General features: G+C 38.7%; 1 protein-coding gene across 1 annotated transcript; it reads left to right on the top strand.

The window, feature by feature from the left end:
- Positions 1-27,330: 27,330 nt before the first annotated feature.
- Positions 27,331-42,956, top strand: LOC124262382. The gene is made up of 6 exons (XM_046696864.1): positions 27,331-27,867; positions 32,666-32,750; positions 38,707-38,906; positions 39,449-39,543; positions 39,817-40,006; positions 41,900-42,956. The coding sequence occupies exons 1-6, from the start codon at positions 27,562-27,564 to the stop codon at positions 42,014-42,016; spliced, it is 993 nt and encodes a 330-aa protein (XP_046552820.1). The 5' UTR covers positions 27,331-27,561; the 3' UTR covers positions 42,017-42,956.
- Positions 42,957-69,107: the final 26,151 nt, after the last annotated feature.

The following is a 69,107-nucleotide window of genomic DNA, read 5'->3' as shown; positions in this document are numbered from 1 at the left end:
TGTCCTCATTACCACGCTTTTTTGCCTGGAGGAGATCGCCATTGTCCCGCCCTTGTCTGTCTCCGTGTAGCGTCAGTGTAACATAGACTGCGGACTTCATTCCCGACAACCCTTGATACATATTCTGAGGGAAAGCATTCAGCAATGTTAACCATCTTGTCAAAATCTCAAGGTATTATTTCCTACTGGCTGTGCAGTTTCTTCTACTGGCTGTCAAGTGTGTGTCCCAATGCAGAAAGAGACAATTGAATTCGGCATCAGTCGTGCAACCTGTAACTTTATTTTCGGTCGGATTGTTGTTTTACGCCGCACTCAGCAATATTCAATCTATTTGGCGGCGGTCTGTAGATAATCGACTCTGCACCACACAATCCAGTGATCAACAGCATGAGCAACAATCTACGCAACTGTGACACGGTGGCATGTGTCAACCAAATCAGCGAGCCTGACCACCCGATCCCGTTAGTCGCCTCTTAAGACAAGCATGGGTTGCTGAGGACCAATTCTAACCCACATCTTCACGGGTGCCTTCGGTCGAAATATTCGATAGGACAAATGAGGCAGCCACGTGGGAAATGAGATGGAAAATTCTGTCCCGTATTTTTTTTTAATGAAAAAATAACATAGCCTCGCATTGTTGAAAATAAATGTAATGTACCATTTTCTATCAATGTAATTTTAAATTATATGTAGTCACACTAATATCACAATCAGGCTGTTATATTCAAAACCCCACATGTGATACCTATCATACCATGCACTAACAACAAATGATAAAAGCTTTTATAGCTAAAATACATGGAATTATCATGAAACGGCCCTCCCATTATCAGAAATTTGCGGGCCGCTGCAAATGATATTTGACCGCTCAACCTTTACGACGGGCCACTATCAGTTCTGTTGTCAATTGACGTCATAGTTGGGGCGTGGGCTTACGGTTCATTCGACATTAATTGGCTATCGACTGGCAGATATTCTGGGTAAAACAAGTCAAAGCAGTTTGACATAGAATTTGCAGCTTTGTCAAAGCGAATATCGTCACTTTCTGTTGTGACGTCACTTGACTTTCGATGACGTAATTGCGCCAGTTCGTCGGGCAGTCAATTCATTGTTTCCTTTTTCCTTTCAACACAAATTCCTAGGGTAATCTGCAAATCGATAATGCCTAGGGCTCAAATGATAGCATTACCCCTTATAATAGGAATTAACTTTGAATTTCTAAATTATAAGAGATGTTAGTTTCCTGTAGAATGATAATGAACTAATTGGTAAGACATTGAGACCGGTATTGAAGTAGATCCCCCACTAGTACAGGTGTACAAAACCGATGACCCCAATACCTGTCCAGAACAAAATGGGAGTGAGGTCATTTTCCTATTCACCTGGTCCTCGTCTTGACTGGATGAGTACAGATGTATGGTGTTGAATGTTTGACATGGATGACCGATGTGTCTAGGTGAGTTCAGGTGTATGATCGTTGATTATTTGATATGGATGACCGATGTGTCTAGGTGAGTACAGATGTATGGTGTTGAATGTTTGACATGGATGACCGATGTGTCTAGGTGAGTTCAGGTGTATGATCGTTGATTATTTGATATGGATTACCGATGTGTCTAGGTGAGTTCAGGTGTATGATGTTGAATGTTTGACATGGATGACCGATGTGTCTAGGTGAGTTCAGGTGTATGGTCGTTGAATGTTTGACATGGATGACCGATGTGTCTAGGTGAGTTCAGGTGTATGATCATTGATTATTTGATATGGATGACCGATGTGTCTAGGTGAGTTCAGGTGTATGGTCGTTGAATGTTTGATATGGATGACCGATGTGTCTAGGTGAGTTCAGATGTATGATCGTTGATTATTTGATATGGATGACCGATGTGTCTAGGTGAGTTCAGGTGTATGGTCGTTGAATGTTTGATATGGATGACCGATGTGTCTAGGTTGAGTACAGATGTATGGTGTTGAATGTTTGACATGGATGACCGATGTGTCTAGGTGAGTTCAGGTGTATGATCGTTGATTATTTGATATGGATGACCGATGTGTCTAGGTGAGTTCAGGTGTATGATGTTGAATGTTTGACATGGATGACCGATGTGTCTAAGTGAGTTCAGGTGTATGATCGTTGAATATTTGATATGGATGACCGATGTGTCTAGGTGAGTTCAGGTGTATGATGTTGAATGTTTGACATGGATGACCGATGTGTCTAGGTGAGTTCAGATGTATGATGTTGAATGTTTGACATGGATGACCGATGTGTCTAGGTGAGTTCAGGTGTATGATCGTTGAATATTTGATATGAATGATTGATATGAATGACAGGTATGATCGCTGAATGTTGGATATGAATGATTGACGTGTCTGGGTGAGTGCAGGTGCAGGAGGTTCAGCGTTGAATGTTTTAGAGCAAATTTCCTACAATGAAATGACAGGTAACACCAGGAACGCCCCGGATTTTCAATGTGACGAGAGAGTGTTAATCCGTAAGGATCAATAACTACTTGGCAATGCAATATGTAAATGGTACCATTGTTTCTTTTCATACTTTACATTCATTTAAAAATATGTTGCCAACATAAGCTGGTAGCATGAAAAATAAGCATTGTATGTTCTCTTGTCTGTATTCGCCTTGCAAGCAGTAATGGAGTTGATGTGGATCAGGTTCGATAATTAATTATCGCATCTCATTCATCATATACGAATGTTTATAAAAATGAACTTGAGCTGTATTTATCAATAAACAGCTTTCATGTAAGATATGTTATATTAGGGATTGTGTGGCGGCTGAGTGGGTTAGATCGCTGACTTGGTGTACTGGTGATTAGGTGCCTGAGTCTGAGAACGTGGGTTCGAATCCCAGGTGGGACTTGCACCAAACAGTACAAGAATCTGCACTTTACGGAGAAAGTGTAATCCTCAGTATGACCGATGTTACATTGGACTAAGCTCTGTATGACATTGTTTTTTCATACAGCTTTCGTGTTAACCTAAGGTGAGGTGAGGTGAAATTGGGTTAACGTCGTGCTTGAGAATATTTCGCTCATATGACGACGTGCATGCGTGTATGTGCGGCTGCTTGTACTAGCCCAGACTGAAGCTGGTTTTATAGTGCTAGCCCACTGAGATACTGTGCCGCAGTGAAGCATGAATACCCCACTCAGACACATTATACTGACTCCGAGCCGACCAGTCCTTTTTGTACCCATTAATGCCGAGCGCCAGACAGGGACCAACAAGTACCATATTTTAACGTCTTTTGGTATGACGCGGTCGGGGATCGAACCCGCGACCTTCCGCTCTCCTGGTTGACGCTCTAACCACTACACCACGGAGGCGGTCGTGTTAACCTAAACGTTCTATGGGCATAACTTTTGGTGGAATATAAGTTCTGTTCTGCTCTGTTCTGCCGTAATCGACCAATAAAGACCTCCCTCACACAGCTGGAATATTGTTACACAAGAAACAAACATGATACAACAATATGCAAACAAGAGTGTGTCTTCCGCTAATGGATCGGAAGATTATGCAAAGTGATTTGGTTAATGGCGCGGCCTTGTACCAGAACGACGTTTTTGTTCAGATATTGATCAACAATAAGTTTTCTTGTACATAATCAATTGTGTACGTGCCACCGTCGTATGGCAGGAGTTTTCAGGTAAGAACTTTCATGTTTCCCTGGAAGTGGTGGCGGTTGCTGCGTGTCCTTGCCTCCACACCTGTCCACAAACGATCTGTGTTAGTGACCATATACTGCCTACACACTGAATACATCAGCGTACTTAGGTTGTGGTTCTAGATTCTGCCAAAACATCCAACGTCGCCTCAGACTCGACAGCAGCGACTGAAACGCCATGTATCAGATACCCGAATTTGAGGATACAACTGATGTTTTCTTTACCTGTCACAAATATATCAGAAATCAATACTATAGTCAATGCCTCATGGCCATAGCTCAGTCCGCAGTTCCATAAAGTTTTACAACGGATGACTGCATTATGACATTTTTCCACAGTCAGCACTGACTTCAAAACACCGTCTGTATAAATTCCATTTGTGCAATGGTACATAATGTTTAGCACTATCTTGTACAATGTATATTAACCAGCCGTTTCAACTCATTACCTGGAGAGGTATTTACATGATAATGTTTTTTATATTATCGCTCGAGATTTCTTTGGAAATAAAAATAGGTTTGACGTTCTACATCAGAGCGATCTATTTTCTTTTAGCCTTAATCAAATAAAGCCTTAAATTATACAGAGAATCCTTTATAGATTTTCTTAGAACTGCAAACATTTCAATTGAAATGCCCCTAGTGAATAGAGAACACTTACGGATGTCAACTTCTGTTCTGTGTGGAACCTGACAATTTGGAGTGTACTCATACGTCGTCATTAGAAGAATGAAAGCCAAAAAGCAAATTAACTCCATATGTACCGAACAACAACAGTGATAAGATGATAATGGGGACACTTAACAAGGGAAGTCAGTAGTTCGCTGGTGCTGCATGGTAAATTATATGAACAAACAGAAGCCAGGAGTCATTCCAGTGCGGACAGGTAAATTAAATTATTTTACAGAGCGACGTGTCGGTGTAGATTCTGAATCCATTGTCAAGCTAAAAGTGATTACAAAAAACCGATGAGCAGTATATACACATAGTATGTTATGACTAAGAGTGAGTGAGTGAGTGAGTTATTACTTAACGTCACATCGGCAATATCTCAGCCATATCGTGACGAGACCATATGTGACATTGAAATTGAATAGATGTATATTATAAAAACCTGTCTACGACGGACAGTAAAACAACTAGAATATGACAATTACAACTAAAACTAGTGTGGAAAGTTAAAACTAATAGCACTAACTGGACAATACAATATAAAAACTGTCTATAGATCGCCAACAACTGAAGGTATATCACCAAACTAGGGATCATGGGGACTTACAGTACTTTTGCTACCTGCATGGACCCTAGTTGGATTTCTATCACCCCTTCAGCCGCTGGCGATTGAAGTCAACTTTAGCCAAAAATAAAATGACAAGAATACTACATTTAAAACAGCTGGTAATATTTAACTTTCATTTGAATGTTTCGGGATTTACGTACCCTCTCAGGAGGACAATAATTTTACGCTACTTCAACCCCCTTTGAGGGTACAGCCACTATCAATCTCAGTTATTAATCTAAACTACAATAATAAAATATGTATATATGTACAAATCGGTTAACAAGTCTAATTCTTTTCAAAATGCAATAATTAAATGAGAACTTATATTACTAAAAAGATCCTTCATAGTTCGTGATTTGAAATAGATATTCCTTGTGATGGAATATTCAACACAGTCAAGCAGGACATGTTTGACCGTGATTCTTTCATCACAAAGGATACAAAACGGAGGATCCCCACCTTTTAATAGGTACTCATGAGTATATCTTGTGTGGCCAATACGACATCGTCGTATGATGACCTCTTCAAATCTGGACTGACAACCCAAGTAGGTGTAACCGATAGTTGGTTATATTGCATGTAATTTATTGACACCTACTTGGCTGTCCCACTTCTTTTGCATCAGATCACGGATATAAGATCTAATAGCAGCTTTGTAATCAGAGTATGGGATCAGAAGTGGTGCCACAGATTTGTTGAGTGCTGCCTTAGCAAGATCGGCCATTTTGTTCCCAGAAATGCCAACGTGACTGGGTAACCAACAGAGGACAATGCCGCTACGCGTTCGGTTCCAAATGAAATTTAGAGACTATCAATTCTGCCTAACATTCATCTAATTTTCCAACACAGTACGTTTATCTCCTAATTATACGGACATGGTATTTCTCTTATTTGACCAGAGCACATTTAACTGTACACGCGATGTATTGCTTGGTTTTGTATATATCCATCCAGTGAATACTTCATTATTGTCTGACAACAGACTTCAAGAAAGGTATCGAGTACTTAGAGAACCATGTCGGCTTTGTTGTGTGATCATCCCGAGTGTGATATCATCCTGCCAGGTGACTATAACGCACGAACTTGTAACGTGAAGGATTTTATTATTGACGACAACAACAAATTCATAACAAGTTTAAAAAGACATGGAGTATGTATCGGACTCATTTGACACTCCTCGATGTTCAAGGGATGATGTGTGTAATGACTATGGGAAAGAACTTGTTGAGCTTTGTTGTACGTTTTCTATCCACATTGTTAATGGTCGTTTTGATGGAGACAAATATGGCTCGTTTACATGTTTTAAGGAGCATGGAGCTAGTTTAGTTGATTATGTACAGTGTTCGTTTAGTTTATTTGATAACATGTCTGACTTTAGGATACAAACTAGCTGTAACTCAGACCATTTTTCTATCATTCTTACACTTCATGGATGTGATAAATATGTCGATACTTTACAGGATGATGTGAGTGTACCACACGTAAATACCATTCCTAGATTTACCTTGAAATAGGAATTTGCTGACTCCTTTAGGAATGATGTCTCTATGTATTTGACTTTATTTGCCTGTTATCTGTGATAACAAATCGTTTTGGAGTGTAAAAAAATTAGTAGATTAACAAATAATGTTAGCTCAAGTCGTGTTTCCAACATGAGTCCAGATGATTGGATGGAATATTTCAAGAGAGTCTTAAACCTGACTGATTTCCCTGTAGATAGCGATCTCATAGAGCATGTAGACTATACCATTGATAACCATAATGAGCAGCTGTGTGATGTTTGTACAGAAGTTAATGTAAATAGTATTCTGAATGCTGATATTCCAAAGGAAGAGATTGAAGCAGCCATAAAAGATCTTAAGCAGGGTAAACCTGATGGTATTAAAACGGAATGATTCAGTGTTGTAGTAATGTTTTAGCGCCATATCTGTTAGGACCGCCTCCGTGGTGTAGTGGTTAGAGCGTCCGCCCGCAGTGCGGAAGGTCGCGGGTTCGATCCCCGACTGCGTCATACCAAAAGATGTTAAAATATGGTAAGTGTTGGTCCCTGCCTGGCGCTCGGCATTAATGGGTACATCAAGGACTGGTCGGCTCGGAGTCAGTATAATGTGTCTGGATGGGGTATTCATGCTTCACTGCGGCATGGTATCACAGTGGGCTAGCACTATAAAACCAGCTTCAGTCTGGGCTTCCACCACCACCACCACCATATCTGTTAGCTACATATAATATTTTGTCAACGGGTTTCTTCCCATCTGAATGGACAAAAGATATTATTGTTCCACTGCACTAAAAATGAAGTTTCGATTGTGTTGATAACTATAGGGGTATATCTTTGATGGATACCTTCGGGGAAATATTCTGCTCTATCATAAATTGTCGTCTTAAACGTTTTCCTGAATTTTTATCATAGTATTCCCGAAGCCCAGGCGGGATTTAGAAAAGTTTCTTGTACAGCTGATAATATTTTTACATTACAATGTCTTGTACAAAAATATCTCTCTGAAAGTGGTGGACGTTTCTATTGTATATATGTAGATTTTAAGAAGGCTTTTGATTCTGTTCACAGACAATTACTCTGGTATTCAATAATGAATAAAGGTGTCCATGGTAAATTATTTACAATATTGAGAAATATGTATTCTAAAATAAAGGCATCTGTTAGATTATCGAACACTACCATAACAGAATACTTTGATAGCTTAAGTGGAGTTAGGCAAGGGTGTGTAATTAGTCCATTTCTTATTTCAATGTTCATTGCTGAGTTTCAATCTATGATTGAGGATGCATACTTAAGAGGTATATTTATAGGTGCAGAATATTTAGAGCTACTTCTGTTATTGTATGCAGATGATTTATGTATTTTCGATGACACTGTCATTGGTTTACAGAAAAAGATTGATATGTTATGTAAATTTTGCAAATCATGGGGCTTAAAGTAAATATGGATGAGACAGAAATATTAGTATTTCGAAATGGTGGTTATTTACGAAATTATGAGAAATGGTGTTTTGATGGAAAATTACTAAAAACAGCAACGTATTATAACTATCTAGGTGTTATGTTTTCCACTAGGTTGTCATGGACAGTGTGTACAAATACTCTTGTATCAAAAGCCAGTAAGGCTGTACTTGTTATTAAGCAGCTTCAGCATAAATATACCTGAATTCCTGCTAATATATTATCTAAATTGTTTGACTCCAAACTTAAACCAATTTTGTTGTATGGTGCAGAAGTGTGGGGATTTCAGGAGAGATATGTTATTGATAGATTTCATAATTTTTTTTGTAAATATGTTTTAGGTGTAGGTAAACTTGTATCTACTAACGCAGCTTTAGCTGAATGTGGAAGACATGGAATTTATGTAGATTATTACTTGAAATGTTAATGTTTCATCGAGACTTGTACATTATAAGTTTATTAAATCATTGTATACAGTTGAATATTATGTATCATATATTAATAGTGGGCTTCCTTTACGTTGTAATGTTATCAAAAACCCTTTTACTATACATAGAATGTGTAGAATGTGTAATAGTAATAGTATTGAAAATGAGTTTCACTTCATATTTGAATGTGATGCATATGTTTCTTTTAGAAAGAAGTATATACCAAATTGGGATTCTTTACCAAATATTTGTAAATTCCATAATTTATTGACCTTCCATGATGTGAGTATTCTGATTAAATATGCAAAGTTTAGTAAGGAAGCTCTGAAATGGAAATCCGCACAAGTTGAATAGTAATACACGTATACCTGTCAATTGCCATACATATGTATATATGAATTGTATATACTTTTGAACATGGCCCAATGGCCTACAAACGGAAATAAACTCTTTTCACTCTCATTGGCAACCATTGGGAAATCATACATTTAGGTGCTACATCATAAGGAAATTTTGTTTATAATTTATGTTTTAATTTATTAATAAGTCACTAAATCTAGACCCAAATTTCTTCAGGTATTTTGTCGTATTTTAATATTTTCATAAAACATGGGTAGGTATTTCTGTGGTTGCAATATCCCATTCTTAGTTCATAAATCGAGACAGTGTGAATGTAGCAAAATATATGTTATCTTCCACGTAATCGTTTCCTTCAAACATGTGTGTGATTTTAAGGATTTACAGTAATTGTAGCGCTAAGATTGTTCTGTGTAAGTGGGTCCAAATGATGAGCCTTACCAGCCTGACTGTGCCAGGACCACCCGACCCCTCTCTGTTGCATTTCAATCTTAATCTGTAAAACATGATAATGAAGGTACTTATACCGCACAATACTCCACACCACAAAGGGTCATGCTTGAAGCGCCCCGGATAACGCAAGCCGCCTTTTAGGAGCTAAAACGTTATAGTCATATGACTTATCCCACCGGGTACCCATGTTCTGCTGGGCGAACAGGGTCAGTTTTCAACAAACTCACTTGCCTAAGGTGAGACCACATGTATCACATGTGTTTCATTGTGGGGCAGGACCAAAGTCCTAGAAACTCTCAGGAGTCAAGCTGCCAAACACGGTCACCCATCCAAGGACTCTTCAAGCTCAACGTTGCTCAACTTCAACTGACTTGTGACCTGAGTTCTTGGCACAGGAGGGGCGGTGGGGTAGCGTAGTGGTTAAAGCGTTCCTTCGTCACGCCGAAGCCCCGGGTTCGATTCCCTACATGGGTACAATATGTGAAGCCCATTTCTGGCGTCCCCGGCCGTAATATAGTTGGAATATTGCTAAAAGCGGCGTAAAACTAAACTCACTCACTCTTTGCATAGGACCACGCGCCACGTTTTGTGTGAACTTGTTTTGCATCTAAGATTACATTGTGGAGTGAGTGAGTGAGTTATTATTTAACGTCACATCGGCAATAGATTACATTGTGGACCTGCGCATCCTTAATAGTGACAGGATGTGCTAAATACTGGTCAAATACAGCGTTTTACATTTGGTGTGATCCATGGTATGTGAGCACAACATCCAAATAGAAGAAAACGTTTACAGCATTACACTCAAAAAGGCTTTCCAGGTGGCATCGTCTGGAGAACCCGAATTCAAGTTTCAGTTTTGTCCCTTTAGAATGCCCGGATCCTATTAGGTTACACAACACCAAAATTAATGTATTCCAATAGTGACTGACTGAGTTTATTTTTAGGCCGCTTTTAGCAATATTCCATCAATGGTGCGGGGGACACCGGAAATGGGAATCGAACCCGGGTCTTCGACATGACGAGCGAACGCCTTAAACACTAGGTTATCCCATCGCCTCATTTTTCCATAGACTTGTATTGCAACGTTATATTTTTTTCACAAATCATCCAGGCTTTCAACAGCAATTCCATGTACACATGGCTACAATCTGACCTTTAAACTACAATAAAAACACAAATCCCGGCTAACTTCATCCAATCACAGCTGCAACATGTCTATCTCCCTTCAGATGTTTACTTACGCTACTCGCTCAGGGAGCATGTGATTCTGATTTAGTAATCTTTAGTTAAAGACCCACCTTGGTCGTTAAGCTTTGTTTTTCAGCCCACTATGGGTGTTAATAAGTTTCTGTAGTGACTTACAGCGCGTGATACGAATATGTCATATTTGTTCTCAAGACGTCATCAAAAGTTTAACAAACGCGATATTATTGAGAAACTCTGCATAGCAGGTTCACTCAGTTCAACAAAAATACTACCAATATTTTAGCGTCTTGAAGAAAAGATGCATTAAAAGAAGAGCATTGTTTGCATGCTTGTTTCCAAGTTCAAACGCTGATTTTCTTGTGACATTCAAAGTCTCAGCTCGATTGATTGAGCATTGTTGTAGGGTTTCTACTCCAGCCTCCATCAATATATATTTGTTTGCTTTCGAGAGAGAAATCTATGAATTTCCTAAAAAGGGTAGGATAAGCCAAACTGTTATCGAAATTACGCAAGAGCGTGTATTTCTGTTTGTAAAGGGGCGTGACTTCAAAGGGGAATACATAAATATGCCTTTGGTAACTCAGGATGGGTACCTGGATGACCCCGTTTCTTGTGAGCCACTGTAGCAACAGCCTCCAGTTGTACAGCTGAAGAATGAGATGGGATAAAGGTTGATGTTGGTTAAACATTCAGCAGTAATACTTCTTGTGTCTATATCCTCATGAAATAGGAAAATGCATTGTCGACTTTATACCGGAGTCCTGGTCCTATCTTGTGTAGGATTAGGCTGTTGTGGCACTTGCTTCAACGCGTCTTCGGTTCTGGAGGTAGATGCACATATGGAACATTACGTATTTGGGAAAGTGAGGTCACCGTCCGTCTATTCCTGTGCCTCAGAATGTCTGATGTCATCAGTCTGCATGTCCTTCAACTTTGAGACCAGGACTCGCACCTGTGAACTCAACAGAAAGAGAAGCGACCAGGTGGTCATCACAATCCAACCAGGATTTCTCTACAGCGACATCAGCAACTGGCCGAAGGTATTGTTATGTTTAGATAATTACGTAAACTATTGGGATGCAACTTTTAACCATAAAATGAGACTGACTGACTGACTGAGTTTGGTTTTACGCTGCTTTTAGCAATATTCCAGCAACATCACGGCGGGGGACACCAGAAATGGGCTTCACAGATTGTGCCCATGTGAGGATTCGAACCCGGGTCTTCGGCGTGATGAGCCAACGCTTTAACCATTAGGCTACCCCACCGCCCCAAGAAATGAGAAACCCCGATGGGGCACTAATCGTTTTCCACTTCTTGCAGATGTGTTTATTAAGGCACATGAAACAGAATGTTGTAAAAAATCAAATCTCCAGGTATATCGAACGTCTGATATCGTTCAATACCAGTTAAAATAGCCAGTGTCCGTCCATTCATTTGCCTGCTGAACTTGAAGTAAAGGAGACTAGTGCGACTGCTTATGTTTCATATTTAGATCCATGCATAGGTTCAAGATTCGGTATGGGCAAAGCTCTCAAGTGTGTATAAGAAGAGCGGGCACTTCCACTTTCTAGTCAACGTGCCTCCTTTTGATCACATTTGTGTTACTTTTGAGGTACAGTCGAGCATGTCCTTTTCCAAAAAGCGATAAATGACCCTTACTCAGAAGTTATATTTACGGATGTTGATTCAGTAAAGGTAAACTGGAGGTATATATATATTTCCTGTTGACTGTCAAACACATATACTAGCAACATAAAGAAACTGTGTATTGTTAAAATATTATCCCACTTGATAAGTACGATAACAATGTCAAAGGTACATATAAACTTTAATGGAGGGATCATGAGACCATAACAAGTCTGGAGAATTTCAATTGAAAAGTCAATCACAATGACGTCACGTGTCCACAAGCGGGACAGGGGTCAAACGACCACGTCACAAGCTCAGTAACAGGTATGTCCACCATCGGCATTGATAACAGCAGTGCATCGACGACGCATAGAGCCTATCAAACGTGCAAGGAAGGCTTGTTGGATGTCACGCCAGATTCTCTCAAGTTCTGTTGCAAGGTCAAGGACGTTATCTGGCGGATGAGGAAGACGGCGTAGACGTTGATCCATCTCGTCCCAAACATGCTCTATCGGGGAGAGATCTGGTGAATTTGCAGGCCAAGGCAGTAAGTCAATGTTAGGTGTTGCAAGAAATCCGTAGCAACCCTTGCCATATGAGGACGGGAATTGTCCTGTTGGAATGTTAACCCAGGGCCATGACGTTGCAGAAAAGGAATTGCCCCTGGTCGAAGAATCTGATCCCTGTAGCCCACACCAGTTAAGTTGCCCTGAACAATCACCGAAGGAGTTCTTTGGCGTGCTGTTATTCCACCCCAAATCATCCCGGAACCACCACCAAAGCGATTCCTCTCCAAGACACAGGCCTGTGCATAACGTTCTCCCACGCGTCTATAGGCACGTTGACGTCCATCACTATGGGAAATGTTAAACATGGACTCGTCTGTAAAAACAACATTTCTCCACCAAAACAAGGGTCTGCGGACATGATTTCGGAACCACATTCGGCGAGCTTGTCGATGACGTTGTGTCAGGATAGGCCGTATGGCGGGACGTCGTGGTCTGATCCCGTAATGACGTAAACGTTGTCGAACTGTGTTGGGGTGGATACGGCGAAGTCCTGGGATGGTTCGGGCAGTCATCACTGCAGTCTGAAACCTGTGGCGAAGATGGGTCACCCTTATCTATCTGTCCTGTCTTGGCGTTGTTAGACGTGGACGTCCAGAATGTGGCCGATCGAGGACGTCATTTGTGTTCTGGTAGCGTCTCACCAGTGCAGAAATGGTGTTCCGGTGGCAGTGGAAATGTGCAGCAACTGGTCGTTGAGACATTCCCCACGGACCATCCCAATGGCCTCATGACGTTGTGCAGACGTGAGCCTTGGCATGCTATGCGTTTCAAAAGCCGTTTAATTTTTGGAACGATCGCGAGGGCAGGGGTTGAGCTTTCCAAAGTGACAGTATTGTGTGGCATTCATTTGCTCTGTTTCTCTTTCCCGGAATGCACGTGCAACAACGTATTGCACGTCTCAAGGACGAACCCACTGACGTCACGGAACGTGGCTCGTGCATGCATGTTGGATACATGTCACTAATCTCTGAGTTTGAATCCTTATGTGTCTACACAGGTTTGATAAATTTCGATTTTAAATTTTTATATGCACAGTTTCTTTATGTGCCTAGTATATAATGTGTGTGTGTGTGCGTGCGTGCGTGCGTGAATTATATTATGCAACAAGGAATGCATTGCATAATAGCATAAATGATTCTTTTAAAAAAATTACGATTGCCCTCGATAAAATATTGTTGTTAAAGTGGAGCCCCCTTCTGAAATAGAACGGACATGAACAGTTATTTTACATTTGGGTTGGCTGAAAACGTCCTTCATCATGTGGATTGGAAGCACCCTGACTATCGCATTCATTTGTTGCTTTAATAGTCACTCGCTGGCGCCTGTTCGGACACACCTTGTCCAGCGTCCAGATGTCATGTAGATCGACTTAGTCGTGCATCATGTGAAACAGGTAAGTAATTGACTGTAACTGCAGTGAGTTTTTCTTCATGTAATCATTTGGTTAAATCACTTGGCTTGGACTGAAAATGATACGAAATAACGAGGCGCGTTTGTCACGAAACATTATACCCCAGAAGAGGTGAGATGAGGTGAGGTGAAATTGGGTTTTACGTCGTGCTTGAGAATATTTCGCTCATATGACGACGTGCATGCATGTGTATGTGTATGTGTGGCTGCTTGTACTAGCTCAGGCTTAAGCTGGTTTTATAGTGCTAGCCCACTGAGATACCATGCCGCAGTGAAGCATGAATACCCCACTCAGACAAACTATACTGACTCCGAGCCGGCCAGTCCTTGTTGTACCCATTAATGCCGAGCGCCAGGCAGGGACCAACAAGTACCATACTTTAACGTATTTTGGTATGACGCGGTCGGGAATCGAACCCGCAACCTTCCGCTCTCCGGGCGGACGCTCTAACCACTACACCACGGAGGCGGTCCTACCCCAGAAGAGAGTGACAGCATGGAGAAAGAAGGGCCTGCGATCGAATCCGCAGGTGGGTCCTATCTTAAACCCTAACAGATTGTATAAATTGTTTTAATGTGTCAGGCATCAAGCATTAAAGGGTTAAAAGCAAGGACTGGCCTGAATTGGGTATTGTCGCTTGACTGCGGCATTGTTCAAAGGCAGGCAATGAGTGCAAAAATCTCACGCACAACATTATTGCAAGTCACACATCCAGAACAATATCTCGGTGACATATTGATCACGCTGAAAGCTTTGTGACTTAAGACCAACAACGAAGGAAAGAACGTGTCTAAAAAGGAGACTCGTGCAAAAACTGTCTATACAGACAGTAATCTCTGACATATATCAGATTACCCGACGGATATATCGATTTATACTGGCGAGGTTAAATTACAGTGATGACCGACTTGATAACTAAGTATACCTTACTGCCTTCAAGATTTAAATCAGTCAATATGTCACGACCTTCCGGGTTTTTTGTGACAGAGTTTCAGGGCTGTGGTGCTCCACCAACTGTTGCCAATGCTGAGATGCACTATGACGGTGTGTACGAAGGAGCGGTGGCAGTGTACACTTGCAGGGACAACTTCCTGATGTGCTCTGCTGAACATAGCAGAGTTTGTCAGTTTACAGGACATTGGGACGGTTCTGTCGGCCCATGCGCTCGGAACAGTTGGGACAACCCGGTAAGATGGTTATAAAGCACAGAGTGAACGCTGAATATAAAGGTATAAAGGGTCATAACATGGATTCAACAACCTGTGAAGCATTGATCTTCAGCAGACCATGCTTGTCGTAAGAGGCGACTAACTGGATTAGTAGGTCAGACCAACTGACTTGTTTGAGACATGTCATCGTATCCCAATTGCTTGTGTCGATGCTCATGCTGATCACTGGATTGTCTGGTCCAGACTCGATTATCTACAGACAGTCGCCACATAGTACCCATGTGAGAGGTCGCGGAAACAGTGGAATGAAAGGAAGTATAAAAACCGAATTTCAAGTAATGCAGCGGAAGAACTAGCAGAAATGAAGGTTGTATGTCAATGATCTTTGGAAGTTGGACCTCCCCGGTCTGTCCTTTTGTAAAATACCATAGTAATGGTTAGATGAGTGTATGGCAACAGAGGGTTGGAAACAACATGTTGGCAGTTTAATACCAGATCATTTTGAGTGCTTGGATGATACAGACATCTAAGCTGTAATGCAACGATTCGCGGCAAGAAAACAAAGAATGTCCATGACCGCAGTATAAGTACAAATTAACATTCAAACCGTAAGAGATACATATCATCATAAAGTTTAAGTTCTTATTAACCCCCCAAAAGAAACCAAAAAAAACCCAAAACAACAACAAACAAACAAAACAAAAAAAACCAAAGAAAACAAACGAAACAATAAGTAGTTAGAAATGATTTTCGAAAGCTCATAAATAGTACAAACATCATAAAAAGGTTAGTAAGTAAATGCTCAATCAACATATTCAAATAAAAGGTGTTTGACAGTCAAGAGGATATTTCTAGCCTATTGCCAAAAAGTAAGTTTTAGATCAGTACATTCAAAACTATCTCTCGATACAGCCTCCTGATGTGCACCTTCAGAAACAGAATCTGGTTCTGAATTCAATCTATGGTCAAAGTAAACTGAGACCAACAAAAGGGGATGAGAGCCGTAACTTACTTCAACTAACCATGGAGGGTTCTAGTTTTACGATTGTTCACAGCCAGCAAGCATACTAAGCTGTCAGGATAAATGGTACCTCTATTCTCTTCGCAACGTTCAATAGTAGCTCAGTCTGAGGTGTTGCTTATTTCATTTCCAAAAATACAGAGAAGATTTTGTCACTGCCTTTCAAAATGTTGCAGAGTTAATAGGATAGCCTTTCCTCTTACTACATAACAGCTACAGCAGAAGCCTTGTCTTCAGTGTTGGTCCAAGCTTGGATAATGAGGTTCATTTTCTGGGAAGGTTTTTTTTATATAGGGAATTTAGTTTCAGTTACTTTCATTCTGCTAGTTTACAATTGACATCGGCCTGTATTGTCGGGCACGGTTCAACTTCATGTCGCTTGAAATGCATAATGTAAAATACATCCATAAGGAAGTTGCATGTATATATTTTGACCAAACTAATGCGTGCAACACTGTTATCTTAACAACATCTAAGAGTAGGACATTATTCGAGAGAAAGACATTCAATCATTCCCTTGCCATGTGAAGTTATTTTATAATCTGCAAATAGTGAATTCTTGATGAAATAAGTAACCAATAATGGTTTCCAAACACAGGGATAGAAATTTCTAAACGACATCAAACACGTTATATGTGGACATCAAACATGTTCTACGGTGTATCAGTTTTGATTGTCAACAACAACATAACTACTACTGCTAAATATATACAGCAGCTAAAAATATGAACAAACAGTACCAACCAACCTGTGTTGTTTTATGATTTAACATTATTTATTTATTCATCACTTTTTATTGAGCCTTTTATTGTTCGTACATAACATGGATATGCTATGTGTTTGCCAAAGGTAAGAAAGTTTTAGCGTACGTATACAGAAAGTTTAGATCTAGTCGATGACACATATTTCTTACATTCTTTCTGTTTTCATAGGGGGTGAAATTCAATCTGGACTTGCCTTGTGGTCATTCAAAGAGTTTCAAAGTGGCAATGGACCTCACACCAACAGCCGTTGATAAGTAAAATAACAACAATGTTCTCATGCGTAATTGCTCTGACAAAAAAATAATGTAAGCCCTCATAGATGCAACACAACAGTTCGAGTCAGTGAGTGTGTGCGGGTTTAATAGCAAAAACGTGGACTCACTTATTTGGCTTCTGTTGTTGTTTGCTGGTGGTGGTGTTTGTTGTTAATGATGGTGATGTTGGTTTCGCTTACATTCTGTTGTTTGTTTGCAGCTGTTGTTTGGTGGTAGTGATGGTTTTGTCGACGTGGTTGAATGGAGATAGGACTGTGTTTTGAAATTATAGGTAAAAATAACTGGTATTTTCTACACCATCACATGTACATCATACATTAGAGTCCATATCAAAGTTAAAAAAGATATATATCGTACAAAAATATATGTTTGGAAACATCAAAGGTTACGTTGACAATGTTTCCCCATTTTGAAGGGTCCACGTGGATGTTCGTGGAGGGGGCAATTTGCTGTGTCATATAGACTTCCGACTGGATCAGAACGAGACAATCTTCAACTCACGCTTCTTGGGGGTTTGGGGACAAGGATATACAATCACGACGGTCCCTTTAACAATGAGTACCGAGTCTCTGGTGGAGATACGACTGGACCAGGGAATGTACATGGTATGTTGTTCTGTTCCCTACATCATCTACTCGCTTTGTCGCAATCTGATTCAGACAGTAATTACTCCGTCTGGCATTTACTTGATGGGTGGGCATTGTCTGAACGACAGTTAAATACGAAAATATATGTTCTTGAAGAAGTGAAGACAAAGACCAGAGGTTCCAGAAGTATATTTCCAGAGGTTCCATACAATGCAGAAACATCACAATGATACATGTGTCTTCTGTTTATCGGTTGTGGCATTTCTTTGGAGGGGCGGTGGGTTAGCCTAGTGGTAAAAGTCTTCGCTCGCCACGCCGACAATCCGGGTTCGATTCTGGGGTCAAAGGCTGTTATTTTGCTTCATTATTGCTAACAGCGACGTAAACCTATACTCACTCACTCATTTTGGCATGATTTGCTGTATAGTTGAGTAAAGCAGTTTTTTGCCGCTTGGAACTGTATCGAAATTGTATCATGATGTGTCGCATTACATTGAGACGTGAACTTACCTTTAAGCAAATCTATCCGCACGGGAATGATTCTAACAAAAGAAGAATGACAGTCAGTATGGATTTGGATTCCCATGAACGTATTGCTAAATTCAACGCAATCCTGCAGTTTTCCACTCAATAAATGCAATTTTATATGTGACCATTTCCGAAAATGACTTGATATTTTACTTTTGAGAGGGGGACGGGGGGTGAGGAGGGGGTATGCTTTGTTCTTTTGTTCCTTATTTTGAACAAATATAGCACCGATTACCCATCGTGTTAGTATCTCCATTCTGCAAATCTGAGATGTTTTTTGCAATATGTCAACTATCAATAAGGTAGCACATTGTTTCTTGATCGTGAGCTAAAAGTATCATACAAAGTTTACAAAGTTTATTCCTTCATTCAAAAAGCCGCCTCCAAAGGAATCTATGGTGTCAAATGAGTCATAGGAGTTAATAATAGGAATAACCCTGGGTAATAGAGGATATTCCATTTGCTTCTTTGCAGCTTGTTGTAGATGGTTCAAGTATCCACAACATCACAGACAGGTACCCAGATGAGATCATAGAAGACGTCAACGTCAACGGGCAAGCCATCGTCTCTGCGGCCCGTATCACATTGTGACCTAAACACAGACTGATCTTCGGTAACAATGATTCCGATTCATACAGCAAATGGTTTGTCAACTCTTTGTCTACAACATACAAAATCGTGTTCACAATCAGCATACCATACGATAGAGCCAGCAATCATATCCGCAGACCACTAAAGAAGCAATCCAAAGTAGATGTTCCATACAGGCAGATCAATTCAGCATACTTTAACCAGCTACAAAAAAGCAAGAAGATGCTTCAGGCGATGTCTACCACATACAATGTATTGACTCTTACTGCACATAAAAATGTAGGTGAAGCGTCCCCAATACAACAACCCAACATGATCTAAGCGGATCCGGTTGTTGCATCCCTACCCTTTGTCCGGCTTCATTACCATTATCTATTATCACAGACTGTGCATCAACCTCCTTAAAATAAAAATGTCCAAGGTATTAAACTTGATCATATGGAATATCTCCTAACATAGTATACAGATGATACAACAATAATACTTGATAGATCAGAAAAATAGTTTTTCAGGCAATAATTGATAAACTTAAAAATATGTTTCCTTTGCTGGACTCAAAATAAACATAGCAAAAGCGAAAATAATATGAATAGGTTCTAAACACTTATCTAGAACGCTAAACTGGAAATCCATGAAATTATATTAATCGCAAAAAAACATTTACTTTACTAGGAATTACCTTCCAGCACAACAAGGCAGATATGTTTGAACGTACAAAGATAAACTAAACATCTTATACCAAACAATGACAATGTGGTCCCGACGGGACCTAACACCATTCGGCAGAATAACAGTCCTCAAGAGGTTGATTTACCTTCCCGAAACCATCTTTTCACAATGCCTCCTAATCCAAAACTGACTGAAATAAATTATGTACAAAAAAAGATGCTTCAGGTTTGTGTGGAAGGATAAACCCGACAAAATAAAACGTACTACTGCAATACAGACATATGAAAATGGTGAAGTTAATGTACCGCTCATTATGGAAACAATACAGTCTCAAAAGACCTCATGGTTAAGATGAACACATACAAGCGATACAAAATTAAAAGAACTGATAACTATTAACATTACAACAGAAACATTGTTTCCAACCGAGATGCGAAATTACTATCTGCGCAATTGTGTTGTTGCCAAAATACCTAATCCTTTTTGGCGCGATGTCTGTGAAGCATGGGCAAAATTACAATCACTACAAGGACACGATATGACAGATACACCAAAACAATTTATATGGGCAAATGACAATATGACTATTGCTAAGAAACCTATAATAAATAGACACTGTTTAAAAGCAAATGTTAAATTTATCAGTGATTTACTCAAGAGTGACGGAACTTTTGTTAAAGTTTGGCGAATCTACAACTGAATACAACGTAAAGACAAACTGTTTAGAATATGCAGGACTTATCAGTAGTACAAACATAACAAATCGCTGTGGATGCACTAAACATATGGATAGACACTGTAACTGGCACAAAATTAGTATTGAATGTAAAACACATTCTTTTTGTATATAAAGATAGACGAAATGACGTGTTAAGTCGTTAAATTGTAATCTCCACAAAATAATTTCATCTATGCAAACACATGTTTAAAATATATCCTTACCATAATCGGCTTAAAGCGCCACCGAAAATATCTTATATCGGGTAAATAAATGTGCAGCATACTCAAGATGTCAATACAAGAGGTTTCGATCTTTTTGGTCTTCATGGCCTAACCTCTTCATATGATAAATTATGATTGGTCACCATGATAAAACTTCTTCACATGAAAGAAGTTTCTTAATGTATTTCATTCGATGGTCGCTCAATGTACAAATGATACTACTATCATAAATATTGCATACACTATTGTCAAATATAAATTTGCATGTATCTGAAATTATTCATATGATTGTAATACCCTGTACCTTTCAAAAAAGTAGAGTGATAAAAAACTCGTTAATTGTATAAACTGAAGTATCCTTTATGTATATATTGTCCATTATGTTATGTATCACTTGCTTGATAACGGTGTTAGCATTCATTCCCAAATGTCGCACTCATTGCAATAAAAAAGTTGTCTATCAATAAGAAATTGTTCCTGTTCAGGTTTATACGAAGACTGAAATGGTACAGGTATGTAAAATTGAAACACAAGGCGATAAGCCAGAAACTTAAGACGTTTACCCCTTCGTCGGAACTACGGGCAATGTGAGTGAGTGAATATTGTTTAACGCCTGTTCAGATTCTATTCGCGGGGAGAAATATCTGTAGTTGAAGTGTATGCTAACAATTCAATAAAAACTTTGTGACCATGTCTCAATATTAAAATCAGCAAGAATTAACAAACCATCCATAGGTTCATTGAACTCTTTAGCACTGTTGATCGTCATGCTAAAAATACTGATACAGATACCACGGTGCTCATTCAAACTTTACATTCTCTATCTGAAAAAAATCATACGGTTCAATCGAGCATGTATCCAATAAGTCCAAGATTATGAAGTATCGGGTTTGAAATTCAGAATCTTCTGATGTTGATAAGTTTGAAATTTATGATCATTATTGAAAGACGTTTTACTAATCACTAAAAAACACAGGAGTCCAGCTAAGACTAGCCCCGTCTAGTAATAGAGAGGACAAACAATTGTGCAGATTGTTCAGCCCAATTATTGGACGCCCATGTTTTCTGACGGTTCCACTGCAAGGAGTCGTCCACGCTAATTCTCTGACGTCTACTTCCCCTCAATAAACGCATCTTCTCCACAGTCAGCGGAAAAACCATTAACGATTTTATGCCCGCTTCTGCGAACGAGAGGACATTCTGTCTCTTGGGTATTCAGCTTTCTTCAGCCAGAGACGTTCTCTCCCTGTCTTCATCATTATGTCCGACAATCAGTAGGAAATAAACCGCTGTTTTGTCTTTTATTCCAAATAGAATATGTTCCAGTGGATACCTGAGATTACTTCTGTGAGTGGCATTTAGAAAAATGAACAACGGGAAACGTTCTATGGATACACAAGTGATGCTTGATAACGGTGTACCATTTTCACCGAAACGTCACTGATATTAACAATAAAGTTGTATATCCATAGACCTCTCCCCGTTGTTTATATCTGAGATTCCATGCCGCTGACGTCCTATGTTCAAGATATGAATGAGTAATTTCTTTCTTTGAACTCAGTATTATTTCACATTTTGGAACACAACTCTTCACAGCAAATTGCGATATCGTTAGCAAATGGTCCACCTGTTTTACCCAGAGCGAATAATGGTTCAAAAGGAAAGTATCCCGTTTCCCAAATAGTATCTACTATAAAAAAGTGAGCTGAAATACAAGGTGAGGTGAAAAGAGGTTTAACGTCGTACTTAAGAATATTTCGCTCATATGACGATGTGCATGCGTGTGTATGTGTAGCTGCTTGTACTAACCCAGACTTAAGTTGGTTTTATAGTGCTAGTTCACTTAGATACCATGCCGCAGTTAAGCATGAATACCCCGCTCAGACACATTATACTGACTCCGAGCCGACCAGTCCTTGTTGTACCCATTAATGCCGAGCGCCAGGCAGGGACCAACAAGTACCATATTTTAACGTCTTTTGGTATGACGTGGCCGGGGATCGAACCCGCGACCTTGCGCTCTCCGGACGGACGCTATAACCACTACACAACGGAGACAGCCGGTAAAACAGACGATTACCAATAACTGATGAATTTTCACAGATTCTAAATGTGTAATGAAAGGATACTGTGCATGGAAGGCGATGAAAGGGGAAAGCGCAACCAACCACCTCGTTGGAAAATCCAAATACGGAACCTCAGAACATGATCTCCAAATGAATATATTTTGTATTAGTGAAATACAACTATATTTTCAATGGTTTAGAATTTATGCAAAGAACAGAACACGAACTGCCCAAAAGATTGCATTCCCATTGTCAAAGATTGGGAAGCCTTGTTGAAAACTGCAGCTTTCAAAAGTCGACGTGGAATTTCTGTTTAAGTATTTGGGTGTAAGCTGAAGTCTGTCAATACACAACTCGTCTATCTGCATGCTTTGAAGCGTGATCAGTATGCATCTGCTGTCGTCCGTGTCTAGTCTTGATCTGATGTCTGTGGTCCGATGCAAAAGTGCGTTAATAAATCGATGTTTATAGACGACTTTACGTCTTTGAATTCAAAGATATTTTCAAAATTTAATGACATTCGCCTTTTGTATACAGACACAGTTGTGTCGAAGCTGAAGGGACCAACGCAAATATTTCGAGTTATCCGATTCTCGGCGAAAATATGAATACAGTAGTCATAATTAAGGAGCAAATTCGAGAGTTTGACACATGAAAGTTCCAGACAAAAGTGTTAGCCTGGACTGAAGGTTACACAAGATACTCCATGCTCCTTCGTACACGATAATCATAATGATGCAAGAGGTCATTGTAGTTAAAAAGACAGAATTCTGGTATGAGGTTTGAGTCACTTTATGTCTTTACTTAGTGCAGATCAAGATGGGTCTGGTCATTCAAATGAGGATAGTGATGTATATTTGCTTGATGATCCTATTACTCAGCAGGAAGGTTTACGTCAGATAGTGAATTCTGCTAATAATAGATCTCCAGGCCAGATGGTGTTGCTGCTGAATGAGTAATTTCTTTCTTTGAACTCAGTATTATTCCACATTTAGGAACACAACTCTGCACAGCAAATTGCGATATCGTTAGCAAATGGTCCACCTGTGTTCCCAGAGCGAATAATGGTTCAAAAGGAAAGTATCCCGTTTCCCAAATAGTATCTACTATAAAAACGTCTAGTCATCCCATTGTACAATATCTTACTCACCTTTTAATCATATTAATGATAGTGGTAAATTTCCATCTTGTTTGGGGGTAAAAGCATTATATGTCTGCTTCATAAATCTGGTTGCAGAGATGATACTAATAATTACAGGGGAATTTCTCTCACAGATTCCACTTGTAAGGTGTTTATGTCTATTCTTAATCGTCACCTTCAACGATGGTGTGAGGTTCATAATATTACCAGTGAATCACAGGCTGGTTTCAGGGCTGATTATTCAACGATTGACCATTTTTTCATTGCAGTCCTTAATTTACAATTGTATTAGCAAAAAAGGGGGAGATTTTATTGTCTCCATCAAATATTTTTTCTTGTGAAATCGGTACTCGTCAAGGCTGTGTTTTGAGCCCTCAGATCTTTATTATTTTCATAAATAAGTTATGCAGTCTTATGGAGTTGGAAAGAGGTCAAGGTATTGCAGTTTCTTCTTCTATTAGCAATCTCTGTTCTCTTATGTTTGCTGATGATGTGTCAGCTACACTTGTGCACAGTTATGTTTTGAAACTTGAAAAATCCACCTGTAACAACATGGCCTTGAGTGAATGTGGAAAATCGCCTTTACAGCTTATTTATATAACCAATGCTGTGAAATACTGGTGTAGACTTCTAAACATGCCTGAATATAGATCACCAAAACAATATTATTTTATGTTATTATCTTTAGACTGGGTAGGACGAATATCATGGACAACTAATATAAAAAATATTCTTTTTCAATTTGGTCTTGGATTTGTTTGGATAGGCCAGGGAATTTGGTGATCACAAAACAATTATTAAATCATTTAAACAGAGATTGCATGGTAATTTATTCCAATCTTGGCAAACGTCTTTGGATAGCAGCCATAAATATTTTCAAATTCAAATCTCTGCTCAATGTAGAGAGCTACTTGGTAAATAATGATATCACTCAATATTTAAACAATATATGCCCGATTTCGGTGTTGTAATTTTAAACTAGCAGTTGAAACTGGTAGATACATTAATGGTGCATATAATGAAAGTTATTTCCTGTTTTTCTTAATTAAATGGTATTTTCGTTGTTGAAGACAAATGGCATGTGTTTTATATATGTGATGCATATTCTCATTTCAGAAATAAGTACATAAATATATTAGCATATGTCCACCAATTATTAAATTTAAATCTGTATTACAGAGTAAAATGTTAATATCATCAACAATGTATTTCGATTTTTATACTATGTTGACAAGAAACACAAATCTAAATGAAATGCATTATATGTTCTTTCATTATCCATCAATTTATGTATTTTGGGCCGGAGGCCAGTGACTGAAATAGAATTCTGTTTTGTTCTGTTCGGTTTGAGTCTTAAAAGGTTAATTACAAGAAACGTCACATCCTCAATAGATCTCCGTAAAACATTAATTATATAAATACTCGATGTATTACGATTGTAATTCTATAAACTCTATTTCTAGTGTACCTTTAATCTTTGTTTCTTTAGGACCCGTAAAGGTCCGCTTAAGATTATTGATCTTCAGTAACCCATGCGTGTCGTAAGAGGCGACTAACGGGATCGGGTGGCCAGGCGCCCTGACTTGGTTGACACATTTCGTTGGTTCCCAATTGTGCAGATCGATGCTCATGCTGTTGATCACTGTATTGTCTAATCCAGACTCGATTATTTACAGACCGCCGCCATAAAGCTGGAATATGGCTGAGGGCGACGTAAAACTAAACTCTCTCACTCACTCACTCACTTTGTTTCTTTATTGTAACATGCTGCAACAAAGCAAATTAAAGCCTAAATAATCGTTTCTGGACCAGACATACCAGTGGTTGACTTCAGAAACAAATACCTAACGTCTGAGGATCTAGTGTTTGAGGAAAAGAGTTATTTATTTGTTTTTTAGCTTTTAATACAAAAAAACTATTCCAATTAATTCTTTGCAGTTGGCCAGCTGAAAATGTCAGATATATCAGTTGAGCCATTTTTGAGAACTAAAAAAAATGTTTCACGTTAATGAACGCCTTGACAACCAGGTGAACTAAAGACAAAACAACAAATCAACACAAGGACGAAAAGAAGTGTGAATTGAAATTAAAACCAATGGAAATCTGTTGTTGCTAGGTTATACAAAAATATTTCATTTGTCGCTCTACATGCACATATATAAACTTAGCACCAATCGATTAGATTATACAGAAAAGTATTGATCTGCTTATTGATGTTGAACTGTTCCAAGTGCAATTCAAGCAAATAACAAACTCTAACAAGCTGTAACAAACAATAGGGTATTGGAGAAGTTTGGCCACGGTTGGCTGATACTCTGGATAACCTAATGATTGTGACATTAGGTCAGTTGGTACTCGTCATTTCAGGAAAAGCTAACTTAGACAATATCGACAAAGGCATGTTCTCACTGTCCAGGTCCACGATGCAAGGTGTGTTTCAATACCACGAAAAAGCTTAACATCCGAGAAGCAAGCAGGGAAGACCAAACAACACTAGCCTAGCTGAAAAAAGATTTCAACACTCCATTGTGACATAAATGCCATAATTAATGCCAATATTTACTTTATAAGGAGACAGGAAACATTCGCATAAATGCAAACATGGAGATTGATTGAAGACAAAATGTTGATTATTCAACTGCGGCAGTCCCAAACATAAACATTAACAGGGATGTGCCATTGTCGATAGGCTTTATACTCTTATTTCTGAAATGTTTGGAACCCACAGACACATTGTGGCTTCATACCGGGAGAAACCGCCTTCGTGGTGTAGTGGTTAGAGCGTCCGCCCAGAGAGCGGAAGGTCGCGGGTTCGATCCCCGGCCGCGTCATACCAAAAGACGCTAAAATATGGTACTTGTTGGTGACTACCTGGCGCTCGGCATTAATGGGTACAACATATATATACATACATACATGCATGCATGCATGCATGCACGCACGCACGCACGCACGCACGCACGCACACACACACACACACACACACACACACACACACACACACACACACATACATACATACATACATACATACATACATACATACATACATACATACATACATACATACAGGTTCGATCCCCGATCGCGTCATACCTGCCTGGCGCTCGGCATTAATAGGTACAACAAGGACTGGTCGGCTCGGGGTCTGTATAATGTGTCCGAGTGGGGTATTCATGCTTCACTGCGGCATGGTATCTCAGAGGGCTAGCACTATAAAACCAGCTTAAGTCTGGGCCAGTACAAGCAGCCGCACATACACATACACATACACACGCATGCACGTCGTCATATGAGCGAAATATTCTCAAGCACGACGTTAAACCCAATTTCACCTCACCTCACCTCACCTCACCTCATACCGGGAGACGTCATCAGCTGTCATCTGACTGAAGAGCTGTACATACGCACAGCTCTGCAGGGCTGTAATTGATTTTTCCCCTGTTTGAGCAAATAGCTTCGTACAGTCAAAAGTTCAATCAGAGCTGTTCAAATCAAATGAAAAATTAGCTGCATTGATTTCTTAACAATGAATGAGGCAGCTAGCACTGGTTTTGTATGGTCTTATCGACATTTCTAAATCAATTCGTTTTGATCAGATCAGCCCACAAAGACATATATTCAGTAAGGAACTGTACATATCTTTAGTTACCTGAAGACACGAAGATGGATGGACATGTATACATAATATTTGTTTTCAGCTTCTGCGGTTACAAGCGTCAAATTTTCACACAGAGAATGAGATCCGATACAGATTGTTGGTTGTTGAACACAACCGATTACTAATTCCACCTGTGTATCTCATTTTATAGACCAGAAACATGCATTTTATTCTCTTTACCGGAGTCTTAGTCCTATCTTGTGTAGGATTAATCTGTTGTGGCACTTGCTTCAACGCGTCTTCGGTTCTGGAGGTAGATGCACACATGGAACATTACGTATTTAGGAAAGTGAGGTCACCGTCCGTCTATTCCTGTGCCTCAGAATGTCTGATGTCATCAGTCTGCATGTCCTTCAACTTTGAGACTTGGACTCGCACCTGCGGACTCAACAGCAACAGCAGCAACGACGTGGCCATCACAAGCCACCCAGGATGTTTCTTTAGTGACATCAGATACTGGCCAAAGGTAAAGTTACTTTATTCTTCTTACAAACAAGGACATCGTAATATGAAATATTTCACAATGTTTTGGATAGTTAGATTTCAATTTCTTTGCCATAAACTTTGTTTCTCTTTTGACGCTAAACTCAACAATAGTCCAACCTTATGAGGACGGTCTGAAAAATGTTTGTGCTATTTAACAATGTTTTGGTAAATTGTGTTTGAATTTCTTTAACTCATTAAGCCCGAGAGCTACTTCACTACTCAACACCTGGAACCCCTCGCTGATTGCCCACTCGCTGTGCCGAGATTAATTAGTGCTAATCACACCTGATTTCCCTGGTAGGTTTCGGGGATGACAGGAAACTGTCTAGTCATACAAAGAAGTCCTGATTGTTTAATTGTGTCGTAAAGATATATGTTGGAAGAAAGCAGGTGTGAATACATATCGTGTATTGCAAAGTTTTATATAATTTTATTGCAAGCTTTTCTTGTGGACCTTTGGCGGCTTGTACATTTATATTTTATCACCATTTGCATGTATTCTTTGTATGTATGAGATGAGACACACAAACAAATTCTCCCTCTCATATCAGTGTGTGAGGTTAAATTTTACAAAACATCTATGACAATGACATACTGTAAAGATTAATTTACTTACATACTTTATCATCTTCGACGAAAATAGCGTTTTTGCCGATACATTTCTAGTGTATACGAATTATTTTAATGAAAGTACTATTACACTAGTCTGTGTCTAACAGAGTACATTCATAGCTTGGCACTTTGTTTCATCTAGATTTAATGCAGAAAACATACGTGACCATACAAACATACATATAAAAATGTATACTACATATTCCTTGCATAGAAATAAAAAAAAGAGTCACGTGATAGGGCGTCATCAAATTTCCCGAACAGAACGTTCGGTATCTCAACTGTTCAATATAGCGGCTGGTCATATGTTATCTGTGACCAATCGCATCATGAGATACCTGTCACAGAGGAAAGGACAGGTGATGGGGCGTTGGCGATATTTCTGAAGAGCACGCTTTGTCACTCAACAGCTTGGATAGAGATTGATTATTGGCTATATCGTTGACCAGTCGATATGCTTGATTTCGGCTTTATCAACTCAAGCTATCATGTAACAGGTTGTGTCTTGTAAACATACACACTGGTAACGATGTATGAAATATACACATAAGACAAATAGGAGTAGATAGACACTTTGGCGAGTTTATTTGACCTCATTTTAGTGTTTTTCGATACGTAAAACAAAGTGATTGAAATCCAACCACTGAGTAGAGATAGTATTTATTTACATATGGATTTTATGCACACAACTAGTACATAAAACATAATGGTTTGCTGTACATGTAAATATAATCTTCACCTTGATACAAATGAATATCCAAACTAAAGTACATGTATTACAGAATTCACGAAATGACAGTATACTGAATTATTATAGTGTATAAACTTGCAGTTGACCCCCACCCCTCCAAATAATTATGAAGGAGGGCGTGCCTATATTTATACTGAATGCAAACAAGGTTCATAAGATTACAGATGTGCATGCATGCATAAACATTACAGAGAGGGGCGTGACTCCATAAAGCAAGTTGTCCAATGATGTAACAGCGCATCTGTTTATTTTACACTTGTCACGGGACAAACCTTTCAACAAGGACGTAAATACATATGCATTCTACCGGAGGCTGTTATTTCAAGGTCGAAAGAGGTGTTCAATTATCTCATTACTGTAATCTGATTGAATGATTATACGCATGTGTATCGATACCGTAGCTGATATACTATCCAGCTTTTATTGACGATGGATCAATAGAGACTGAGTTCATTGATACACGTGATAATTACACCGGATTCGATAATTACAGAGATCAAATAGAAAATTGTAAATTGCATAGAAAACTTACAATTCAAATCAACATGGAACTTTCAATCTGGACAAAAATGCTTGAAATACCTTTGTATGGTTACATGTAATAACTTATGATATTACTGTGGTCTATGTGTGAGAACGTTTTGAATTACCAACTTACTGTGTTTTGTAATAAACGTAGTAAAAGATTTCATTGTTGTAATAACACTGACATGTATATAATTCGATGCAAAGGCGCGATATTCGATTAGGTAACATGGTCAACTTTAGATTATGGAACATCACTACAATATAGTAAGCTTCAAATTAGTAAGTTAAATTATGTCTAATCTATTCAAGCTTGGATATATAATTATTTGTGTTTATACATTATGTTTCATTATATGTTTCATTATATGAAACATGACAACGTTATAATACCTAAAATATAAATTCAAACTATTCTATTGTGTTTGAATTCTTTGTATGTCCTTGAAATTTCGTATATTGTTTCCTATTTAGGAAGCATAATCTTCAGTAACCTCTAAACCATTACATCTAATTCAATCAATGTGCATACGAAGTATTTTAGTATGAAGAATACCAGACACTTACCTCTGTAAAAACATCATAATCCCCTTTCTCGCCGACATGTGTTCATTTGCCAAACGCTGTACAAGCCTATGATAATGATTAGCAATTGTTATTAAAACACTTTAAATACTTCTTCTGATTGACACTAAAGGTAGCATCTCTCGCAAGAAAAGCTAATATTTGCTCAGTACTACTAAATTGGTTGAAATAATAGGTACAGTGCGATAAAAGTACAACACACATGTGCGTCTCTCGCTGAATAAGAGGTGCTTTCTGTTGACCAATATATGTGGCTCTCTCTCTGAGAAACTGCCAATTACCTGCCCCGTAAACACGTCTCTCGCTGTGAGGAGCTGATTAATGTGCCCCATATATGCGTCTCTCGGCCTTAATGAGTTAACGCAAAGCTAATTTCCCCACACGCCAAATTAAACAATAGGTGGTAGGGGTGTCTTTATATCAACTCATATTCCTGATGTATTTTCTCTGCTGTATTTTCGCTGATGATGTTTCAAGTGTAGCAGATACTGCGTTACAGCTTCAACAGAAAATTAATATTGTTGAAAAATTCTGTGCAGAGACAGGAATGGAAGTCAATCTGAACAAAACCAAAATTATTGTTTTTAGGAATGGTGATCCTCTCCGTTCTAATGAAAAGTGTTTTTTAGATAGTGAACAAATAGAAGTTGTGAACATGCTGTGTGTTCACTCCTAAGCTGTCATGGACTAAAGTCCAGTCTTGTTTAGCAGCCCAAGCAAGTAAAGTTATATTCACCATCTATAATTACCAAAACCATTTTGGATATATTAATCACAATGACATTTTAAAGATATTTGACTCCATGATTACACCTATTCAGCGTTATAGATCAGAGATGTGGGGAACCACTTATTGCAAACAAATTGAAACTGTACATTTTAAGTTTTATAAGACTTTTCTCAAAGTCAGCAAGTATACCAACAATATCATGGCGTTTGGAGAGTGTGGCAGACTCTCACTGCAATATCGCTATACCTCTAGAGCAGTAAAGTACTGGTGCAGACTGATGCAGCTTCAGCACCATAGACTTGCTTAGCAAGCAAGTCCAAATGCTTCAATCTCTTGATGATAATAATAAATCTACCTGGGCATCACATATAAGAATAATTCTTTTTCAATATGATTTTGGGTTTGTATGGATCTCGCAAGAAATTGGCTGTATTAAAACATTTATATCTAACTTCAAGCAACGATTGTATGACTGCTTTCTTCAATATTGGCGCTCCTCACTTGACTCTTCATCTAAATGTAAATACTGTTCACAATTTAAATCTTTACTTAATGTTGAACACTACTTGTTCTGTGATCTCCAATCATATCAGCAGAAAGTTAAAGCTATGTTCCGCTGTAACAACTTTAGACTAGCAGTGGAAACCGGTCGCCACACAAATGCACCCTATGATCGACGTCTCTGCCTCTACTGCCACTCTGTTGGCCTAAACTATGTTGAAGACGAGATCCATATCCTACTTATCTGTAGCAAATATTCTGAAATAAGAAAGCAGTGTTTCACAACCCACCAGACCTACCCTGCAACAACATAAATAATAAAGAAACATTAAGTACATTTATCATCCAAAACTGTGTTCCACTGGAGATATCGCTTGTGTGAGATCAAACGATATCTCCTAGGAGATATCGTTTTGACAGTAGATTTTGTACAATGCCCTGACAATGCTATGACGTCATGTACTTGATGACGTCACAATGCTATGACATCGCTGCACTGCAAGTGTAATGGCAGTACTGTGTTGAGAGATGTACATATTTCATTGAAAATTAATGAAAAGTGATTTTGGATGATAAATAGAATCTCACCCTCGTGTCTTCTGATATCAAATATATCAACACTCGTTGATAAAAGTTAAAATATCCTCGGCAAGCCTCGGATATTTGCAACTATATCAACTCGTGTTGATATAATTGATATCAGAAGACACTTGGGAGAGATTCTATATTTCTCTCCGCTGTATTAAAACTAAGAAGTAAACCCACCACTACAATCAACTGACCTTGTATTTCAATCGTCATCCTACATCCAGCATGTATGTATTATTTATATTTGCATTATGTTGTATTATGGGCCAATGAAAAAATTTATATCTGTCTGTCTGTCAAAATATGTTTCCACAGACGAAATATTTCTCCCTGTAGTTATCTATTGATTTTGTGTAAGATGCCCACTTAGATATCACTTAGAAATGTGAGATACTGGTTTTGAAAGATTTCGCCGAGCAGAATTTCCACAACGTTATTTTTTTTATTGGATGCATCCTAACCACATGAATGCATTGTTTCAAATAGTTACTTGCTGGCGCCTGTTCGGAGACTCCTTGTCCAATGTCCAGATGTCATGTAGATCGACTGAGTCGTGTATCATGTGAAACAGGTAAGTAATTGACTGTAAAAGATATTCTTCTTCTTTGTTCATAAAATGTTACTGAAATCATTCGGCTTGAAATCATGTAACAAAATAGGTCATTCTACTTTTTTGTTCATAAAAGTATGTTGACATCATTCGGCTTGGGCTGAAATCATGTAGAATCATAAGAAGATGCTTGGATCAATTTACCCCAGGACAGAGTGTCTGCGTGAGGAATGAGTGAGTGAGTGAGTTCAGATTTAACGTCACATCGGCAATATCTCAGCCAATCGTGACGAGAACAATGTCATTAATATCAATATAAAAAACAATAAATTGAGAAAATAAAAACCTGTCATCTAAGGACAGTAAAACTACTAGAATATCACAGCTCTTAATTTAAAACTAGTACGCTTTCATTAATATATATCACTACAGATACCAATACAATATAAAACGGGGCTATAGATCACCAGCAACTGAAGGTAGATCACCATACTAGGGACCATGGGGACTTACGGTACTTTTGCTACCTGCATGGACCCTAGCAGGATTTACATCATCTCTTCAGCAGCTGTCAATTGTAGGAATAATTATCCAAAATTAAAATAACAAAATTACTCCGTTTTAAAAAAAAATGGTAAATTTATATGTACATTGAAAATTTTGGGACTTACTTACCCTCTCAGGAAGACAATAATTTTACAGTACTTTACACCACCCCACCCCCCACCCCCCGATGATACAGCCACTAACAATCTGAGTTACTAATGTAAACTTCCATTCATAACATATTTATTTATTTACAAATCATTTAACAAATCTAATTATTTTAAAAATACAATAACTAGATAAGAACTTATATTATTAAAAAGATCCTTCATAGTTCGTGATTTGAAATAGTTATCCCTTGTGATGGAATATTCAACACAGTAAAGCAAGACATGTTTGATCGTGATTCGTTCATTAAAAGAGAATCGGAAAAGAATATGTATTGTTTATGTTTAGCGTGTCTTTGAATATATTTAAGAGCCGTTAATATGGCGTTTGCTTCTGCTGTAAAAAAAGAGATGTTATCCGGTAGTCGAGAAGATATTGTTCTGGATCCAATGACAGTGGCCATGCCACAGCGCCACCATCCTTGAACCCATCTGTAGATAAGGATTTGTATGTATTATATTGTATTTTTATGTGATTATATTCTTGTTTATATTGCAATTCATTTGTTTCTGATCTCTTAAACTTTGTTAGAGTTAGGTCAACTTCAGGCCTCACTAGTTGCCAAGAAAGTAGACGGGAAGGAGCTATATTTTCCAGCTCAATGCCGGCAGCAGAAATGAATGGTTTAATTCTTAAACTAAGAGGCGGAACAAGAGAAGACTTTTTGTTGTAGAAATCCTCATAAATAGGATTGAAAAAACAGTTAAATGCAGGATTAGGCTCGTTAGAATAGACTTTTGTTGTTATATATACGACGTTGGTTAAGTGATGGCTCATCAGTCTGAACATAGTGACTGTCAACAGGAGAAGGCCTTGGTGGTGGACAGAATAAAGAAGTTGTAGGTTGCTTTTGCAGGCTCCACCATATACGATGGAGCCACAATCAAGTTTAGATCGCACCAATGATCTATATAGGTGAAGGAGGGTAGTTTGATCCCCTCCCCACTTTGAATTTAACAAATCAAGTGCCTTCTGGAATTTAGCTTTAAGGGATTTAATATGTGGTAGGAATGTCAAATGGGAATGAAAACTAAGACCCAAGAATTTGGCCTCCTTCACAACTTTGATGGGAGTGCCATTTAAAAATAGTTCAGGGTGCTTATGCGGTTTGTATTTACGGCAGAAATGTATTGGATTTGGATTTAGAAAATTTGAAGCCGTTTTCAAGACACCATTTATTTATTTTGTTTAAACATAACTGCAGTTGCCCTTCAATAGTATGCATATTTTTACAACAAGAAATATTAAAATCATTCACAAATAATGATCCATCAATTGAATCATTTAAAACCTTTGGTAAACTATTGATATTAATGCTAAACAGTGTGACATTCAAAATACTGCCTTGAGGGACACCCTGATCCAGATTGTAATGATCAGACAGGGTTGAACCCACTCGGACTTGAAATTGCCTGTCTTTTAAAAATTGTGATATAAAAAGAGGCAAACGGCCTCTCAAACCAAAATCATGTAAATCCTTCAAAATGCCATGCTTCCAGGTCAGATCATAAGCTTTCTCAAGATCAAAGAAAATTGATACAGCATGTTGTTTATTTACTATAGCATTTTTAACAAAGGATTCTAAACGTACCAAATGATCAATGGTACTGCGATCTTTCCTAAAACCACATTGAAGATTTGTTATAAGGTTATTGATTTGAAGATACCAGGTTAATCTATTATTCACCATACGTTCCATTGTTTTAGAGACACTGCTAGTTAGAGATATTGGTCTGTAATTCGACAGATCTGTATGATCCCTGCCAGGTTTTGGTATTGGGACTACAATGGCATTACGCCACGAGGGAGGAAAATTTCCGGTCGTCCATATTTGGTCAAATATATCTAAAAGTGTCACCAGATATGGTTCAGGCAAGTGTTTCAGTAGCTGATAATAAATATTATCATCACCCGCTGCAGTGTCATGAGCTTGCTCAAGAGCTGTATATAGCTCATGTAATGAAAACAGTTCATTTTAGTCTTTATCATTATTTGATTCAAAATTAACTTTTGTCTTTTCCTGTTGTTTCTCATATCTCTGAAACTCAGGGCCATAATTTGCCGATGAAAATGTTTTGGCAAGAGTTTCGCCAATGTTATCAGTAATTAAATTATCACCATCTTTAAGATTTTGAACAGCAGATTTTGAACCTTTGCCTTTAATTCTTTTAACCATGTTCCATACCTTGGACATTGGCGTACGTGGGTTAATTTTGGAGACATAGTTCCTCCAGGATTGCCGTTTGTTTTGTTTGAAGGTACGACGTGCATTCGCATTAAGTATTTTACATTTGTTTGGATGGCAGTTGGATGGTGACGGAAATAATTTTCTGCCTTTTTCCTCACTTTTCTGTCTACAATCTGTATTAAACCATAGCTTCCGTACATGTGGAGTTGTAGAGGACTTTGGTATACACTCATCAGCTATTTCATTTAAAAGGTCAGCAAAAGTCTGAATGGAACACAGTTACGTCACTGAAGCATTCAGGTCGGAGTTTCGATTTATATTTCGAAATAAAGACCAATTAACCTTTGGAGAATCAGATGGAGTTATTTCTGACAGGATAGTTGGGAAGTGGTCACTTCCACAAAGGTCATTGTGAACAGACCAATCAAATTGATTGAGGAGGTTAAAATCTGCAAGAGACAAATCCAGAGAAGAATAAGTGCCAGTTGCAGGATGCAGATAGGTGCTTGAACCATCATTATATATACACAGGTCATTATTGGAAATTAAATCTTCCAGTATTTTACCTTTAGTATTAGTGTTGGTACTGCCCCAGAGCGGGTTGTGCCCGTTTAGGTCACCCATAAAACGCAGGGCTTCGGGAGTTGATCATAGAGTGCTTGAAGGTCAGGCTGCTGAAGTGCCGATGAAGGAGGAATATATAGAGAGCATAACGTAAATGCCACACCCAGAGTAAATCGCACTGCAACAGCTTGGAGATTAGTGTTAAGTGCAACAGAACTGTGAATAACATCCTGTCGTATAAGGATAGTAGAACCATCAGTGGCCCTATCACCTTGGGGGATAATGATAGGCTTCAAACTGACGTAAGCTAAAATTATCTGTCTGTTTCATATACGTTTCTTGCAGACAGAAGACTGATGGTGTTAAATCCTGGATTAATAGTTGTATTTCATTAAAATTGGTCCGTAGTCCTCTACAGTTCCACTGTACGATAGTTTTAGAAAAACTTATCTCTTAGGTGGATTAATTCGGGATCTACCCCGCACATTTTTCGAGGGCGACATGCTGTGTGGCCTAGAATGGAACGTCCATGTCCACAAGTGATCCGTATTTGTTAAATAATTTTATTTTATCATCTGACCCTTTTGGGGCTCTGTCACTTTGTTTTAATTTAAGAATCTGGCTTCGGTTTGCTTTTGCTTTGTCGTTTGTGTTAGATTGAGACCTTTGAGTTGACTGAGATAATGTGTCACGGTCATGAGATGGTTCTGCCTGATTTGGGCCGTGACAGGAAGTGGTTCTGCAGTTTGTGTAGAGATAGCAGGTGACAAAATCTTAGGAGAATCGGTTTTGTACCAAGTTAAATTCGTCGGACAGCTTACATATGATTTGGCTATTGGAAGAGTTGAATCAGACGATGTTTTGGCTATGGATGTATAGGTTTCCATAATTTCAGATCTTAAGACAAGCTTTTTGGCACCAGGAAAACTAATGTTTTGGGTGAACTCTATCTTATTGATCTCCATCTGCTGTTTCCAGATCGGACAATCTTTTGAGAACGATGAGTGTTTGCCTGCACAGTTGGTACAGTTCTTAAAGTCACTGTCACAATCTTCTGTTGTATGGGTTTTTTCTCACCACATTGAGCACACACAACAGACAATGTGCAAGTACTAACACCATGAATAAACTTCTGGCATTTAAAACACCTTAAAGGATTTGGCATGTAGGTGTCAACATTAATGTGACAATATCCCGCCTTTACTGATCTGGAAGCATTTGGAGAGGAAAACGAAAACAGGTACGTGTTAGTGTGAATGGTTTCTTGGTTTGTACGTGTTGTAAAACGCTTAACGTGTGTGACCACTTGCTCTTTCATTTCTGAAACAATATCAAGTTCAGACATGTCGGCAAACAATCGATCTCGATCTCTGATGATTCCTTTGCTGGTGTTAAGTGTTCTATGAGGAGATACTGATACTGGAATGCCGACGAATGTTTCAGTAGTCATCAGGTTAGTTGCCTGTTGTCTTTTGCTGCACTCAACGAGCAATGCACCTGAACGTAAACGTTTGATATTTCTTACGTCACTGGCAATGCCTTGTATGTCTTTATGTATTGCAAAAGGGTTCAACTTTAATCTTGTGCTATCTTGAGTCTCAATTACGAGAAAACGTGGCCAGTAATCAATGAATGTGGACAGTCGTTGGTCGTTAACATCTGGATCAGTACCAAGTGGACGTTTCGTTTCTTTAAGTGGGGTTTCGTATGCCATAGTTAGTTTTTAATGGTTCATCATCCGAGCTCCCCACCCTCCACGGAGTATCACAAGGACAATACTAAACACAAGCGGATATCTGACTTGCAACATCAAGGATACTCGGATGATATACTCCAGCAGAAAAACTAAAAGATTAATTCTTCTACCAGATTGGCCCATGAGCCACCCCCTTCTGGCAGAAGACTCTAGGCAAAGTTCACAATAAACATATTACAAAAATCAAATGATGTTACATGAACAAAGGAAGCCAAGACCAAAATTTAAACAATTGCAAATCAAATTTGTGCAATGACATAAAATCCATGCACAGGGCCTGGCATGACCAGCCAATTGATTGAACCGGGCCCATTCAACCACCTGTCTAGGTGAAGTAAGGGGCGAAGTGGTGTGTTGGGCAAAGGAACACTGTTCCTGGAACCAGTGTCCTCGACCACCAGACTCCCGTCCTCCACCGACACAGGGGCGCAACACACGGCAAACAGGTTTCCCAATTCGGTCTAACGACCAGTACTGAGGTGCTGTGTACAAATATGCCCCCGGGCCCACACGGGGGGTTGAAGAGCTCTTAGCGTTACGCAGCACCCACCACGAGGAGGTGGCTCTTCACGGGTGCCCTTAGGGAATGAACGGGTGATTGTTCAATAAAACTAAACGAACGTAATAGATCCACATACACAAATGCATAGCTATATATATAGCTATTTCTGCTGTTCTCACAAGGCAAAGTTACAGTGAAAATGGCCAATGTTTTATATTAAAATCAATGTCAGTTTATCACGTACTCTTGACAGAGTTTCAGGGCTGTGGTGCTCCACCTACTGTTGCCAATGCTGAGGTGCATTATGATGGTGTGTACGAAGGAGCGGTTTCAGTATACACTTGCAGGGACAACTTCATGTTGTGCACCACAAGTAACAGCAGAATATGCCAGTCAACAGGACATTGGAATGGTTCTATTGGCTCTTGTGCTCAGTACATCTGGGACACCCCGGTAAGCTGGTTATGATATTAAAGTTTTCACGTGATGGAGAGGTGAGATGGACTCAATAATATCTACTACATAAAACCTGTGGACGATACCATAAGAAACTACAGAAACTAGTGCAGCAGTATGCAAGAGCTGGAAGAGCTGAATCGTATTTGATCTTTGGAATTTGGTCCGTTTCCATCCTTTTGTTGAAAAATAAGTGGTAAGACGATTGCATGTATCTCGACAGGACAGGGAAGAAATAATGTGAAGAAATATGATTTCATTCAACACCCATCACAAAATAACCAGATGCAGGAAACAAAAAAGGTTTACACACAACACCAAATGTACTGCCACGACAGAGATAGATTAAAGATAATAAACACTAATTAAGAGCAAAAAAAAAATATAGCCTTGAAATATTGATTATTGTATGGGCTAAACGTTTTTGCACAATTATGAACAACAAGTTCGCATATATTCGATATATAACGTGCGATAACAAGTGAGTATTGAGAAATGGGCGAAGAAATTACCGAATTTTATATGAAACGATTTCTTAGTTTCAACAGGGGATTGTCGTCCAGTTGGTCTTACCTTGTGGGAATTCCAGGAACTTCACTGTGGTTGTAAACGTCACGCCTACGGCCGGTACAAGGTAAAGTATTGACACTCCCAATTATGACACTACCAATTAATTTGACGAAACGAATTAGTGCACGCAATCAGGTATATAATGCCATTCCCTAACTCAAAATTAGCATTCGGTTTCACACACAGACCTCTAGGTTTCAAACGCATAAATTTGTTTCATTGATAACAGGAATGATACCATATCGAACAGAAAAGCTGGAAGAACCATAATATTGTTCTGTTGTCGATCTGGAAACATTTTCCTTAGTACACACTAGCAATTTCCCCCTCCTTTCAGAGTACAAATGGACTTTCGCAGAGGAGAGAATATATTGTGTCATATCGGCTTCCGACTGGATGAAAATAAGCTGGCATTCAACTCATTCACCTCTGGTGTTTGGGGAACACAGACTGATCTAAGCCCAGTCCCGTTAGCAGTGGGTACCGAGTCTCTGGTGGAGATACGACTTGACCAAGGAATGTACATGGTATGTTCTTTCTCACACATCATGTTCTCGCTTTGTCACGATCCGATTAAGTCAGCAATTACTCCGTCTGGCATGTGCTTTATGGGTGGACGTTTCTCTGATCGATAGTTACATACGAAATTGATGACCCGGTAACAAACATCCACCAAATGCTGTCTAAAATGTCCAATGCATTTCTGGGTGTTCCTTTTCGTGATGCAATAGTAGAACAGACTCTCGTACATGCAGAGTTTCCATACAATGCAAACATGACAATGGTTGTGTCTTTTCTGTTTATCGGTTGTGTCATTTCTTCGAAATGATTTGCTGTACAGATGAGTAAAGGGGTGTTATGCCTATTGGAAGCTATATCATGCCATGTCACATTACTCTGGGACGTGATCTTACGTTTTTGCCACGTACGCTTCTGAGAAGTCTATCAGCACGGCTGTAATCCTACCAAAACAAAAAAATAGTCAGTGTGCATTTGGATTACCGTGAATGTATCGCTAGATGCAACGTAGCACAGCGACGAACGTAATCATTTTGTGATTTTGCTCTCAATAAATGCGTACGTAATTCCCCAAACATTTCAAGTAAATTTAAGTCTATCAGGTTTTTAATCGCAGTATTTTTGTCATTTTAATGTACGGCTAAATCTCAGCATGAACGCCAATGGCTGAAGGGATGGTGTAAATCCAGCTAGGGTGCATGCAGGTAGCAAAAGTAATGTAAGTGCCCATGGACCCTAGTATGGTGATCTATCTTCTGTTGTTGGCGATAAATAGACCAGTTTTACATTGCATACATTGTCCAAAATAATTGTTCACATTTATATATATATGCTAGCTAGTTTTAACCCATTTTGTGATAATATAGTCATTTTACTGTCCTTCGTTGACAGGGTTTTATAAATTATGTGTATCTATGAATATAGAATTTGTTTTAGTCGCAAAAATGCTGAAATATTGCCGATGTGACTTTAAAACTTAACTCACTCACTCTCTCAATAAATGCAATTATGCAAACTATCATTTCTGAAAACGAATGACTTGCGAGTTTTACACTAAATTTTACTTCCGAGACATTGGGGGGACATTTTGACAATAACTAACGAGTGACGGAGAATGAAGATTATCTTTCCCGTGTTATACGAAATGCATGATTCTCGAGCCCTGGCGAGAAAATTGTATAAAAAATATAACGAGGGAAAGATATTCTGTCATTCCCCGTCACGAGTTGGTTTTTGTATTTATTACCCATATCAATTTGCAGTCTAAATATCGCTAACATAAAAACGTCATTCCTCTATGAGGATGTTGGGAATCCCTATATTCCAACGCGTTTGATGCGACTTCTTTCATTGGCTGGAATCAGCCAATCAACGTTCACCTAAAGGTGAAACTCCCTAGGGACTTACAGGAAAAATACTACCGTGTGTCCTCTTTCCCATGTGGGTAATAAGTGTTGTTCTTTTGTTCTTTAAACTTTAAACGAATATAAATTTCGGGTACGCATGATTGTATTATTATTTTCATTCTACTAATTTGAAAGCATATAATACCTTTATCTTTGTTCTTGTATGACGTCCACTATCAATACGTTTGTATGTTGTTTCTTGAACATGAGACAAAAGTATCATTAATGATACCAAAACGACGAATGGGTATGATTATATATTTGTATTTTTATTGACACAAAGCGATAATTTTTATACTTAAGTGATTTAAATTAGTGTCACGGTTGCACTGCATGTGTCAGATTCGATAATCGGAGCTGTACACAACACTGTAATGACATGAATTCATTCATTCTTTCAAAACCGTTTTCAAATGAATCAATGATATTTATGACAAACTAATAGGAACTTGAATACACTGGATAATAGAAGATGTTCCATTTGCTTCTTTGCAGCTTGCTGTAAATGGTTCAAGTATCCACAACTTCACAGACATGTACCCAGATGAGATCATAGAAGAAGTCTACGTCAGCGGGCAAGCCATCGTCTCCGCTGCCCACATCACAGTGTGACCTCAACACAGACTGACTCTCGGTAACAATCCCTGCGAAACGACAACATGCAACAGATTGGCTATCAATACATTACCTTTGATAAATATTTTCTATTGGAAGAGCAATGATTTTTCCTTTCGCAGACAACTGGAGCAACGCATGCCATTCTATCGCATACCAACGCCAATACCGGCGTCATGCTTAATGTCAGTTTTGGCTCACCCAACATTAAATGGGTACCCGGTAGGAAGATATACTTTTAACCCTCCATTGTCCATACGGCAGCATGGGATGTATACCCTCAAGGGAAATAACAATGGATATCGCGTACATGCTAATCCTAGCGCTTTGAGAATGGTTAGGGTGGATTTGGCGCACAACATAATCACAGTATTGTTAATTTCCAGACGCATCGTTTCAGATCATAATATCAAACCCGGTGAATTAAAAGTTAGTTCTGTTTAAGAAATACACTTCGCTCTAACACTATGTCTTGGGTAATAGAGCACGCTTTCGCCCTGAACTGTAATAGTTAAAGTACGCAGGCGTCCGAGTGCTTTAACGTTACAATAATTCAGAGCGAAAGTTTCACCCCTACGTTAAGCCGTGAGAACAAAATATAAACGGTTTGAAGACGGTTTACGTTCGGTTTAAATATCTTCTTTTTATCATCTTAGTTACATCTGTGACTAACGTAAATCGTATGTGGCAATATGAACGTCGCACTTCTACTACCAACGTAAGTTTAGATCAGTACATCCAGATGAAGCTGACAAGTCATGCGACATTCCAAGGTTGCATTGTGGGAATGTAAACATTGCGAACGTTGGTGTCGCTGTGTATAGAGAGTCGATCTGAGACTGTGATGATAGCCGGGTGAAGCAACTGCAAACCCCAAAACGGTTTGAGTTTACTGTAGGAATCTGTACGAGGCGAAGATTACTGACATGTACCGTGAGTGAGTTAAGATTTTAGGTCTCATCGGCACTATTTCAGCCATATCGTGACTAAATCAAGTTAAATATATATAAACAATTAAATGTAAATTATAAAATCCTGTCAAGGAAGGACAGTAAAACATTAGATTATCACAGATATAAATATAAAACTAGTAATTAAATCTAAAATATTTTAAATATATATTATTTATTGTTTATATTTACGGTGTTTATTAATATATTTAAGAGCTGTTAATATGGCGTTAGCGTCTGCTGTGAAAATAGAGCTGTTATTTTGTAGTCGAGAAGATATTGTTCTGGATCCAATGACAGTGGCACAAGCCACCGCGCCACCATCCTTGGATCCATCTGTAAATAAGGATTTATATGTATTATATTTACTTCTTAATTGACTAAATTCTTGTTTATACTGTAAATCATTAGTTTCGGATTTTTTAAATGTGGTTAATGTGAGGTCAACGTCTGGCCTCACCAATTGCCAAGGACGAGAAGGAGATATATTCTCCAGCTCAATTCCGGCAGCAGCAATGAATGGTTTAATTCTGTGTCCAAGAGGCGGAACAAGAGAAGGCTTTTTGTTATACAAATCCTCATAAAGAGGATTGAAGACACAGTTAAAGGCAGGGTTAGATTCGTTAGAATATAGTTTAGTAATATATTGTAAAGATAATTTTATACGGCGTTGGGTAAGAGAAGGCTCATCTGCCTCGACGTAGGGACTATCAACTGGAGAAGTTCGAAATGATCCAAGACAAAGTCTTAGACCTTGGTGGTGAACAGAATCAAGTAGTTTAAGGTTGCTTTTGCAGGCTCCGCCATATACGATCGAGCCATAATCAAGTTTAGATCGCACCAATGATCTATATAAGTGAAGGAGGGTAGTTTGATCCCCCTTCCCACTTGGAATTGGAGACAACCTTTAACAAATCGAGTGCTTTCAGGCATTTAGCTTTAAGGGATTTAATTTGTCGCAGGAATGTTAAATGGAAATCGAAAATTAGGCCCAGGAATTTGGCCTCCTTTACAACTTTGATGGGAGTGCCATTTAAAGATAGTTCTGGGTCCTTATGAGGCTTATATTTTCTACAAAAATGTATACAATTAGTTTTTGATTTAGAAAATTTAAAGCCGTTTTCAAGACACCATTTATTTATTTGGTTTAAACAATAAAACTAGTTAATAAACCTAAAATATTTAAATATATATGACAATACAATAAACAAACAGGCTGCAGACTGCCACCAACTGAAGGTAGATCACCATACTAGGTACCATGGAGACCTACAGTACATTCGCTTCCTGCATGGACCCTAGCTGGATTTACACCATCCCTTCAGCTGTCAGCAAGTTTAGACAATTTAGCGATACATTAAAGTAACACATATTCTACGGTTAGAAATAAAGGTATGTTTCAATGTACTTTGAAGAGGAGGACAATAATTTTCCCCAGAAAACCCCCTGTGAGGATAAAGCCACTCACAATCTCAGCTGCTCAATTAAACTACTAATTTTAAAATATTGATCTATTTACAAATAATTCAACAAATCGAATACTTTTAAAAATGCAATAACTAAATGAAAACTGATCCTTCATGGTTAGTGGTTTGAAATAGTTATCCCTTGTGATGGAGACATGCACCGTAACGTCGGTTACACAGGGAACGTTTGATAACGAGGGGGCAGACGAGAAAGGCGTAGTGCCGTTAACACAGTGTGACGTCATGCAAAAAGTGTCCTTTATCGCCTGACTACACAACAACTTTTCTCACAATATTTTTCGCCAGTCTCTGAAGCAGACATTTTTTCTCATTTCGTTTTGTCAATGAAAAATAGTTTGTTTCAATTGAGAAAAACATAACTTGTATTCGCATTTGCGAGACACTGATTTGTATTTGTGAGTATTGTATTATTATACCAAGAGTATAGCATGACATGGCAAGATGACGTTTTGTTTTATCCGCCCTGGCCCATGGAGTTATCTCCCTCCAGCTTGATGAATACTGAAGATGACTTTCAACAGATGTATTTGTCTCAGACTTATGCGAGGCTTATGTCAGACTTATGTTAGACGTTTATCTCCTTCGCCAACACTACGAGCATAATGCAGACAAGTGAGTGAGTGAACACTGCTTAACGTCCCCTCTGCACGTATTCACCGGGAGAGATATCTTTAGTTCAATTGTATGTCAACAACACAGTGCAAATCATGGTGACAATCACTAACATTTCAGTCAGTTATCCCATTCCAGGGCAACATATGACTGCTTTGATAGCAACGTATATTTTGTCATAGGGTTTAATTCCATTTATGTACTGTATTGTACTTTATGCACTGCCGTTAATGTCTCTGTGTGTTAAAATCAACAAGCGTTAAAGGAGTTTCACTGAACTCTTCAGCAAGGCTGTTGATTGTCATGTTAAAACTACTGATAAAGACACAAAAGTGCCCATTCGAACTTTATATACTCATGCCAATGATGGTCGTCACCACCCTCCCCACCCCAACCCCACACACACCCCACATCCCCACCCCACACCCCCTCTCCAATAAAAAAAATTGAAGGGGGTGACAACCATTATTGGCATGAGTATATTTTCTATTTTCTAAACCATGTGATTAATGCGGCCACAAAGTCAATATTATGGAGACATTTTTCGGTCGCATATTTTCATTTTGTATCAGATCCATTTTCTAAATAAAACAATATTGTGTACAACTGGCTACTGGATGATCAGTGGTATTCCTCAATACGTGTGAGTTCTCAGCTAATTTCATTCCTGATACCAGACAAGATGTCTGTTGCTCATTCATTACATGGATTTAAGGATGCAACTTGTCAGAGCAGCTGGGTAGTAATGAGAAGGATTCATGAGAAACTTCCTTGGTTTTGTTACCAGGTGTAGCCTCTTGCCAAGTAGAATGAAAGAATCCAAATATTATATAATATGAATAAGAGGCCTTAAATAAAATCTCGGGTGGATGTTTCAATAAGCAGCTTCTTCTCTGAATGAAGAAAATATCCATTGTATTCTCCTGCAGTATCAGTTTTGAAATTCTGAAAAACTTTGAAATTTAGGATCATAATTGAGGTTTTATTTATCACCAAACACATCAGTCTAGCTAAGACAAGCCCTGTCTGGTACTACAGAGGACAAACATTTTTGCAGATTGTTAATCCCAATTATCCGACGCCCATGTTTTCTTACGGTTCCACTGCGTTTATTACTATCTTCATCTCAATCAATGAATCTTCTCCTCTGTCAGCAGAAATACAAACAACGATTTATCGTCTGCTTCTGCACACAAGAGCACATTCCTGTCCCTCTCAAGGAGACATTCCCTCCCTGTCTTTATCTCTATTTTCGGTATTCAACAAATTAACCGCTATTTTGTCATTTACGACAAGTAGAAGCATTTCCGGTGGACATCGGAGATTCCCTGACGTTGACGTTTTATATTCAAAATGTAAAATTGTCATTTCTTTCTTTGAACTCGTAGTATTTCACATGTAATAACTCAGCTGTACACAACGAACTGCGATGCCTTAATCAATTTGCCTACCTGTGTCCCAAGAGCCAATACTGCCTGTAAATACACACACACGCACCACACACGTCAATATCTTCATGTGAATCATTGCCCACACGGCAGGGGTCGATGGGGTCTTCTATGATGTTTTCTTCCTCACAATCAAAGTATCTTCTCCTCTGTCAGCGGAAATGCAGCCAACGATTGTATGTCCGCTTCTTCTGCGAACGAGAGCACATTCTGTCTCTTGAGGATTCTGTGTTCGTCAACCAGAGATATTCTCTCATTGTCTTTATCACTATTATGACTCAGTCAACACATAACGTGCTCTTTTGTCTTTTGTAACAAACAAACTGTTCGAGTGGAAAAACAAGATTAGGTGTTCCCTGATGTTGACGTTTGATATTAAAAATGTAAAAGAGTCATTTCGTTCTTAGAACTCACTGTTTCACATGTTGGAACACAACTTTGCACAGCGAACGGCGGTGACTTCAGCAAATGGCCCATCCTTGACCTAAGAGGCAATAATGACTGTAAATACACCACACCACGAGCGTCATGTGAATCATGCTCACACGGTTGGAGTTGATGGCTTTACTAAGGATAGTGTCTATTCCTGGATGGTATAGTTGTAAGTTTCTACGCTGGATCAACAAAACTGGGTAAACAGCATGCACAGCAGTAAGTCTCGCCGGTAAAAGATAAAAAGAAAGGTAGAGCTGGTGAGTGAGTTTGGTTTTACGCCGCTGTTTAGCAATTTTCTAGCAAAATCACGGCGGGTGACACCAGAAATGGGCTTCACATATACTGTAAGCCATTAAAAACGCAATTTGACATTCATACTTTCTTTACTCACACTAATTTCAACATATATAAACCTAACTGGCAGATATGTTTTAAGTGAACATCTGTGAATAATTTCATCTGAAAATGTCCAGTCAACAACAACATCAGTGACGCAACAACGACATCCAACATAGGAGGGGTCACTTGCAGTCAATATCGTGTGTGTCCACTGTGCGCTGCAAGACATGCTCGCAGTCTTTGGGGAATTGAAAGACACACATTTCTCAGGAACAGCTGTTGGATGGTCTGCAGCCTCTGATGGTCTGTGGTCTGATCATGACACCACCCCTTTCAAATCGATCATGTTCAAGGACACAGTTTGGCGCAAGTCTTTCTCCTTTACGTCGATAAATCTGTGGACGTCCATCTGCAAAGGATAAGTTAAACCCGGATTCATCTGAAAAAATGACATCTGACCAAGTCCTGTTGCCAAGATTGGCCCCCATTTGCTGCCCAGCGCTGTCTGGCATGTCTGTGGCGATGCAATAAGGTTGGACCACGGTACGGGTGACGACACCGGATGTTGAAGGCAGGAAGGCGTCCTTGCACCTTTTGGGCGCTGAAATGACGTTGACTTTTCCCAATTGTCCTCCTTGCCTAATCATCAGATGTTTGGAACCGATTTCGCAAGTGTGAAACTCGGATATTGCAGTTTTGTCGAGCTGTTATCACAGGTGGTGCACCAGGTCGCGGACGATCAGCAACACCTCCGGTATCCCGAAAACGTTGTCTGAGTCGACATACAGTGGATGGATGCACATTAAAGTGCCTGGCAATCATCACATCTGAAGCAGCTTGGCTGACCATACCGATAACCTGATTCCTTTCGTCATGTGTCAAGTGTGGCATTTTCGCAAAATGATTGAGTTCCACAATTCCTTGTGCTTTTACAGGGCCTGGGTGCAGGTAATGTATGTGCACAACGTCTTTCATGAATGTGGTTGTGTTTACGAGAAATGTCAAGGGTTCAGTTTTAAGTATCAAAGTTCATGCGAGAGGAATGCTCTGGGACTCGAACTCGAAATGGGCCAGAATAACAGCCTTTTATCCCTACATCCTCAGTATCGCAGGAAAAAATCTTCAATAGAACTTTTGTAAGTTTCAGGACAACAAATACCAATTGAGTTTTAAATGGCTTACAGTATTTACTCATGTGGGGAATCGAACCCGGGTCTTCGGCGTGACGAGCGAACGCTTTAACCACTAGGCTACCCCACCGCCCCCGTAGAGCTGGTATTGGCAAACCACAGTGATGGAAAATACAAAATTGACAACTTAAAAAATGTGTATTTTTTGTGTGATGAGGATACTGTGCATGGTAATACTGTGCATGGTAACCCTCATTGGAAATCTGAATACGTACCCTTAATATATGATCTCCAAATGAATATATTTGTATTATTGAAACACAACTATATTTTCAAAGGTTTAAAGTTTATGCATAGAACAAAACACCAACAGAATATTACATTAATATGTGTCAAAGATTGGAAAGCCTTCTCGAAAATTGCAGTTTTCCGGACTCGACTGGAAATTTATTTTTTACCCTTTGGGAAATATGCTGAAGTCTATCAATACACAACTCGTCCGTGATAAAACTAGAATGAAGACGTTGATACGTTAATGTTTACAGACAACATTACGTCTTGAAATACAAAGATATGTTGATATGGCACCCCCTTCTATATATGAACACCGTTGTTGTGTCGACGTTAAAGGGACAAAATTCGAAGGTAGATCACCAAATTAGTGACCATGGGGACTTACAGTACTTTTGCTTCCTGCATGGATCCAAACTGCATCTATATCATCCCTTCAGATGTTAGCAATTGTAGACAAATCTAGCCAAAGGTATATATCTACAAAACAAATTACTCAATATTTCTTTTGAAAACCAATTATCAAATGATAACTGACTTGTTAAAAAGAACCTTCAGTGTTTTTACACTGAATTATTGATCCAATATAGTTAAGTAGGACAAGAGATACAGAATTAAGGATCCTCGTTTTTCAAAGGTGACAGATGAGACAAAAATATATACACATGGCAACCTAGCACTCCACGATTCGTCTGTACAGAAAATTATTGATCCATTTATTGATGATTAACGGTTCACCGTTTATTTCCTGAAGTGCATTCAAAGAAATAAGTAATCAGTAACAGACATCATCATTGCACAGGTACTGAAGAGCTCTGGCTGGCTGACACTCCGGATAAGTTGATGATGGCAACATGTTGTCAGCACATTGTCTCTTTTTCAGAACCATTTAGGACAAGCTGAGACAGTATTGACTAAAGTATGCTGTCACTGTCTAGAATGAAGATGTAAGGTATACTTTCAATACCATTCAAACGGTTTACATCCGAGAAACCAACAAGGAAGACGAAACGACAGCATCTGAAAAAAGATTGGACAAACCACTTGACGTCGACTAATGTCGATATGGACTTGATTAGAAGAGAGAAAACATTTGTGTAAATACTGTAAAACTGGAGATCATTGGCTTGAAGACAATAAGTTGATCATTTGGCTGTGTGAGTGAGTGAGTGAGTTATTATTTAACGTCACATCGGCAATATCTCAGCCATGTCGTGACGAAAACAATTTATACAATATAAAGAGAAAACATTTTGAGGATTAAAACCTGTCGACGATAGACAGTAAACATACTAGAGCATCACAGATATGAATAAAACTAGCGAGCAAAGCTAAAACATTTCAATTAAAGAGGACAATACAGTATAAAAGACGGGCTATAGATCGCCAACAACTGAAAGTAGATCACCATACTAGGAACCATGGGGACTTACATTACTTTTGCTACCTGCATGGACCCTAGCTGGATTTACACCATCCCATCAGCCGCTGGCGATTGTAGGACAATTTAGCCGGCAGTTATATACAAAGATACTACGTTTAAAATATGGTAAATTTACATTTTAAATGAGTTGGGAATTACGTACCCTCTCAGGAGGACAATAACTTTACAGTACTTTAACCCCTTTGAGGGTACAGGCACTAACAATCTTACTAATCTAAAATACCAATCTATGAAATATATCTATTTACAAAACACATTAATCAGAAATCATCAAACAAATCAATTTCTTTTTTAAAAAACAATAATTAAATGAGAATTAACATTTGTAAAAATATCCTCCATTGTTTTTACATTGAAATATGATGGAGAATTCAACACAGTCAAGCAGGATATGCTTGACTGTGACTCTCTCATCTCAAGGGATACAAAACGGATCTTTACCTTTTAAAAGGTATTTGTGAGTATAACGCGTTTGGCCAATGCGACATCGTCACATAATGACCTCCTCAAATCTGGACTGACAACCCAAGTAGGTGTAACCAATATAAGGTTTTATTTCATGTAATTTAGTGATACCTACTTGGGTGTCCCAACTTCTTCTGCATCAGATCAAGGATGTAAGTTCTAATGCTAGCTTTGTAATCAGAGTATGGAATATGAAGTGGTGTCACATATTTATTGAGTGCCACCTTGGCAGCAAGATCAGCCATTATATTCCCAGAAATGCCAACGTGGCTGGGTAACCAACAAAAGACGATGTCGCATTGGCCAGTAGCAAGCTCATTATACAATTCAATAATTTCTAATAAAAGTGGATGCTTACAAGAAAGGTTTTTAATAGCCTGAAGGCACGAAAGAGAATCGGAAAAGATTTTGTATTGTTTGTATTTACGGTGTTTATTAATATATTTAAGAGCTGTTAATATGGCGTTAGCTTCTGCTGTGAAAATAGAGCTGCTATTTGGTAGTCGAGAAGATATTGTTCTGGATCCAATGACAGTGGCACATGCCACCGCGTCACCATCCTTGGATCCATCTGTAAATAAGGGTTTGTATGCATTCTATTTATTTTTTAATTGATTATATTCTTGTTTATATTACAATTCATTAGTTTCTGTTTTCTTAAACTAGTGTGAGGTCAACTTGTGGCCTCACTAATTGCCAAGGAGTAGAAGAAAGAAGACGGGAAGGAGCTATATTGTCCAGCTCAATGCCGGCAGCAGAAATGAATGGTTGAATCCACATAGAGGCGGAACAAAGACACATCCTTAATAGAGCAGGATAAAGACACAATTAAAACTCGTTAGAATATAGTTTTGTAATATATTGTAAAGATAATTTAATACGGCGTTGGGTAAGAGAAGGCTCATCTGCCTCAACATAGAGATTGTCAACAGGAGATGTTCTGAATGACCTTAGACAAAGTCTCAGAATCAAGTAGTTTTAGGTTGCTTTTTTAGGCTCCACCATATGAGATGGAGCCATAATCAAGTGTAGATCTAACCAATGATCTGTATAAGTGAAGGAGGGTAGTTTGATCCCCTCCCCACTTAGAATTTGAAACAACCTTTAACAAATCTAGTGCCTTCAGGCATTTAGCTTTAAGGGATTTAATGTGTGGCAAGAAGGTTAAATGAGAATAAAAAATTAGACCCAAGAACTTGGCCTCCTTTACAACTTTGATTGGAGTGCCATTTAAAGATAGTTCTGGGTCCTTATGCGGCTTATATTTTCTACAGAAATGCAGACAATTAGTTTTTAATTTCGAAAATTTGAAGCCGTTTTCAAGACACCATTTATTTATTTTATTGAAGCATAACTGCAATTGCCGTTCAATAGTATGCATATTTTCACCACGACAAGAAACATTAAAATCATCCACAAACAGTGACCACATCGATTGAATCATTTAAAACCTTGGACAAACTATTTATCTTTATGATAAAATGTGTGGCAGACAAAATGCTGCCTTGCGGGAAACCCTGATCCTGATTGTAATGATCAGACAGGGTGGACCCCATGAGGACTTGAACTTGCCTGTCAGTTAAAAAGTTGGATATGAATTGAGGCAAACGGCCTCGCAATCCAAAATTGTGTAAATCTCTTAAAATGCCATATTTCCAAGTAGTGTCATATGCTTTTTCTAAATCGAAAAAAATCGACACTGCAAGTTGTTTTTTAATAATGGCATTTTTAACAAATGATTCCAAACGCACTAAATGATCGATAGTACTTCTATCTTACGGAAACCACATTGAATATCTGTTATAAGGTTATTGGTTTCCAAGTACCAAACAAGTCGTTTATTTGCGTTCCATGGTCTTGCACACACAGGTAGTTAGTGAGATCGGTCGATCATTCGAAGGATCAGTATGGTCACGTCCAGGTTTAGGGATGGGAACAACAATAGCATCGCGCCATGAAGAAGGAAAATGTCCAGATGTCCAAATATCATCAAAAATGTTTAAGAGGGTCCCTAAACATGATTCCGGTAAGTGCTTTAGAAGCTGATAATGTATGTTATCAGCCCTGTAGCAGTAAAGTGAGCCTGGTCAAGAGCAGTATGAAGCTCATGAATAGGAAATAGTTCATTGTAATCTTCCCCATTATCTGAATTGAAATTAATAGTTTTCTTTTCCTGTTGCTTTTATAATTTTGGAATTGAGGTAGATAATTCGATGAGGAAGAATGTTTGGCCAAAGTTTCTCCAAGTTTATTTGCAATATCAGATTTACAAGTTAATAACTCGTCTCCATATTTAAGATGCTTAATGCTAGATTGAGAGCCCTTACCTTTTATTTTCTGGATCATATTCCATACCTTTGATATCGGCATTCGTGAATTTATTTTTGATACATAATTTCGCCAGGATTGACGTTAACTTTGCTTGAAGGTACGCCGTGCCTTAGCATTTAAAATGTAAAATTTATTCAAATTATGGACCATAGGATGGCGACGGAAATAATTCTCAGCTTTCTTCCGCGCCTGTGTGCACTCATTGTTAAACCTTGGTTTTCGTATGTGTGGAATTGCAGAGGATTTGGGGATACACTCATCAGCAATGGTAATTAGTTCATCAGAGAAATCCTTTATAGGATCAGGACTTTCTATAAAATGTTCAGGTTTAAGTCTCCTACAACACAGAGCTTGATACAAAGGCCAGTTAGCCTTTTTAAAGTTCCATCTTGAAGATGGGGTAATATCAGATAGGTTCACAGGTGTTAGAATTTGTAGGAAAATGGTCATTTCCACAGAGGTCATCGTGAACTGACCATTCAAATTCATTCAGTAGGTTTGAATCCGTAATTGATAAAGTCCTGAATAAGTTCCAGTGCCAGGATATAAATAGGTGATGGAACCGTCATTGTATATGCATGAATCATTAGCTGAACAGAACTCTTCTAACAGTTTACCTTTAGCATTAGTAGTTGTACCACCCCAAATTGGGTTGTGGCCATTTAAGTCCCCCATAATAATACAGGGTTTTGGTAGTTGGTCATATAGAGTTTGAAGATCAGTCTTCTGAATGATTGAAGACGGTGAGATATACAAAGAGCACAATGTAAATGCAACGTGTAAAGAGAGTAGCACTGCAACTGCTTGAAGATTGGAAGTAAGTGTAATAGGGCTACGGATAACATTCTGTTAGACTAGGACTGAAGATCCTCCAGTGACCCTGTCACGTCGAGGTGAGAAATAATGATAAGCATTGAAATGACGTAGGTCAAAAGGATCTGTCTGCTTTAAGTAGGTCTCCTGCAGACAAAATGCTGACGGCATACAATCCTGGACTAATAACTGTAACTCATTGTAATTGTGCCGTAATCCTCTGCAATTCCACTGTACAATGTTATTGGAATAAACTATCTTTTAGGGGGATTTATTGGGGATCTACCCCGCACTGTTTTGGAGGACGACAAGCTTTATGCCCTAGAATGGACATTTTCGGACACGTCCATGTCCTCAAGCGATCCATATTTGTTGTAAAGGTTAATTTTATTTTCACACCCTTTTTGGGCTCTGCCACTTTGTTTTTTTTAATAATCAGGCTTAGGTTTATTCTTGCCTTTAGTAATGTGATGTACATTATATTGCGATTGAGACCTTGTGGTAGACTGAGATGATGTATCATGATCATGAATTGGCTCTGGTTGACTGTCGGACCTGCCAGGACGTGACTCTACTGTTTGAGTCGGTATTGCATTGAGCACACTGTGAGCACACACAACAGACAATGTGCAAGTATTTACACCATGGCCATATTTCTGGCACTTGAAACATCTCAGTGGATTCGGAATGTACGTATCCACTTTGATGTGACAGTAACCAGCCTTTATGGAAGTAGGAGCAGTTGGAGTGGAGAATGAAAACAAATAGGTGTTCGTTTGTTGGATCTCAGTGTTTCTTCGGGTAGTGAAACGTTTCACGTATAACACACCTTGCTGCTTCATCTCTGATGCAATATCAATTTCTAGCATATCAGCAAAAAGTCGGTCTCGGTCTCTCACAATACCCTTGCTGGTGTTAAGTGTTCAGTGAGCCGAGACTGACACGGGAATGCCGACAAAAGATTTAGTTGACAGGAGGTTGGTTGCCTGTTGTCTCTTACAGCATTCAACAAGTACAGAACCTGTCCGCAAACGTTTAACGTTTTTTACATCTCCTGCAATGCTTTATATTCCTTTTGAAACGGCAAAAGGGTTCAGCATTAAAGGAGTCTTGTCAATGGTCTCAAGCACTATAAAACGTGGCCAGTATTCAATAGATGTGGACGGTCGTTGGTCATTAACATCGGGATCTGTGTCAAGAGGACGGGTTTTTTTCGTAATAGGGGTTTCGTAAGCCATGGTTAGTGTTTAAAGGTTCATCATCCGAGCTCCCCGCCCACCATGGAGTATCATGAAGACAATGCTAAAAACAAGTGGGTCTCCAACTTGCAGCACCACGGATACTCGGATGATATACTCCAGCTGAAGAAAGTAAAAGATTAATTCTTCCACCAGATTGGCCCATGAGCCACCGTCTTTTGGGCATACAACTCTAGGCAAAAACATACATGAAATAGTGTATTTTAAATTCTGAGATAAAAAAAAATTCGCCAAGACTGAAAAATATAATTTTATCAATCCAAAAATGTTGTGTAACAATTCATAATTGTAGCACACACAGGGCTTGGCGTGACCAGCCGATTGGTTGAACCGGGCCCATTCAACCACCCATCTAGGTGAAGTAAGGGGCGAAGTGGTGTGTTGGGCAAAGGAACACTGTTCCTGGAACCAGTGCCCTCAACCACCAGACTCCCGTCCTCCACCGACACAGGGGCGCAACCCACGGCAAACGGGTTGGTGGACCCAATATATCCCCGGGTCCACAACTGGGGGTTGAAGAGCGCTTAGCGTTACCCAGCACCCACCACGAGGAGGTGGCTCTTCACGGGTGCCGATAATTTGACTGACGGCAGTCCCAGACATTATTAACCTGCCTGCAATTCATGGATTTCAGTTAACAGGGATGCTACTTTCACATTAAATTAGTGTTCACCACTCCACCTTTGGGCGTGTGCATACGCTCTCTTTTTTATTTTATACATTTTCTTGTCTCCATGGTTTTGAATCGCAGTGTTTGTGTTAAGTATCGAAAGTCACAATGGTCCCTTGAATATGGGCTTCCTTCGGTTGCTTGTGATCTATTGTCCCCTTTTAAACTGCATTGTTCTGGCTTGTCATAATGTAGGTGAAATTTTAGTTTTACAATAATATATGTTTTCTGAAATGTTTGAAACCTTACATTACAAGCCCCATCTCGAAGTTGTCGCAACGTCAGTTGTCGTGCCAAGTACAGATCAACAAGGCTGTAATCAATATTTTGAGTGTCCCTAAAAAGAATCGTATCATTATCAAGGAGAAGGTTTTGTTTGCATGGAGTAAATAGCTTCGTACTGTCAGCCGTTACGAAGCTGCTCAAACCACGACATCAAAAATCAATTGAATTGATTTTATGAAGAAAGATTCACATTTCTAGCACTGGTTCAGTATGGTCTTGTTGACATTCTGCCTAAATCGATTCGTACCTACTTGGTACCGATATAACGTTCTCTACCGTGAAGAAGTACGTGCTTAATAACACATGTCAAGTGATACTCTGACGTTGGCAAGGTATTTCAGTCGAAACCAAAGAGAATCATCTCCCAATAGCTATATTCACTGAGGTCCTGTACATAGCTTTCCTTACCTGAAGACACGAAGATGGGTGGACATGTATCTATTTTACCATTCTTGTTTTCAGCTTCTGCGGTTTCAAGCTTCAAATTTTCACCTGAGGAATGAGATCAGACACAGATTGTAGGTTGCTGAACATAAATGAATAATACTTCTACCTTCTCTGTCCAATTTCTCATCGACCAGGGAAATGCATTTTACACTTTTTACCGGAGTCCTAGTCCTGTCTTGTGTGGGATTAAGCTGTTATGGCACTTGCTTCAACGCGTCTTCTGTTTTGGAGGTAGATGCACACATGGAACATTACGTATTTAGGAAAGTGAGGTCACCGTCCCTCTATTCCTGTGCCTCAGAATGTCTGATGTCATCAGTCTGCATGTCCTTCAACTTTGAGACCAGGACTCGCTCCTGTGGACTAAACAGCAACAGCAGCGACCAGGTGGCCATCACAAGTCACCCAGGATTTCTCTACAGCGACATCAGCAACTGGCCAAAGGTAAAGTTACTTCATTCCTCTTACAAACACGGACATTGTAATATGAACTATTTATTACCTAAGGTACTGTTCTATTTTGATGATTGCCTAAATTTTGGGGAGAAATCACTATTATAGGCTTATACAGCGTTTGGCAAATGAACACATGTCGGGGAGAAAGGGGATTATGATGTTTTAACAGAGGTAAGTGTCTGGTACTCTTCATTGGGAATGGATACTAAAATACTTCGAATGCACATTGATTGAATTAGATGTAATGGTTTAGAGGTTACTGAAGATTATATTTTCTTCAACTTCCTAATAAATAGGTAACAATATACGAATTTTCAAGGACATACAAAGAATTCAAACACAATAGAATAGTTTGAATTTGCTTTTCAGGTAATATTACGCTGTCATGTTTCATATAATGAAACATAACGTATAAACACAAATAATTATACATCCAAGCTCGAATAGATTAGACATAATTTAACTTACTAATTTAAAGCTTACTGAATTGTAACTAGTTATATTCCATAATCTAAAGTTGATAATATTACCTAATCGAATATAAAGTGATAAGTCGCGCCTTTGCATCGAATATATATACATGTCAGTATTATTACAACAATGAAATCTTTTACTACTTTTGTTACAAAGCACAGTAAGTTGGTAATTCAAAAGATTCTTAGACATAGCCAGAGGTGAGTGAGTGAGTTATCACATGTAAACCATACAAAGGTGTTTCAAGCATTTATGTTCAAGTTTCATGTTGATTTGAATTGTCAGTTTTCTATGCAATTTACATGAGCATTGTGTAAAACATTTGTATTTGATCTCTGCAATTATCAAATCCGGTGTAATTATCACGTGTATCAATGAACTCAGTCTCTATTGATCCATCGTCAATAAAAGCTGGATAGTATATCAGTTACGGTATCTATATACATGCGTATAATCATTCAATCAGATCACAGTAATGAGATAATCGAACACCTCTTTAGACCTTGAAATAACAGCCTCCGGTAGAATGCATGTGTAGTTACGCCCTTGTGGAAAGGTTTGTCCCGTGACAAGTGTAAACTAAACAGATGCGATGTTATATCATTGGACAACCTGCTTTATGGAGTCACGCCCCTCTTTCTAATGTTTATGCATACAAGCACATCTGTAATCTTACGAACCTCGTTTACATTCAGTATAAATATAGGCATACCCACCTTCATAAATATTTGGGGGGATTAAACTGCAAGTTTATACATTATAATAATTCAGTATCGTGTCACTTTTTGAATTCTATAATACGTGTACTTTAATTTGGAAATTCATTCGTATCAAGGTGAAGATTATATTTACATGTACAGCAAACCATTATGTTTTATGTACTAGTTGTGTGCTAAAAATGTATATGAAAATACATACTATCTCTACTCAATGGTTGGATTTCAATCACTTTGTTTACTTATCAAAAACACTAACATGTGTTTTCAATCGATCTATATACTCCTATTTGTCGTATGTGTATATTTCATAGATCGTTACGATTATGTACGTTTACAATACACAAACTGTTACATGATAGCTTGAGTTGATAAAGCCGAAACCCAGCATATCGACTGGTCAACGGCCTAGCCAATAATCAATCTCTATCCAGCTGTTGAGTGACCAAACGTGCTCTTCAGAAATTTCGCCCACGCCCCATCCCCTGTCCCTTCCTCTGTGACAGGTATCTCATGATACGATTGGTCATAGACAACAAACGATCAGCCACTATATTGAATAATTGAGATACCGCACGTTCTATTGGGGAAATTTGATGACGCCCTATCAAGTGGCTCTTTGTTTTATGTCTATGCAAGGAATATGTAGTATACATTTTATATATGTATGTTGGTATGGTCACGTATGTTTTCTGCATTAAATCTAGATGAAACAAATTGCAAAGCTATGAATGTGCTCTATGTTAGTCACAGACTAGCGTTATTTAGTACTTTCATTAAAATAATTCGTATACACTAGAAATGTATCGGCAAAACACGATTTTCGTCGAGGATTATAAAGTATGTAAGTAAATTCTTCTGATCTTGACCAGGCTCACGATACTGCTACAGGGGCTGATAACATACATTATCAGCTTCTAAAGCACTTACCGGAATCATGTTTAGGGACCCTCTTAAACATTTTTGATGATATTTGGACATCTGGACATTTTCCTTCTTCATGGCGCGATGCTATTGTTGTTCCCATCCCTAAACCTGGACGTGACCATACTGATCCTTCGAATGATTGACCCATCTCACTAACTAGCTGTGTTTGCAAGACCATGGAACGCATGATAAATAATCAACTTGTTTGGTACTTGGAAACCAATAACCTTATAACGGATATTCATGTGGTTTCCGTAAAAACAGAAGTACTATCGATCATTTAGTGCGTTTAGAATCATTTGTTTAAAATGCCATTATTCAAAAACAACATGCAGTGTCGATTTTTTTCGATTTAGAAAAAGCATATGACACTACTTGGAAATATGGCATTTTAAGAGATTTACACAATTTTGGATTGCGAGGCCGTTTGCCTTAATTCATACCCAACTTTTTAACAGACAGGCAATTTCAAGTCCGCGTGGGTTCCACCCTGTCTGATCATTACAATCAGGATCAGGGTGTCCCACAAGGCAGCATATTGTCTGTCACACTTTTTAGTATAAATATAAATAGTTTGTCCAAAGTTTTAAATGATTCAATCGTTTGGTCGCTGTTTGTGGATGATTTTAATGTTTCTTGTCGTGGTAAAAAATATGCATACTATTAAACGGCATCTGCAATTGTGTTTATACAAAATAAATAAATGGTGTCTTGAAAACGGCTTTTAATTTTCTAAGTCAAAAACTAATTGTATGCACTTCTTTCGCAAATATAAGCCACATAAGGACCCAGAACTAAATTTAAATGGCACTCCAATCAAAGTTGTCAAAGAGGCCAAGTTCTTGGGTCTAATTTTCGACTCCCATTTAACTTTTCTGCCGCATATTAAATCCCTTAAAAATAAATGCCTGACGGCACTGGATTTATTGAAAGCAGTTTCTAATTCAAAGTGGGGAGGGGATCATACTACCCTCCTACACCTATATAGATCACTAGTCCACTCCAAACTTGATTATGGCTCCATTTTATATGGTGGAGCCTGCAACAGCAACCTAAAACTATTAGATTCTATTCACCACCAAGGCCTAAGACTTTGTCTTGGGTCTTTTAGAACTTCTCCTGTTGACAGTCTCTATGTTGAGGCAGATGAGCCATCACTTAACCAACGTCGTATAAAATTATCCTTACAGTATATAACAAAACTCTATTCTAACGAGTCTAATCCTGCATTTAACTGTGTTTTCAATCTTCTTTATGAGGATTTATACAACAAAAAGACTTATCTTGTTCCGCCTCTTTGGCTAAGAGTTACACCATTCATTTCTGCTGCCGGCATTGAGCTGGAAAATATAGCTCCTTTCCGTCTTCTTTCGTCTCCTCCTTGGCAATTGGTTAGGCCCCAAGTTGACCTAACATTGACCACATTTAAAAAATCCGAAACTAATGAATTACAGTATAAACAAGAATTTAGTCAGTTAAGATATAAATATAATACATAAAATCTTTATGTACAGATGGGTCCAAGGATGGTGGCGCAGTAGCTTGTGCCACTGTCATTTGATCCAGAACAATTTCTTCTCGATTGCCTGGTAACAGCTCTATTTTCACAGCAGAAGCAAACGCTATACCAAGAGCTCTTAAATATATTAATAGACACCCCAAATATAAACAATATATTATATTTTCAGATTCTCTTTCTTGCCTTCAGGCTATTAAAAATCTTTCTTGTAAACATCCACTTTTAATTGAAATAATTGAATTGTATAATGATCTTGCTACTGGCCAATACGACATCGTCTTTTGTTGGTTACCCAGCCACTTTGGCATTTCTGGGAACACAATGGCCGATCTTGCTGCCAAGGCAGCACTCAACAAGTCTGTGACACCACTTCTTCTGCCTTACTCTGATTACAAATCTTGCATTAGAACTTACATCAGTGATCTGATGCAGAAGAAGTGGGATACCCAAGTAGGTATCAATAAATTACATGAAATAAAACTTTATATTGGTTACACTCAATTGGGTTGTCAGGCCAGATTTGAGGAGGTCATTATGCGACATCGTCGTATTGGCCACACAAGATATACTCATGCATACCTATTGAAAGGTGAGGATCCTCCGTTTTGTATCCCTTGTAATGAGAGAACCACGGTCAAGCATATCCTGCTTGACTGTGTTGAATTCTCCATCATAAGGGATAAATATTGCAATATCAAAACAGTAAAGGACCTTTTTAATAATGTTAATTATCATTTAATCATTGATTTTTTAAAAGAGATACATTTGTTAAATAAATTTTGATATATGTTTTGTAAATAGATAAGGGTTTATGATTGGTAGTGTAGATGTTAGTGGCTGTACCCTCAAAGGGGGTTGAAGCATTGTATATTTATTGTCCTCCTAAGAGGGTACGTAAGTCCCAACACATTTAAAGTAAATTTAAACTTGCCACTTTTTTAAGCGTAGAATATGTGTGCTTTTTCTTTATGGCAAGGTTTGTCTTCAATCACCAATGGCTGAAGGGTTGGTACAAATCCAGCTAGGGTCCATGCAGGTAGCAAAGGTACTGTTTGTCCCCGTGGTCCCTAGTATGGTGATCTACCTTTGTTTGTTGGTGATCTATAGCCCGTTTTTATTTTGTACTATCTATAGTGATTTAATTTTATGATAGCGTACTAGTTTAAAATTTATATAGCTGTGATACTCTAGTATTTTCACTGTACTTTGATGACAGGTTTTTACGGTATACATTTATTGATTTGAATATTGATATCAACTGTTCTCGTCACGATATGGCTGCAATATTGCCCATGTGACGTTAAATTTTAACTCTCTCACTCACTCCAATCAACTTTCCTCCATTTAGTCCCCTTCAATATTTACAATTCGCAACTGAAAAGCTTCTGAAGTACAATCGAGCAGCATATGACTCTTGCTCAGAAGTTATTTGATCAAGGCTGGCGAAGGTTTCTTGACAGTTATCGTTCTCGTGTAAAGAACATTTTCAGAAGTTGACGAACCAATGACAAAATGGTGTCCATTGCAATTTCCATAGCAGGATAAGTTCGCGTTTTCGTGACCACATGGTAGTATTCAAACGTAGTTATCAATAATAAATGTTCATGACAGGGTTGGAACTGTACAACCGACACTTTTAGCGGAGATCTGTTTTGGATGTAAAGAGATTGTTATCACTATTATGTAAGGATTCTTTAATAGAAAACTAGCTGTGCTGAAACAAAAGACCTTTACGGGTACAATCGATAGACAGAAGCCGTAATTAGATACAGAAACCAACATGAGTGCCAAGAACGTCTCGCACTGATCTTGTCATTGTTAGCAATTATTTAGATGCTAAAAAGCATTAGAAAACGGTGTGATTTAGTATTTGTTCTGTTGGTAATGTATTTGAATAAGTAGTTCTTAAATATATAACCTTATGATATAATGTAAATATTGTCCTGACAATAAACCACACTTTAAACATCAGTGATGCTTCAACACTGTACATTACACTGTTCCTTGGCCTATTGAACTCTATCATACGTTTGCTGGGCCTTTCATCGAGTATGGCACTAATGACTGTTGTCTTAACTAACACGATTATGGTATACACGCACCGTGTCAAACTTGATGCACAAGTATTTACACCATGGACATAAAAAAGTATTGTAAATACAAGGCCCAATGTGCGAACCTTGAGGCACGCCATCGGTCAAATGATGACGGCTTAACAATGTCCCATTTATAATACCTTTTGATGACTATTATATAATCCTATACATATGTGTGTATGTGCGTGCGTACTTGTTTGTGTGCATGTATTATATTATAAAAGGAATGTATTGCTGGTAGCAAAAATTAGTAAAATATTAAATGACTCCCTCATAGATCATTGTTGTTAAATGGGAGCGCCGTTCATTTGAAGAACAAAAGACTCAATTATTTGTAAAGCACACTTTTGGCAGGTTGAACACATCCTTCTTCCTGTGGACTGGAAGCATTCTAAAATTTATATGAATTATTGTTTTAATAGTCACTCGCTGGCGCCTGTTCGGATACACCTTGTCCAATGTCCAGATGTCGTGTAGATCGACTCGGTCGTGCATCATGTGAAACAGGTAAGCTAATGTCAGTGAGTTCTGCTTTATGTAGTCATATGGTGAAATCACTTGGCTTGGACTGAAATTAAAGACATAATGAGACGCGATTGTCACCAGGCATCATACTCCGGAATAGAGCGACTGCATGGAGAAAGCATGGCAGGCCATACCTTAAAACCGTAAAGGTTTGTATCTGATGTTTCAATGTGCCAGGCATGAAGCATTAAAACTGGCCTGCATTGGATATTCATGCTCGACTGCGGTATTGTGTCAACGAGGAGAGCGATCATGACTGGTACGCGTACATGCACACGCATACGCACACATGCAATGAGTGCAATAATCTCACGCCCAACACGATTGCAAGTCACCTCACCATAACGATAACCAATGGTGTATTGATCACCAGTTCACCCGATTTATTGATTAATACCGTCGGGGTTCAATTACTTGATCCCAATGTTAAATTACATTTGTGACGTCATTCCACTGTCTGCTCGCTCCATTACTTTTCAGGAATGAAGCGATGTGTACCAGTTTCAAATTAAAGACTTCATTTTGTCATTTTGACATTTAATTTTGATAACAGGAATAGTCCCAATACTTTGAATGTAATTTAAGTAGGGTAATATCCTTGTAACTCTCCATTCCTTAAAACAATGTGTCTCGGCTCCATTATTTTAAGGAATGGAGAGTTACTTGGACATTACCCTCTACATGATTCGATAAGGTAGTATACCTGACTGCCGTGAAGATTAAAATTCATTCAATATGTCTACGTCATGTCATTTCGTTTTTTTGTGACAGAGTTTCAGGGCTGTGATGCTCCACCTACTGTTGCCAATGCTGAGATGCACTATGATGGCGTGTACGAAGGAGCGGTGGCAGTATACACTTGCAGGAACAACTTCCTGATGTGCTCTGCTGAACATAGCAGAGTTTGCCAGTCAACGGGACATTGGGACGGTTCTGTCGGCCCGTGCGCTCAGTACATTTGGGAGAACCTGGTAAGATGGTTATGTCACACAGAGTGAACGCTGATTATACTGATATTAAGGATTAGAACATAGATTCAACAACCCTGAAGATCCGGGTTAAAACTGATATCCAACAACCCATGCTTCTTGTAAGAGGCGTCTAACCTGATCGGGTGGTCAGACTCCCGATCGCTGACCTGGTTGACACATATCACCGTATCCCAAATGCATAGATTGATGGGATAAAACTCTAATATTGCTGAGTGTGGCATTAAACAACCAACCAACCAAACTCTAGTTTTACGATTGTTGACAGCCAGCAAGCATGACAAACGATCAGAAAAATTATACCTCTACCTCTTCAGAAATTTCAAAGGTTTGCAAAATTCATATACGTATGGAAATTAAGTGACTTACTTGATTTAATCCTCTTTACTCCTTGAAGAGCATAGGGCCTCAACAGTTATCCCCCACGCTTAATTAATGGAAATTAATTACGCAACACCTAATTCATGTACCTATAAGTTTGTGAATAAATGAAACAGAGCTTTTTCTGTATGATTTATGAACTTTTTACATTTTGCTGTGTATCATAATTGTTTTGGTGGTAATTCGCGTGAAAGGCCACAAATCATGATTTTACTGACAACATCATAACACTCTCTCCTTTTAATTTGGATTGAATTAACAGTACCCTAAGCGCCATGGCACGTCATAAATAGACAGAGGCTACATGTTAGCAAATAATTGGAAGAAATGAGAAATGCAGGAATGTCCCATCATCAAGTTGGGCGCAATATTGTCATCATTTCAATACTCTGAACAAACACATTGCTACCAAGATCTTCCAGGACTTGGCAGACCCAATAAGACAAACATAAGATAAGATAGATCATTGTTGACATTTCTTTGGGGCCGTTCATGGGACACAAGCACATCGTTATGGCAACAGTGGTTACCAAGGGCAGCCATTTCCTGCAAGACTGCAAGGAATCGACTGAAAGCACCAGGATACAAGCATATAAAATTGCCCCCATCTTAAAAAGCAGTACGACTTGCCTGGTGTAATCAACGTGTTTGCTATTAGGGGCGGAAGGTTCACTTTTCCAATGAGAGTCGTTTCTTATTGCGAAGGGAGGATGGTCGCACACGTGCCTGGAGACAAAAGAACACAGCTGTGGCTATGCACAAGACGATTCCCTTTGGGTGAGGGTTAATCAGGTATGAAAGGGATCCCAGAGCATGTGCTGTCACACAGTTTTTGCAACAGAATGACCATCCCATGGCCAGCTAGGAGTCCACATCCAAATCCCGTTGGGCATCGATGGGACATTTTTGGTCGCCGTGTTCTACAGACAATGATCCAATAGTCTATATTGCCCAATAAGTATTGTTTGAAATTGAGGTTTGGAATGTTTTTGTTTGTAGAAAACACAACATTATAATCGAGATGCACATGCATCATGCATGCATTCAGGCATAAATTGCCGGCTTGAATGACAATCGTTCACTTGTTTTCTGAACACAGCAGCTATGTGTTAGCGGCAGATTTGTGCTTTTTTATGATTTAACATTATATATTTATTCATCACACTTTTTACCTAGCCTCTTATAGTTCGTGCATAGCATTGAAATACGGATAGGGTTTTGCTATATGTTTGGTAGTCTTATTGAAGTGTTAGCTAAGGTATACAGAAAGTTTAGATCTAGTCGAGAAACATATTTAATTCTTTTGTTGTGTACATAGGGGATCAGATTCCATCTGGACTTGCCTTGTGGTCATTCAAAGAGTTTCAAAGTGACGATGGACCTCACACCAACAGCCGTTGATAGGTAAAATAACAACAATGTTCTCATTCATAATTGCTATGACAAAGGCATAATGTTCACCCTGACAAAATGATTTTACATCTATTGAGTGTGTATATGATCCGATAAATATTTCAGTGTTAAAACTGTTTAGGATCTTTTAATATTGTTCATTATCATTTTATTATAGAATTTTTAAAAGAAATTGAATTGATTGATATATTTTGAGTAATGTGTTTTGTAGATAGATGTACTGTTCATACTTGGAAGTTTAAATCAGTAACTAAGATTGTCAGTGGCCGTATCCTCAAAGGGGGTTAAAGTATTCTAAAAAACTTGTCCACCTGAGAGGGTACGTCAGTCCCAAGACATTCAAAGTCAATGCAATCTCTTCACTCTTTCTAATCGTAGAAAATGTGTTCTTTTAATGAGTGGCTAGATTTGTTTAATTGCTAACAGCTGGAGGAATGGCGTAAATACAGCTAGGGTCCATGCAGGAAGCAAATGTACTGTAAGTCACCATGGTCTCTAGTATGGTGATCTACCTTCAGTTGTTGGAAATCTATGGCCTGTTTTTGTTCATATTGCGCTGTCGTGTACGCTTAAAATGTTCTAATTTGTATCTGTGAAACAATAACAGTTTTACTGTTCTTCGTCAACATGCTTTTAATTTCTAATCGTATTGATTTATAATGTAACAATTAATTGTTCTCGTCTCACTCACTGTATACGATCCCTGATGTATACAACATGTGAGTTGGTCCCCAGCAGCATGTGCTTGCAACACAACGGTACGAGTGGGTTGTTTGTTGCTAATGATGGTGATGTTTACTTATGTTTCTGATGTTTCTTTAATGATGTTTGGTGGGGGTGATGCCATGCGGTCAACCATATTCACGAGCTATATCAAACATTATATAGGCCACCAGTTATGCAGCCACGTGTGATATCATTGCCAGCAATGGTTGCTCATGATACAAATCTATCGATTTTTTACAGGCTGTACTCGTACTGGTTGAATATTGCCGATTGTGCCGCTTAATAACATTGCCATAGCGACGTATTCGCGACAGCCATTGTCCAAATACTTCTAAGGACCAAGTCCTATGTAGTCAAGATATGTAAGATTGTACACTGAGTTGTCAGCCAGCCTGTACCACCCTGTCACATTGCTTTGTATGACAATAATTATTATAACCTTAATTGGTCATCCCAATGGTGGTGTCTGCCATGACATCAATTAGTCCAAGGCAATGCTATTGATTCTTTATCTGTTCATTGTTGTGTCTTCGTCTATCCGTTGCTATAGTTAACTATATGCACGTTCACATCTATATTTTCACCAGTCCGGTATAGTGACGACCTCGAGCAAGATGAAGTCGTTGGTATGAAACGCCATGAGGTTGAGCTTGAACACCGTTCACCACATGTTTGTCTAAGCGGGACCCAGTTCATTGCTGTCTTGTGTATTTGTTTATCATGCATTGTATAGACAACTAAGAAGTTTGGACTCAACGTATTCTTTTGTCTTTGTCAAGTCTATTCTCGTCTTAATTCTGAGCTAGTTCCCCCGACGTCATATATACTCGTTGACAACATAAAGACATACACCAAAATATTCGTGGTGAAATTGTGTTTCATGCTTGTCGTAAGAGGCGATTAACGGGGTCGGGATAGGCTGTATGTGTTGTGAAATTATAGGTAAAAATAACAGATATGAAATTTACCATGACACGTACATTATACATTAGAGCCCACATCCAATTTAGAAAGGTATATTTCGTACAAACTTTTGTTTGAAAACATACTTTCCCCATTTTAAAGGGTTCACGTGGATGTTCGTGGAGGGGGCAATTTGCTGTATCATATTGACTTCCGACTGGATCTGAACAAGACTATCTTCAGCTCACGCTTCTCGGGGGTTTGGGGACAAGAATATACAATCACGACTGTCCCTTTAACAATGAGTACCGAGTCTCTGGTGGAGATACGACTGGACCAAGGAATGTACATGGTATGTTGTTCGTTCCTACACATCTTATATTCGCTTGATCGCAATCTGATTTAGTCAGTAACTTGATGGGTGGACATCTGTCTGATCAACAGTTCAATAGGAAAATATTTGCTCTTGATGACACGGAAACAAGCATCCACCAAATGTTGTCTAAAGTGTCTAGTTGATTTCTGTGTGATCTTTGTGAAAAGATGCAATTATAGAACAGACTCACGTACACACAGAGGTTCCATACAATGCAGCGACATCACAGGGATACACGTTTGTCGTTTTTATCGGTTGAGTAGAGCAGTTTTATGCAGCATGGAAGTGTATTAAAGGTATATGATGCCGTTTCACGTTACTCTGGGGCGCGAACTGAGAAATCTATCAGCACTTGTATGATGCTAGCAAAACAAGCATAACATTCTCCGTTACCCACTGTATTGTTATCGCCCTTTTACTGATCTGAAACCATGCATTCCCTTTACCTTTGTGTCCCTAGTATGGTGTGCTACTTTCAGTTGTTGGCGATCTCTAGCCATTTTTTAATATTGTATTGTCCAAATAGTGCTATTAGTTTTAACTTTCTAAGCTAGTTTTAATTCAAATTGTGATATTCTAGTTGTTTTACTGTCCTTCGTCGGCAGGGTTTTTATAATATACATATATTTCATTTCAATATCAAATGTTCTCGTCAAGATATGGCTGAAATATTGCCGATGTGACGTTAAATATTAACTCACTCACTCACTCACCCTTTACCTTTGCGTCTTATGTGACGTCAGCTATCAATGAGGTTACATGATGTTTCTTAACCATGAGACAAAAATATCATTCAAAGTTTATTCACTTTTTTCAAAACCGTTTCCAAACGAATCTGTGGTATCGAGTGAGTCCGGGGTATTTATGACAAACTAAACTGGAATACCCTGGGTGATAGAGGGTGTTCCTCTTGGCTCTTTGCAGCTTGTTGTAGACGGTTCAAGTATCCACAACTTCGAAGACAGGTACCCTGATGAGATCATAGAAGACGTCTACGTGAGCGGGGAAGCCATCGTCTCCACGGCCCACATCACAGTCTGAACTCAACACAGACTGACTCTCGTTAAAATCCTTGCGAAACGAGAGATACAACAGAAGGGCTATCAAATCTGTGTGGACACAAACATACATGAATTATGTCCACAGTCAGCGGAGTTACCGAGTTGACCCTAGCCAGAAAA

Source organism: Haliotis rubra, unplaced genomic scaffold (assembly GCF_003918875.1).
Source record: "Haliotis rubra isolate DU_JTF1 unplaced genomic scaffold, ASM391887v1 Scf834, whole genome shotgun sequence".
In the NCBI taxonomy this organism is placed as follows: Eukaryota; Metazoa; Mollusca; class Gastropoda; order Lepetellida; family Haliotidae; genus Haliotis; species Haliotis rubra.
The sequence above is the reverse complement of the archived record's forward strand: the minus strand, read 5'-3'. Positions and strand labels throughout refer to the sequence as shown.

Excerpts from the sequence above, each read along its gene's own strand:
- LOC124262382 (XM_046696864.1), top strand. The coding sequence starts at position 27,562 with ATGCATTTTATTCTCTTTACCGGAGTCTTAGTCCTATCTTGTGTAGGA. Across the intron at positions 27,868-32,665 it reads ACATCAGATACTGGCCAAAG|TTACTTGCTGGCGCCTGTTC; the intron begins GTAAAGTTACTT and ends TGTTTCAAATAG. Across the intron at positions 40,007-41,899 it reads TTGACCAAGGAATGTACATG|CTTGCTGTAAATGGTTCAAG; the intron begins GTATGTTCTTTC and ends GCTTCTTTGCAG.